The sequence below is a fragment of the Eurosta solidaginis genome, chromosome 3, assembly GCF_040869045.1.
Source record: "Eurosta solidaginis isolate ZX-2024a chromosome 3, ASM4086904v1, whole genome shotgun sequence".
Taxonomy (NCBI): Eukaryota; Metazoa; Arthropoda; class Insecta; order Diptera; family Tephritidae; genus Eurosta; species Eurosta solidaginis.
The window spans coordinates 132,568,838-132,640,926 of record NC_090321.1 but is presented as its reverse complement, the minus strand read 5'-3'; the positions used below and the strand labels follow the sequence as shown (position 1 = coordinate 132,640,926).

Genomic DNA, 72,089 nt, shown 5'->3' with positions numbered 1-72,089 from the left:
TTAAGCAATGTGTTGGATCAAACTTGCGATACACTGTGGTCGAATAATATTCTAGGACACTGTACTAATATTACTACTCAAATAATATTTAAAACACTATTAGTTACATACGTACAACAGAACACTAACTACTAATTGTACACATGAATATAACCACAAACATACATATTCGCAATCATAGATAATTTTGCACTCACTCTCTTCTTTACCTTTCATGCTTTGTACATATTTGAAGTTGCCTAAATAAATTCAATAGCAAGGAAAAATCTTCTTGCTCTTACATAATTAGGCGCCCAAACGTGAGGCAGTGTATAATCGCGAATAAAAAATTAAAAGCTTAATCTTTGTTTAGCGGAATTGTTAATCGCGGAAAATTGTCGATTTTAATATAAAACAAGAAAATACAAGTTTCATCATACACCAACAACAATCGTCGCTGGACATCATAAGCATCAAAAAGGGCATATTCGGACATCTCTGTCACTTCAAGTGCAGTAATTAAACACTGGGAAAAGCAACAAAAACATTTGACATAAACCATCGCTTGGTATGTGTGCATGCAATGTTTCGCAGTCGCTGCATTTGCCTTCGCTGCTGCTATTTGCGCTGCTCTCGTTTAACTTCGCTGTTCACGCATCTTGCTATTGTGGTGACTACATTTTCGTTTTTGTCGCTGCCGTTGTTTCTGTTATTGCGATCGCCGGCAGTTATTATCCGTCACCTTACATTTTGCCACCAAAAAATCACGTCGCTAGAGAATGTAAGCGTAAGCGCTCTAATATTAGGAGAACTATTTCGCGAATCAAATCAATTGTAGAATCAGCTTATAATTCGGATAATTAATTAACCAGTGCAGAGCTACAGTGCCACTTAGGTATTTTAGAATCTTACTTCAAGCAAGCGTTTTCGATTCAAGCTGACATTTAAGACTTAGATCCTAGAGACAACAGCCCTGCAGATTTGGAAGACAGCTACGTCGCAGTGAAGCTAAGCATTCAAGCGGAACTCGGAGAAGATGCAAACAGCACTGTCAACTATCCCGAAACATCTACAGCAGTTGTAACCCCATCGTCCCATTTACCACGATTGTCGTTACCAATATTTAGTGGTGATTATTCCGATTTCAGAAATTTTATTACATCGTTTACCCAACTTATTGCTCGTGAGCCGAGACTCACAAATATTGAAAAATTCAATTACATGTTGTCTTGTTTAACGGGGTCAGCACTAGAAACGGTCAATGCAATTTAAGTTGCTAATTATCCCAAGGCTCTAGATAGATTAAAAGAAGGTTTCGATAACCCAACTCTCATAAAGCATAGCTTCAATATTCACATTACAATCCGTCGAAAAACCAAACCCTCAACCACTTCGCAATGTATTAGATACGGGTTCAGCAATTTTCAGCTCATTGGAGCCATTGGCAAACAGCACCAATATTGCACAGGCAATGCTAATCTATATCGTTATAAGCAAATGTGACCTGCAAGCACGTAAAAAGTAGAATGAGTCCCTCGATTATAAATCACTCCCGACATGGTCCCAATGTACCCAGGTTTTAGAACGCCACTGCCAGTTTCTACGCTCATCGGAGTCGTCAGAAAAAAGAAAACTCGATGCTGGAAAATCTATTAGAGCAAACAATCATAATCAGCTATTGTCTTTCGCAGTAACGAATTGCAAGTGTGTTCTCTGCTCTAGCGTCAAACACAAGCTAACTAGTTGTCCTCAGTTTAAGGAAAGGACTACCAATCAACATTTTCACACCTCGAAGAAGTAAAATTTTTGCATTAACTGTCTGAATAGCGGTCACAGAATAGCTCAATGCCCATCAAAACATCGGTGCCATCGGGCACATAACACGCTACTACATCACGAAAATAAGTCGCAGAGTACGGCCACTAAACATTCGTCAGCTACAACTTCGCAGGTTTCAGGTACGTCTCATACGCCAGTCTCTCTATCAAATGCTTTGCCAGCTCCCCGAACTTCTTGGCAAACCACCTCGTTCACACCGAATTCATCTAGCAAATCCCAATCGTGCAATCAACAAGCTGCAACGCATTGGCATATGGAGGACCAGGATTGTGGACAAGTTATTGTGGCTATAGTTATGGTTCTAGTCAAAAACGCCACTGGGGCATACAAAATTCGCCTTGGTCTAAATCTACCTACACTTCACAAAACGTTATTAGGGTAGGTCATTTCCGGTAGATACCGTGGTGAGTATGATGTGGCGACACGATCTTGCATGGTTCGATAGACGAGAGCACACAACGCCTTAGGATGTTGGAAACCGTCGACGTACCATCAAAACCTATTCAGCCAGATCCCCGTATTTGCGTGGATCACTTCGCAAAAACTGCATATCAAGATAGTACTGGTCGCGTAGTTGTTACCTTACTCTTTAAATCAGATGCAAACTGCCTTGCAGATTCCTTCGATGTCGCTCGTCGACGATTCCTCGCCCTTGACAAACGTCTTCTACATTCTTACAACTATAAAATCGCACACGTCGGCTTTTCAAGTCTCACTTCAGTTCGGAAGCACGTCGCATATCGCATACCAACCTCATACGGAAATCGATACCTCTACATGGAATTTACCAGCAAACACAAAATTGGCAGACGAGAATTTCTTCCAACCTCATCGAATCGAGCTGCTTTTTGGAGCAGAGGCATTATTCGAAGTGCTCGCCGTAGGCAAAATTCGCCTTGGTCCAAATCTACCTACTTCGCTATGATATGGCGACACGATCTTGCATGATGTCAAGTGAAAGTTCGATAGACGAGAGCCTACAACGCCTTAGGATGTTGGAAACCGTCGACGTACCATCAAACCCTATTCAGCCAGATCCCCGAATTTGCGAGGATCACTTCGCAAAAACTACATATCAAGTTAGTACTGGTCGCGTAGTTGTTACCTTACCCTTTAAATCAGATACAAGCTGCCTTGTGGATTCCTTCGATGTCGCTCGTCGACGATTCCTCGCCCTTGAGAAACGTCTTCTACATTCGTCCGAAATTTTTTGCAACACTTGGCTTTCATGGAAGAATACGAAAATCTTGGTCATATGTCTGTCATAGAACAACACATCATTGCGTGCTTAAACCCAGCAGCATCTCTACGAAGCTTCGAGTCGTTTTTGACGCCTCCTGCCGCACATCATTACAAACATCATTGAAAGATATTTTGTTGGTAAGGCCAACCATCCAACAAGACCTATATATCCTATTACTTCGTTTCCGCTTATATCGTTACGCTATCACCGCAGATGTTACCAAAATGTACAGGCAAGTAGCAGTGAATAAAAATTATTGTATCAATACATTCTTTGGCGAGCTTCTCCTGACCTAGATCTTCAGACGTATCAGCTCAATACGGGCACATACGGCATAGCCTCAGCCCCGTTTCTCGCACTACGTAGCCTGCACTACTTGGCAGAACAATGCATGGATGAGCTTTCAATCGGCGCTTCGGCAGTAAAATCATCATTTTATGTCGACGACTTTTTGTGTGGCGCAGACGATGCAGACGCATTGCATATACTGAAATCGCAAGTCATCGCACACAACTACAACGTGGGCAATTTCCAATATCAAAATGGCATTCAAATCATCCCGACTTCATGGAAGTTTCAGCCTCAAAACTGAAAATTTTGTAACCAGCACATTAAGACTAACATGGCATTAGCGAAGCGATACATTCTCGTTTTCATTCCAGCCCAAAAAGGAAAACAATACTGTAACGAAGAGAACCATATTGTCTACGGCATCATATTTATTTGATCCATTTGACTTGTTATCACCGCTCGTTATTACAGCTAAAATCATTTTGCAGGAGATTTGACTATTAAAGCTCGACTGGGATGGGTCTGTACCTCAGCATGTCCATCAGGCTTGGACTAAGTGCTCGGAATCGTTAAAATCAATCTCGTCACTCGCCGTTGCTCGCTACTGCTTGCAACCCAATACAAAAATTACACAAATTCATGGATTTTGCGACGCATTAATACATGCATATGGATGCTCGGTATATGTGCATACTGAAGACTCTCACGGTCATGTATCACCGCAGTTACTGACATCAAAGTTGAGGGTAGCGCCAGTTAAAAAAAACAGTCCCTTCCCAAACTTGAGCTTTGCGGTGCTCATATTCTCGCTTGTCTCTGCTCTAAAATAAAGGATATATTCTTGAACATACCAGTAATCACTTACTTTTAGACCGGTTCGCAGCTAGTCTTACATTGGCTTCAACAACATTCCATCACTCTATCAACGTTTGTCGGGAATAGAATCTGCGACATACAGGAACTTATAGTAGGCGTGCATTGGAAACATGTTCCAATGGAAGACAACCCAGCAGACCTTGTCTCATGGACTACATACGCCCGGGCGATCTTGTGTACACTGCGTGCGCTATAAACCAGTTCTAGCTCAACAAGTCATGGAACTACTGCCAGCCACCCGTCTCACTCCCGCTTGCCCTTTTGAACGTTGTGGAGTTGATTTCTCGAGACTAATAAACATTTACTTGCGGATTCGAGGCAAGGCACCTATAAAATTTTACTTGGCCCTCTTTGTTTGTTTCATCACAAAATCAGTACATATCGAAGTTGTATCGGATCTCTCAACGAATTTATTTATAAACGCTCTGAAGCGCATTGGTGGTCTCAGAAAATTACCATGCGACATATTTTGCGATAACGCTACACATTTTTTCGGGGCGTCCAAACAATTAAATGAACTAAAACAATTTCTGTTTGAAACTAATACACAAAAAGAAATTTATAAATTTTGCTCGTCCGAATTTATTAATTTTCATTTATTCCTCCCATGGCACCTCACTTTGGCGGTCTTTGGGAAGTTGCGGTGAAAAGCGCGAAGGGACATTTGAATCGAACTTTAGCCAACACAAGATTGACCTTTGAAGAAATGTGCACGGTTGCCGTGGAAGTGGAAGCTATTCTAAACTCTCGCCCACTTTGCCCGATGTCATCAGATCCAAACGACTTTGGCGCACTCACTCCAGCATACTTTCTGGTAGGTTCTTCTCTACGCGCCTTACCCGAGCGATCTCTCGAGGGTAGACATTTTTCAAATTTAGATCGGTACGATATGATCAGTTCTATTAAGCAACGCCTCTGGCGCCGCTGGTCACCAGATTATATATCGCGTGTAAAGTGGACAACTTCCGTACCCAATGCCAAAGAAGGATCTCTAGTTTTCATACATTACGACAACCTACCACCACAGCGTTGGAGGCTTGGCCGTGTAGAGTCCACTGTCCAAGGACGTGACGGTCACGTTCGAGTAGTTCACCTTCGCACTGCCAATGGTACCTTCAGCCACCCTATACATAAAATTGCTATACTGCCTGTTTCTTGAAAGTGGATACTTCCAACGGGGCCGGAATGTTGGACCAAACTTGCTACACACTGCGGTCGAATAATATTCTAAGACACTGTACTAATATTATTACTCAAATAATATTTAAAACATAATTTACATACGTACAACAAAACACTACTAATTGTAAACAATAATATACACACACACATACATATTCGCAACATACTTAATTTTGCACTCACTCTCTTCTTTACATTTCATGCTTTGTACATATTTGAAGTTGCCTAAATAAATTATTATAACATTGTCGCTCATATTAAGCGGTTCGGTCGTCTCGTTATTTTTTGGAATATAATATTTTCGCTTGTACACCATCACAATTTTTCGTACCATTTTTTGCAATTCAATAGAAAGGAAAAATCTCCTTGCTCGTACACAATGCACAGATTCGATTTGCGAGCCCTTAGACTTATTAATCCATCTCTCACTGAAGTTAGCCATATTTTTAGATGATTGGAAGGTAGCATTTGTAACCCCCATATTTAAAGCAGGTGATAAATGTGATATTTCAAACTATTGCCCAATTTCCAAGCTTTCTAATGTTACTAAAGTATTTGAGAGTATTGTAAGTGGTAAACTCGCCTTTGCGTTTAAACCGTATATCTCTCTCTCACAACATTGTTTTTGTACTTGGTAGGTCAACAGTTACTAACTTCTTGGTATTATTGCATTTCGTCGTTTATTAAGGTGGTCAGGTGGATGCTATCTACATTGATATATCATTCGAGTTAGTCATAATTTGCTACTGAGTAAGTTATCCTCGCTGGGTGTGCATAATCAGTTTCTCGATTGGATCAAATCTTATCTTGCCAATAGGGTTAATTTTGTTGTTGTTGACGATGTGAGATCACCTCCTTACATTGCTACTTCGGGGGTACCTCGAGGTAGTATACTGAGACCTTTATTATTTTTAATATTTATTAATGATGCCACTTCTTGTTTCTAGATCTGTCACCATCTTTTCTATGCTGACGATTTGAAGATCTTCATGATGGTAAAAAGTTACACTGATATTGAAGTTATTCAACGTTAGCTTAACAGTTCCGACGACTGGTATAGACGAAATAAGCTAGTTCCAAACGTTGACAAATGTTGCTTCGTAACTTACCACAAAACGTGCACGCACCTTCACTCCTCATATTTCATTTCGAATTTTGCTCTAAATTCTCTTACCAGAATTAAAGATCTTGGTGTTATGTTCGATTTCAACTTCTCTTTTACAGAGTATCTTAACTTTATTATACCTAAGGCTTAGGCCGCTCTCGCCTTTATAAAACGGAATAGTCGTGACTTTAGAGATCCCTACGCAAAAAAAAAAAAAACTTTATTATGCTTTTGTTAGATCGAAACTGAAATATGCGGCCATAGTTTGGAATCCCTTCTACGCTATCCATTCGAATAGACTTGAACGTGTTCAAAAAAGGTTCCTGCACTTTGGTTTGGTCCAATTAAAGTTTGACTTGCCTATTCGTATATATTTCGCGATGTAGATTGATTGATATGCAAACTCTTGAGGTTAGAAGGACAATTTATGGACTCTTGTTCCTGCTTGGCCTACTCAATGCGAATATTGATTGCCCTCCTTTGCTAGAACTCATAAAGCTTAATGTTCCATGTAGATCTTTACGTCACTCTGATCTCTTTCATATTGAATATAGTAGGCGTAATTATGCTCAGTAAGAGCAAATAACTCGACTGCTAACTGGCTTTAACTCACTTTACTATAATAATATTCATGTGGATATTTTTTCCAATTTTTCTATTTTTAAGTCCCTACTTGTTTAAAGTTTTCTTTATAATTGTATGTCAAGTTTTATTGTACTGTTATTATTTTTATCTGGTTGGTTGGAGTGGCGAGTCCCAATTGACTACAATTAGCGCTCATGCGCCGTTTTGATACCACAACTCGTAAGTTAACCAATGAAAGGGTGTTGTAAGCGCCTCAGGGAAATCCGTCCCCTATATCCATCCCGTGGAGTTTATAAATTTGGAGAAGCTCTCCCGGCCTAACATCCTTAAGTTCTGGGAGGCTTTCGAAAAAGGGCTTTCCAAGAAACTTTATTCTGCTTCGGCAATGTGCTGGGCATTCGCACAGCGGATGCTCAACCGTTTCCTCCGCCTCCGGACGCTTGCAGCTGCGACAGGAAGTATTTTGTTCCAGTCCCATCCATTCCGCATGTACCCTAATTGTCCAATGCCCCGTGAGCACCGCCACTACTCTGGATATATCCCTTCTGTTCGTCTATACAGCTATATAATGGACACATGCTCTTGGAAACTCTACAGCACCGCAAGCGATTCCACTTATTGTCAGCCTCGCTCAACCAGTGATGGGAGATGCGACCCTTGGTGTGTCCCAGGGGTGCAAGGACCTCCATTGCTCCTGAGACATCAAGAGCCGCTCCACGTCGTGCCAGCTCATACGCCATCTCGTTACCTGTATATTTCGATGCCGCGGCACCCATACCAGGGTATCGATCTGCCGGCTCGCCAGAATTATGGCGCTCTCCCTACACTGCCCAATCTGGTTTCATGATATCGTCTCTAAACCCGCAGGCCCCAAGAGCCGCCTGGCTATCGGAGAAAATGGCTACCCTGTTATCGTTATCATCGATATCCATTGACGCTTTACACGCCTCTTGGATAGCGAAAGTCCCAGCTTGAAACACGCTTGCCGAGTCGGGAAGCTGGATACATAAAGACGTGGGCGGAACAGTCGCAAATACTCCCGCTCCCACTCCGCAAGCCATTTTGGATCCGTCCGTGAAAACCGAGATGTCGAATCTCTGAGTGATCCCCCCGTGTTTCTAATCTTTCCTTGTGGGGAAGAGAGTTGTGTAGTTTGTGTCGAAGACTGTCCCTGGACATATGTAGTCCGTGTTTGACAAGATGCGGGAATCGTTAGTATTGAGCAGGATACGGCCGTGCCCGTATGTACGCTCCCTCCAAAAGCCCAACTCCCGAAGCCTTAGTGCCCCTTGAGATGCCGTTTCCTTGATAAAGAGATCTACCGTTGGAACATTGCATATCACGTTTAAAACTTCCGAGGGGCACGATCTTATTTCCCCGTGATCGCTCCGCAGGCAGATCGCTGAACTTCCCTAGCAAGTTAATTATGTATTTCACTTCTACCGCCTTCCACCATACGAGTGCCCCGTATGTCAGAATTGGTCCAATAACTGCCTTATACATCCATGCCATGAGGTCTGCCCTCATACCCCACTTTTCACCTAGCATTATTGGCAGGCATATATAGCCCCGTAGGCTCGCTCACTAGCCCCCAGCGCTTATCATTTTGGACCGCAGAGCCGTGCATATCCAGTTTACGATAGATTCCTCTATACCGAGTACATCAAGGGCGCCTTCTATTGCTTCAGGCCGGACATTATTGAAAGCTCCCTCTATGTCCAAGAATGCAGCCAAGGTAAATTGTTTGTTTTCGAAGGACGACTCTGCCTTGTGGACCACTTTATGTAAAGCGGTCTCTGTTGAGCGGCCCCTGAGATAGGCGTGTTGGGCTGTTGACAGCCCCGAGGTATCCAACCTACCGCGAATGTGGACGTCAAGTAGTCTTTCAAACATTTTTAGAACAAACGACGAAACTGATGGGTCTGAAATGCTTAGGCTTTTCATGTCCGCTCTTATTGACCTTTGGAATGAAGACCATCCTGATCCCTCTCCAATTCAGGGGCACATAATTGAGTCGAATGCCGGCTTTAAAGATGCATTCCATCCAGGGTATCACCAGCGAGCGAGTTTTTTGTAGCATAGCTGGGAAAATACCATCCGGCCCTGGAGATTTGTATGGCGAAAAACTGTTGATAACCCATTCTATTTTTTTCCCCCTTATAAGCTCATTTATTAACCGGAGGGAGGGAAAGTGCGTTCTTGCCATCAGCTCCACTGTTTTTGCGGAGATCCCTTTTCATGATCCATCTTCTTTCCTCAAGAAGGGTGGGCAGGATTTTTCCTTCGAGAGAATTTAGCCAATTCTCGAAGATTCTTTGGTGGACTCGATAGAAAAGCAAAATTCTTTCCAGCATTCCGTCTTTGCCTTCTGAGTAGCTTTTTTGTAGCACCTGAGGCTATCTTTACACGGTTCCCAGTTTCCATTTAACCGGCTCAGGTTGAATAATTTGCGAGTCTCTTTCCTGAGCGTAAAAAGGTTGGAATCCCACCATGGGGGTATGCATTTTACTGAAACTATTCCGAAAAGCTATCCGGAAGGCAGACCCTAAGGCTTTCTCCAGATTGCTACTGTTAGTATAAAGGTCCCCCACTGATGAAATTTCCCTTGCCGAATACCTATCTAGCTTATTTCCTACCACTTTGACGAACCTTCGCCGGTTGGTCCTCTTTGGATTACGATAGGGAATAGGAATTTCTACATTAAGGCAGATATTGAATAGCATCCTCCTGTGGTCAGAAAACGACTGAATATCTGTTACCCTCCAGCTTTCTATCCCAATATTGCTGTTACCGCTTAGTAGCGTGACATCCAACACCTCCTCCCACCCGTTGAATTTTTCCGTGGTTAGAAATACAAAGGTGGGTGTGTTTCCCCGATTGCGTACTACTAGGTCAGTATTAATAATAAAATGGAAAAGTGACTCACCCCGAGTGTTGATTTCCTTACTTCCCGACAGGGAGTGCCTGGAATTGGCATCACATCCCAGCACAAAGTTTGCGGATCTCCAGTCCTGCATCAAGACTCGGACCTCCTCCGGTGGAGCGTCCTTGTCATGCGGCATGTAGCAAGAAGCGATTAGTATGCCAACTCCGTCAGCTGTCTCAAGCGAAATCGTTGTCAGATCCGAAAAGCTGTGAGAATAAACAAGAAAATTATTGTAGTTAGATTTTACCAAAACGCATGTCCTAGGCTTACCGTCCTCGCGCTAGTAAAACGTACAGTATCCTTTTATTGAGAGCCCTTTCACCTGGGTGTTCCACATCCAGGGCTCCTGAACAAGGGCTCCTCCAGTAGGAAGACGGCAAGGATGTCCGAGACCAGCCTAGAGTGCTTTAGTTAATTTGGACAACCTTTAGACCCGTTGAAACTATTGGGGTCCAGGTTCTTGGTCGGCGAGTTGCAAGTGCTCCAGGCGCTTGTTAGCATCGTCGACCTCATCCGTTTCTTCTTCCTCCTCCTGAGGGGACTGGAGGACTTTCACCTTGCCGCGCCGCACGCCAAACAGGAGGGTGAAGTCCGCTTTTTTAAGCAGAGTAATGCTGTCCTCTGATATGAGGAGCACGAAAGAGAGGCTGTTCCGCAGCGATTCCTCTGCCTTCATAACCACCCAGTCATCCATGGGCACATCGCGGTAGTGAACCCGCGAATACTTCAACAGCGTCCCGCTGTCTATTTTCATTCTCGGTATCCATACCCGAGCTCGGGTTCTTTTTGGGATATCGGCGGCCGAGATCACCTTAATCCTTAAGCCGTCCCAGACCTCCCCTAGGGCCAGCACGCACTTCTCCAAGAAGTCCTTGGACTGCTGGTCCTCGCATTTAATCACCATGTAACCTCGAACAACCTCCGCCGAGTCGAAGGAGGGGAGATTACCCTCCGGGTTGGCCATGACAAAGTCAATGACCATATGAGACCGTCTTGCCTCTAGCTCCTCCCCCCCCCCCCCTTCTCCAAGACGGGCTTGCCACTGTTGGTGGCCGCATCCACTAGCGCAACTTGAAGGTTACTCCGAACCATTTCTGAAAAAGTGTTGGCCCCTCCCAGCGCTCCGGCTGATACCGAGGCGTAACCACCGGTAATTTTGCTCCTCTTGGAGGTACTAGGGCCTCTTCCAGAGACCGGCTCCTCTTTGAGGTGCTTGGGGTCTCTTCCACAAACTGGTTCCTTTACCGGCGGTGGTCCTGCTCTCGGTTTCCAAGTACGCCCTGTACCCGTTCACCACCGCTTGGGATGGACGGTACCGTTTGCTCTGTTCCGCTCTATCCTATCCAGGACAAACAGAGCTGGCTGATACCGCCTTCTCCCAAGTAATGCCTTGGACCGTACCTTACTTGCTGTTTCCCGCTGCGTCCTAACAGCGTTCGAAAAATTGTTGATGGCCTGGCGAAGTACCGTTGCCCACAGTACTTTTCCCGCCACGTGTTGTGTCAGTATCTTGACTTGAAGATAGGAACTCCACATCCGAGGAGTCCCCCTCTCCAAGTCTAGGTCCGTCGGTTTTCCAGTCCCCTACCCCCGTCCTAGAGTCCGACCTTGTTTCAGTCTGTGACGTAGTTGTCGTTGGAGTCTTCGTCATGTTGTCGCCTGTGTCTTTGGTTTCTTTTTTGGTTTGTTTTTGATTGTTAAAAAGTTCATGTTTTGGTCCCACGAGTATGCACGGAAAGGGTTGGTCACTCCTCCGCAGACCCGGAATGCGTAGAGAGGGCACTTATACCTCCGACCTTGCCCGGGCATCGGAGGGAACCGTTCGAGACCAGCTACTCAATATCCACCCGCTGGCCATTCAGCCGTCGGCACGGGTACCTCAACACCTTTGCTTAGGGTTGTGGATAGGTTGTGGATCGAAATGGGAAACAAGACAGGAAGTAGGTTATGGGGTGGGGGAAAGAATTCGTCGCCGAAGCGTTACCAGGTGTCACCACCAGGAGGCTCCCCCTACTCCGGGGGGAGGATGCGAAGCACCTACGAATCGACGCTTTGGGGTGGTGCTGGTGTGTGCACCCGCCTCAATGACACCCTATTATTGTCATCTAGTCTGCAAGGTTTGTTAAGGAATTATTATATAATTATTGCAAAGCACTACCATTTAGATAATGATCTCATACATACATGTACCTAATTTAGGTCTACAAGACTGTAAATAAATAAAAAAATATATAGACTAAATAAAAGAAATATATAAATTTAGAAAGATATAAATAGTGTTTAGATATATTAAAATTATAGTTGATGGGACGTTGTTTAGTAGAGCTGACCGATAAGAACTATGAATTTTTCCGATACATGTAAACGTAAAACATTTTAGTTAAATAATTAAATTATTCATTGAAATAAAGGAAATTTACACAAAACCACGCCCTTGTATTTTGCAAGGAAAACTATAGAATAGCATATCAGCTGTTCGCTCAAGGGTCAACCATGACGTAGATGTCCAGAACGAAGCCATTTTGAACTCGCGAATACGTAATCTGGATAGATGATTTCATTCGAACTTTTAATCTTACGTAATGAATCTAACGAGTACTAGGGGGACTCATGATAGCATATAAACTTATAAGGTGTAAATTTATATCCATTTACACACGCGGTTATATGAACGCACCTAGTAATACTCTTGATAAAATTGATTGTTTTTCAGCTGTATTATTTCCAAAAAAATTTTTTTGATTGTTATACAAATTAAAAATACCAAGATTAAGTGAAAAATCAAAACTAAAACGCCTTTACTTGCTGATGTTGGAGATTTTTGATGAAAATGCCGTCTGTAATGTCTGCAAGGTTGCATTCCTTTGAGTTTACCGCGTTTACACAATGAAATGTGCGCGTAAATTTATACAGATTGTGTAAATGATTTTTCATACAAAATTTGACAGCTCGTGCGTAAACTAGATAAATTTATACGTTTACACACTTTATAAGGCATTTATACGGTTACATGAGTCCCCCTACTATTTTTCGCTAGTTCGCATATGCCATTAATCCGATCGACCATTTCAGAGCTATTATGTTTTAAAAAATGAGTTTCGATCACGGATCGTAACAAGTAATACGGGCTCTGGGGGTAAATTCGCGTCTTTTGATACCTCACTCGAAAAGTTTGACCTAAATTTAGGGTGGGCCCCTAAACTGCACTAGTACCAAAAATTCTTGAGAAATTTCTTGTGATCTATATACTGCGCCTTAAAACGAAGGTTACACTTAGCTACCCCTACAAGAAACGCTGATAGTTTTACTAATACACTCACACTTGTAATTGACAATGCTGATCCTGCGATGATGTAAACATTGATACTCAAATTTATGTATGTTCCTTTGTTCGCTCACGCATATCCGTATGTTCCCAACGACAGCCTATAATCATGGAAAAGGACTGAAACTGGGAAGGCTTCGCACACCTGGTACAGAACAAAAGAACATACAGCAGATACCATAATGCATGTGAGACAGATACATAATTCTCAACGGAATTTTATGTATGCGAGAACAGATTATCCGATTTAATCATGTTGTCACTACTGACTGTCATATGACAATCAAATGATTATCACGGTTGTTTTGTTATTTTTTAAATTCAGCCATTTTCAACCGACGAAAACCATATAAAAAATAAGTTTAAAAAAAGAAAAAGAAGCATTTTTTATGACACCTTTTGATAGTTAGAGTGTCAGCACTGATCCAGGAAAAGGAATGAGAGTGAGCAGTACGGCTATATACTTAATCAGTAGGCCATGTTGGTGTATAAGAAGGAGACAAAAACTCACACGTACACACTTGTTTACATCACATTTGCGCAAGTCCCCTTAAGTTTGTGATAGAAAGTTTGTATGAGGCGCTGATCGTTAGGTTGACATTGCTGACAATCAGATGATAGTCATATGATAGTCAGTGTTCTTGTAGGGTACACTACGAAGCACTGCGTAGTGGCAAAATGTTCTTTGCATGTATGTTTATGGGACAATACATATTTAGCGTCAGCAGCACTTCGCGGCCGCCACAGCGCGTCAAATTGATCAACTGCCCTACAAGACAGGTACTCGTTACCTAATCGATTACTTAATCCTCACCGATAACTTGGTCACCAATTATCGTCTTAATGACTTTAACATTGCTGTCGTGAAAAAAGTAACGCACGCGCTCTCTCAAAATAGTGTTCGTGTGACTCGCTTTCTCGCTCTTACCTATTGTGTTTTCGACATTCCTTCTCGCTCTATGTTATTTACATTTTGAAGTTACTTCATTAGGTATGTTTTCGTTATCGCTAACCAAAACATATGCAACACCAACAACACGGGTAATTGGCTTGCCCATTACCCGTACCGGTTACCTTCTGTCAATTCGCTTTTTCCATGAATGAAACGCGTCCTTTTTGTTTAAATAATATTTAATTAACAAATAATTCATATTTATAATGGTTTTTACAATTTAAGTTATTTCCTTATGACCTAATCAACTTAACATATAAATAAATAAATAAAATATTGATATGTACAAGCTACATAAATACTTTAACGTCCATTCATAGTCGTGCCCATTCTGCAACTTTGTTTCGAAGCTCAGAGTGATGCTGCTCAATTTTTCCCGAGCTCGTGTTCTTCAACATCAGTTTGCAGAGCCATATGAGTTTTGTAAGTAAAATACCGGAATATAGGCAGCCCCAATTCGTGCTTTCAAAGTTGATTCACAGGTGATGTTGAGCATTTGGCCTTGACCCTTTCCCATAATATGCTTTGTAAGATTTCAGATAACCAGAATCAGACCCTTGTAAAGTAACTTCAAGTGAACCTCCACCATAACAAGGTATCTTCCGATGGCAGCGGTGCCCGAAGATACTTCGCTGTTGCATTTATAGAAAGCATAAAATTATAACAAGGGTTAATTGATGATACGAAGTAAATTAGGCTCGCTACAAAAACAAAAATAAATAAATGCAGATGACTGTTTAATTCATTATGCGAAATGCTTGAATGGATGTGCAAATTGTAAAGGGCAAAGTACTGCTAAAATTGCTTTCCCAGAGTAACCAGGGAACGAATTGATATGACTACGCCTATCCTTTTTTAGCATCAGTGCCGTGCACGAGTTTTGTCTTGGACAGGAAAATAAACGTTTGGTTGTCTCCAAGTTGATCATATGATACAGAATATACTCGTTTGTAAATTTTCCCCGATTTTCTGGGCTCAGCAAGGGTATCCTACTGAAAGGTGCATTTGTTGCACCCTGCTGTCTGGCCGCTCACCCAACAACACCAGGCACGACGGAACTTGTCTTTTTTTATTGGACGTTGTGGTAGCGCACTACCCTCAAGTGGCCCAGTGAAACCAGGCTAATCCTGTTCATGTGTCCGCACCTCGTGGGACCGCCGTTAGGTATAACGTCTGGGGGGGGAAAGGCGATTTAGTCGCCACTACTTCGTATGCGCATTTCTCTGCGCTCCCTTTCGGCATGCATCAATTCCGTCATTACTATAAAGGCCACACATTCGTGGAACTAAATTCCTAATGGAAGGCTCCTCTCCAAAAACTTTGTTTACAGATAGTCATGAGGACATCACATAGACTGAATAAGTCCGTAGTGTTACCAGAAGTTTGTTTTAAAGACCACGCTGAAAGCCCTATCAACAACCAGGACCTATGTTATAAAATAACTCCGTCCTCTTGACAAATACTAGAAGTTTCCTAGAACTTAAGCCACTTGCTGCTTCTAGATCTGACAGCTCTCAGCTGGAGTCTTAGCCTGGAAAGCGCAGGGCAAGAGCACAGAACATAATCGATCATTTCCTCCTCCAACCCGCACTTCCTACATCTGCTATCCCAGCCTAATTTAAAGGCATGTGACGCCAGAAGGCAGTGTCCAGTAAGAATACCCGTCATGAGTCTACAGTCTACAATTTAATGATAAGAATCAGTGTTTATGAATAACATATTTTAATTAATCTCTTACAGCAAACTGATCGGTGGCTACATCGCCATATAGGTAGTATGGTGTTCCACCTTGTATAAACGTAGGTACTGTATGTGCTCAACCGTGCAAATTGACACTAGCAGTAACATTAGTTACATAAACATAGCTTGTTATTTGTGCAGGCATCAATATAGCATACATTGGTCTAGTTCGGTATGCACCAGCCACTGGTACAAACACTTTTGAATGCATAGCTTTGGATGTCCAGCAGTGCTCCGGTTGTCCTAATATGTATTGAGCTGATCCGTCTCTTGGTACGGCTGTATAGGTATGTGCGGGTGCAATGTATTACTAGTCTGCTCAAGATCGTATGGTACATAGATATCTTGAAGACGCCAGAGGGGATTGGAGCCAGAGTTTTCGGACCCAGAGCCAAAATATCAGTAACTATAAAAGCACATCTGAGCATTCGCCATAAGTTAGTGCGCTAAACCGAACCTTCAGCGCTGATACCCCAATGAAACAATTCCCATACTCAGTCAGACAGTCAGGCCCCACTAAAGGGATTTGCGGCGTTCGAAATAAAGTCAGCACTGGTCCTTCAGTGCGTAGAAAAGCTGAATCAATTAGAAGCACACAACGTAGTACTGTTGCCCTGGGTCCTAGGCCACAAGGGAGTAGAGGGTAATGAGCACGCGGACTCAGTGTTTAATTTCTTGCGTCCCTCCCACAAATTTTCGTCCTCCCAGCAGATCCTTTCAGCGGGTCTGCGCCATACTCTCCTCTTCCGGAAAGGTATCGACCCCAATCCGGGTCCTTCTCCTGACCCCGGTCCTGAGAAATGGGTTTGCTGCGTTTGCCGGAAAAGAATCTTTTTAGGACGGCCATATATAAGGGCTTGAAATATTTCAATGAATTTCCTAATCACATAAAAAGTAGTAATAACTTCAATACTTTTAAAAAAAGTTTATTGGAGCATTCTCAAACCCTTCCAATAAGATAAAGTTGTTGTCCTCTTATTTTTTACATGACATATCCGATACTGGAGCGCGAAAAGGGAATGGTAATATTGGAAGCAGCAAAATACAATGCATCCGGCCCTAAGGAAAAGAAAATCGGTCGCCACCTGCAACTCCAGACAGTTCCAACAACTAATTTCGCTGGAATTCGGTATTTTCCGCCGATATTTACTGTTGCTGATCGGAATCACTGGCATTCCGACAGCATTAATATAACAATAAAATTATATAATGTGTAACGAAAATAAGGTCAAACAAGAGTTGGAGCAGGGGGGATTGGAAACACGTCCTTTTCAACCTCCCATTATATGTTGAGCTGTGCTCATCGGAATCTTCATGCATTCCGACAGCGTCTCTACTAAACAAAGTTGAGGGGTGATTGGATACACGTTATTTTCAATTTCCAACATCCAAAGACATGTTTAGCTATGTTGATCGGAGACTAATACACTCCGAAAGCTTAAAATACAAATATAATTGACAAATATAAGTTCCAAATTTTGTGGCCTTAAGCTGGGAGTACTGGAGGATTGGAAACGCGTCCTTTCCAACCTTCCTTAAATGAGTGGCACCCAGACTCGTCCATTTGTCACGCTAGTAAATATGCTGATCGGAATCACATGGCATTCCAACAGCGTATTCAATAGAAATAAGTGATTATAACAGTGAATTGTACTTAGTAGTTTAAGTTTTAGGCCTAAACAGCCGTAATAATAAATAAATTAAATTAAAAAAATAAATACTCTTGACAGTGTTTCACGTGCAAGAGATGGTTGCATCGGACGGTTGCTCTGGGCTAGATCCAAAAATTCAGCGCCCTCGTAACTTTTATAAATCTTTTGTGGCTCTTGTTGTTCACGCCCTCATTATATTATGAGGAAATACGGCACCTGAGAACACAGCCGTATGAAGCTAAAAAAAAAAACACAAGCATGTCTTCAGTGAACTCCACAAACAGGCGTCGGACCTCTATGCCGGTGATTCCTGTACTCAAAGAACAAAACTAGCAGGGGAGGAACGCACTCTCCCTAGGGAAACGCGAGTAGTCACTCTAGCTCAACTTCAATCTGGATACCGTAACAGGTTAAACTCTTACCTACCCAGAATCAACCCCGACATACAAAACATTGTCCTGCTTGTAATGTGTCCCAACCATCTCTTTAACTGTATTGTGGAACCAACGCCCCTAACACTCTTCTCATTATGGTCCACCCCTGTTGAAACAGAAAGTTTACTTGGACTCCCGTTAGAGGACATTGATGACAATTTGGTTGGGGCGAAGCACTGCTACAACAACAACAGCAGGCGGACAAGCCGGAAAGAGAGGCAGCAACTGCATGACCCATCGATCCCGAACCGTTCCTGCCAGTTCGCTCACAGGGGCATTTATTAGTAGAAGGGAGGGAGGAGGGAGAAGAACACTGGCGAAATATGCCAGGCCTGAGTCAATCTAAGTTACTGTAAGCGGATTACAGCACAACTCGATATAGGGCATTAATAGGCCTCTCGAAAGATAACCTAAATATCCTAACGGCTATTCTTACAGGACACTGTAGACTGAACAGTCACATGCAAAAGCTGGGTATAATATCGAAGAACACATGCCGATTTTATGATGGATCAGCAGACGGCGGACCATATCCTTCTAGAATGCAACACAATTTCAAGACGTAGGGCTAAGTTTATGGGCTCACCATGGCTAGATCATTCCCACATTTAATCCCTCAAGCCAAGAACACTTCTAGGGTTCATCAAGGAAGTCGGCTAAGATGAGGTGCTGTGAAGGAGATGTGCAAGTCACTGTGCAATCCTCAATAAATTATCTATCTATCTACGTGCCGGTAACAAGCACCATTGAGGTACTAGCCCCACCATCTCGGGAACTATTGATATGACTACATTAAACCTTCTAGGGATTGAATATTAATAATGACCGCAATGCGAAAGTACCATTCTCCATGGAATGCTCGATATATAGCTTTCCACGTTTTGAAAGAGTGATGAAAAGAGCAAAATTTACTAAAATTTTAACTGACTGTGAGTAATAAGGTGTTGATGTCCTCTCTTAACGCAATGTAATGACAACTGGGACGCAGGTAAAATGACAAAAATCTTGTAAATCTACTGATAATAATTAATTAACTCCTCCCCTTCTATGCAGTTCTATGCATACATACATATGTATTTTGCTCTCCAAACGCTAATTAAAAAAAAATCAATTGGTCTTTACATGATCTTCGAACTCTGTCGTATTTGCATTCTTCAGTTGATTATCAACAAAAGCATGAAAAATTATCACTAACGAATTCGTACATGTTGTTTATATATTTAATATGGTAGACAATTTTCTTACCCTTTCTGGTGCGATGATTCCTGAACAATCGGGACTTACTAGGCGCGATTTTTTTGCCTTAAGAGAGCGTGCTTAACGCGAACCATTCATGTTATGGCACACCTTTGGTGATGCAAACAATCAAAGAAATTTCTGCTTCTAATGCTTCTAGAATAACAGCAGCAGCTCCCGGTGGCGCCACATAAGTAACAGTTGCATGCGGATCAGATGCCTTTTTTGCTCGGGCTACCTATTCAATTTTAATTCACATTAAATTATCTACTATTGCAATTTTTAATCAATACAAGTCAATATAAATTACCGAAACAAATACTGGCAAACCAAGATGCGTAGTTCCACCTTTTTTTAGGGAAATACATCCAACCAGTTTGGTACCGTATTCCAAAGCATGTTGGTTGTGTAAAATACCTTGTTTAGCGGTAAATCCTTGGCAAATGACACGTGAATCTGCATTTAAATGTAGGTTTCCTCTGGTTTTGGCATATTCTGAGCTGAATCGCACCCCGACGGAGATGCTATCTATTAGAATAATATAACATTTTTTTTATTATTTAAAAATGCAGATACGTATGAATGAAAAGCAGAAAATAAATAATATTGTTCTTGTTGTAGCGATAAGGACACTCCCCTTTATAGATTTTGTTGGTCCTTTGCCGGATTCAGATCGGGTACGTTCCGGGAACAATTAAGGTACTAGCCCGACCATCTCGGGAGCGATTTAGTATGACATGAAACCTTCTAGACCATCTCGTCGATTCTATACATCTTAATATGGTAACGATTTAAAAGACGGTGCACCACCTAATTTTTATCAAAAATTATCAAACGTGTAATCAAAAGATGCGCCTCGAGCTCCGTTTTTAGAATCCGAAATATCCGAAAATATAAATTTTTATTTCTGTCAAAACATAATTTTGATAATTTTTAAATTAGGTGGTGCACCGTCTTGTAACACGTCACCCTTAAAATTATTTTGGGCGAAGGCCGCCAACGGAAAAAGGTGTTCTCTGTAACAAAATTTTTAATTTCCGTCACATGTCACAACTAAAAGCACAAGAATTTTATACTTTTTACACACCAGTTTAAGCGAGAGCTTGTAAGAGTTTTATTCATAATGTAATAATAATAATAATTCCATCATGCTTTTATTAACATCTCAACAATTATATTTTTTCTTCTTTTCAATGTTTTCCGGAATAATTAATGAACTGTAATTTCGATGACAGCATGAAACGTCGATGTGTTAGTGGAGAGCGAAAAAAACTTTGAATGTCTGGGTGAACTAGTTACCTCCGTCTTGTAGGGTAGTAGATTAAAAAAAACTCAAGAACTTGCGAAATAAGTATCATAACCTATTCAATAAAACTGGTATTGCGCACTATAAATCATTACAGGAGATATATGAGGGATTGCAATTGTTTGAAAAAATGTCTTTACAAAAATTACATTCTGGGGTTTGAATCCAACATAAGGTTGAATACAAAGGCTTTTTTGAATTTCATCAATTCTAAGCGAGCAACTTCGTATATTCCGGTTGCGATGTTTTACAATGGCTTGACCTCGAATTCTTCATAAGAGGCAACCAACTTATTTGCTGATTTTTTCAAGCCAAATTTTGTTGCTGACTTTTCTATTATAATTTAGGAGGTATTCACTTGTCAAATTCTTTAGATTTTGGCTCTCTGGCAATTTACGAAGCTGAGGTTTCTAAGTCTATAATTGGATTAAAAAATTCAAAGCTTGTTGACGTTCATGGACTATCCGCTTTCGTACTTAAGCAATGTGTTGGATCAAACTTGTGATACACTGTGATCGAATAATATTCCAGGACACTGTACTAATATTACTACTCAAATAATATTTAAAACATTATTAGTTCCACCGGCCACCGTGGTGTGATGGTAGCGTGCTCCGCCTACCCCACCGTATGCCCTGGGTTCAAACCCCGGGCAAAACAACATCAAAATTTTAGAAATAAGGTTTTTCAATTAGAAGAACATTTTTCTAAGCGGGGTCGCCCCTCGGCAGTGTTTGGCAAGCACTCCGGGTGTATTTCTGCCATGAAAAGCTCTCAGTGAAAACTCTTCTGCCTTGCAGATGCCGTTCGGAGTCGGCATAAAACATGTAGGTCCCGTCCGGCCGATTTGTAGGGAAAATCAATAGGAGCACGACGCAAATTGGAAGAGAAGCTCGGCCTTAGGTCTCTTCGGAGGTTATCACGCCTTTCATTTATTTATTTATTTAGTTACATACGTACAACAGAATACTAACTACTAATTGTAAACATGAATATAACCACACACATACATATTCGCAATCATAGATAATTTTGCGCTCACTCTCTTCTTTACCTTTCATGCTTTGTACATATTTGAAGTTGCCTAAATAAATTCAATAGCAAGGAAGAATCTTCTTGCTCGTACATAATTTTGGCGCCCAAACGGGAGGCAGTGTATAATCGCGAATAAAAAATAAAAAGCTTAATCTTTCTTTAGCGGAATTATTAATCGCGGAAAATCGCCGATTTTAATATAAAGAAAATACAAGTTTCATCATACACCTACAACAATCGTCGCTGGACATCATAAGCATCAAAAAGGGCATATTCGGATATCTCTGTCACTTCAAGTGCAGTAATTAAACACTGGCAAATGCAACAAAAACATTTAACATAAACCATCGCTTGGTATGTATGCATGCAATTTATTTAGCCACCCAATTACAGTCCCTTGATTTTCTTTGCCGTATTTTCGTACGATTAAAGTTAATTTGCCCTACCAATAATAATTGTTGTTGTTGTAAACCGGCGTTCTCCCGTTAACATACATACATTCCTCATTTTCGCTAGCAAACTCTGCGCTGCTAACTTGAGTTACCGTCGCACTCCCTTTGTAATTTCGCAGTCGCTGCATTTGCCTTCACTGCCAGTACAAGTCGCCATTGCACTTTGCTGCTGCTATTTGCGCTGCTCTCGTTCAACTTCGCTGTTCACGCATCTTGCTATTGTGGTGACTACATTTTCGTTTTTGTCGCTGCCGTTGTTTCTGTTATTGCGATCGCCGGCAGTTATTAGCCATCACCTTACATTTTGCTGACTCAGCAGTAAACTTAGCAGAGGGTACCCACCAAAAAACCACGTCGCTAGAAGAATGCAAGCGTAAGCGCTCTAATATTAGGAGAAATATTTCGCGAATCAAATCAATTGTAGAATCAGCTTAGAATTCGGATAATAAATTAACCAGTGCAGAGCTACAGTGCCACTTAGGGATTTTAGAATCTTACTTCAAGCAAGCGTTGTCAGTTCAAGCTGAGATTGAAGACTTAGATCCTAGCGACAACGGTCGTGCAGATTTGGAAGACAGCTACGTCGCAGTGAAGCTAAGCATTCAAGCGGAACTCGGAGAAGATAAAAACAGCACTGTCAGCTATCCCGAAACTTCTACAGCAGCTGTAACCCCAACGCCCCATTTACCACGATTGTCGTTACCAATATTTAGTGGTGATTATGCCGATTACAGAAATTTTATTACATCGTTTAACTAACTTATTGCTCGTGAGCCGAGACTCACAAATATTGAAAAATTCAATTACATGTTGTCTTGTTTAAAGGGGTCAGCACTAGAAACGGTCAAGGCATTTTAAGTTACTAATTATCCCAAGGCTCTAGAAAGATTAAAAGAACGTTTCGATAACCCAACTCTCATATTCTTAGCAGGCATATCTTCAATATTCACATTACAATCCATCGAAAAACCAAACACTCAACCACTTCGCAGTGCATTAGATACTAGAGATATACGCCGCCGATATAGATCGTTTTTCGCACGCCGCCGCCGAATGTGAAAAATATCGGCGCGGCGGCAGCGGTGGCGGCGTCAGACGCGGTACTATATTTTCTACTAGTTGAAGACTGTTTAGGCCATTTATTGTTCATGTCGAAAATTGGTCGGATATGGTTGAAAGTGGTATCAACGGATGCGCATCGCTGCCAGTTATAAGAAACTAATTGCGAAATTTAACTCTTTCTAACTTTTCAAAAGTTATTTAAAAAAACAGGCACTTTCAATGCTAGTTTAACACGGACTTATTAAAACAAAACACTAAAAGAAGAGTTATATTATAAATTTATATACTCACTTTGGATATTTTTTTCAAAAAATTAATAATGAACAATCAATTCAAATAAAATTACCTAAGGTGAACATGTTTTCAAATTGTCCTCAAGTTGTTACCCAAAAAGATGGCAATTTTTTTTTAATTTTATATTGCGATTGGCTGAAAGCATAAGCGAAATCAGTTATGCCAAATCCTTTATTAGGTTCTAGGGGCATAACCACTCCTTTGAAATGATTCTTACCTCATACTTAATTGAGGATTTATGTACGTATGAGAAGGGTTTGAAACATCACTTGGGTTTACATTCAACATCTGTTGTTCATTTGCGAAACTATAAAATAGAGTCTGTAATGTTAATTTTGATTTCCACACTTCATCCTTCAACACCCAATTCTCCCGCTTTGACATGTCCTAAAGTTGGCGGCCCTATCCAAAACTAGTCCCTTGGAGTGAATCACATTGATTACTATTTTTTATATTGATTCACTATTTACCTGGTGAGGCTTTGTCCTTCGCAAGAACACTCTTCAAAGTGGTGAAGCAAAAGCTTTCCCAAGACAGTCGAAAAATGACTGTGTGTGCTTCTTCCCTAACGTAGTGAACAGTCGAACTAGTCTGAAAACTGATAGCGTTTTCTTTTCTTGCTATAGGTTACGCTTTTTGTACTCCGCACACGGGTTGTTGTTCTATTCTAAAAAAACAGGCACCACATTTACGGGGTATTTCGTTCTTTTGTGAAAATTGTTGCCTGCTCGCAACGCAAAAGCGTTACACTTTTACCGTGTATAAAATGGCGGTGTGGCAGTGCAACTCTGTGAAACTCTCAATTCGCTCACACAAATCACCAACCAGATTGCGCATTCATGACTACAAATTGTTATGGAATCGCATTTACAGTGGAAGCAGTAAGGAAGGCGGTCGGCATGAAGTGTTGGTGCACAGTGGCTAGTCATTGTCGGCTGGGGCGGGTCCTTGCCAACCTTACTGTTCCTGCGCCATAAACAGAAAAAAATTCCTATCATGCCTATCAAAACGAGCAGCTATCAAATTAAAAACAAACTGACAGAAGCGCAGATACCGACTCAAAACGCTTATAATTCAAATTAAAACGACATCCAGTCGAACCGGATGCCACAGACAAACCGTTAACATTCCAACATTTAAAAATTCAAATTCAAAAAAAAAAAAGACTGACGCAAGAAAATTTACCGAACTGGACATGGCCGGTTACTACTCTGAAATCAAAATAACCGCTGAAAATTAAAAGAAAACAAAAAGGAAAATAAACGGGCCGAATATACATAGGGGCGCCGCGGGTGGTGTTGCGACGCCCGGTTCTATGTTCCACCCTCAAAAAAAACCATGGCCACCGACGCACCTAAATTTCGGTGGCCCCTTACCTGTTTTACCTAAGTGCCTTCTAAATAAGTGGCGACGCCAGCATTCCCATTTTAAATTACAAAATGTATTTAAAATTCATCATAAAAAAAAACTGAAATATCATTAAGTATATCTATGTGTTTTAATCTTCGCGAGCTTCCTGCTCATAAGGCAATACAATCTGATTCTTTTTTTTTTTTTTATTTAATTTCGTGAAGTCTAAGTTAGAATTTTGGTTGGCTTACATAACTATTTTATAAATTCATAAACATATATAGGTTGGCACCTATCGGTATAATAGATTTCTTATAATAATGTGTTTGGTATCTTTGTTTCTAAATACCCTCTTTAAATGCTATTCTGCTTTGCGTACATAAATTCTGTTATCTGTCTAATAGCAAGTTTTGGTTAAGTTAACTTACTATTGATGTGTTTATGTACATAGAGCAGCCTATTTAACTTATTGGGTAGGTAGGGATTAGTAATATTTTGAAGCAGCACATCCGTGCATTTCTTTACATATGAATTGATTTCCTTATCTCTGCCAAAGGTACCCAACAAAAAAATATCTAGTTCATGAACTACGGTACATGCATGTCAGTAGGTAGGTATGTTAGAAGTGAAGGAATCAAAATATATGCAGAAAAAGGAAATGGATATTCACTAATAGGAGTGATTAACCATACCAAAAAAAAAAAAATATATATATATGTTTCTTTATTCGTCCAAATGGCATTGAATGGCCTAGGCATGTATATGTATTCTATCTTAAATGAGTCTTACTGAATGCTATGTTACTTCAATTGTAGGCAGTAAAAGTTAATAAATACGTGTATAATATTTAGGTATGTGTTCGTGTTAATTGTAAAATACTATATGATTGTCCAGAATCAAAAAAAAATTTGTCGGGAAATATTGGCATAATTGGTGCTTGCAAAGGGTTGCACGTACGTACATACAAATAAACCATAATGACATACGTTTAAAAGCTAATCGCATTACTATACAATTTGGTTGGATTTATACATTGAAAATATATTACGCTTTAGCGAAGTTTGTCGCCTTGACATGACAGTCTATTTTCTGGCAGATAATTCCAATGGTCTCCTTTAAATTGGCTTATACTAGTACAAAGGCATAGTGGTATATAGTTATGATAGGTACATCTGCGAGTAAAAAAAAGTAGCAAATTGGCTTGCAAGTTGCAGCAATTAATCTTCTATTTCCATTTCCCTCAATTGTAAAACCGGGTTTACTGATTTAAACGACAATGACTGTCAACCAATTTCGAAACCGTTTTGGAGCGCGATGTAGTCTAATTTAAGACGAGTTCCAGTTTATATATATAATTCTGTTCCATACAACAATGAGAATTTTGCTTTGAAAATGATAAAAATTGCGTATCATTGTTGCTGCAATTTTATTGCTCGCAGGTGTATGTACGACATCCTACAGTATACAAGCCTTTACATATTAAAATCTAATCCACTGTTCAAAACAATTTAACTAACTTTTTAACGCGGTAAAATATGTCGGATACAAAATCAAAACATTTACAAGTGAACTATCAAAATTTTGTACATAATTTTGGCTGATTTAGCTATATGACCATTTCATATAGGGTGGTGCGTATGCTTTGGGTATTCCTCATCGACCTGGTGCCGGTGGCAAACCTTCTTTGTTTTGTTAAAAAAAACTTGTAGAGCTATTTATAAGTTCACCCAAGCGAAGGCAAAATATAAAGGAACGGATTCACCGCTTTAACCGCTGATATTCGCTGTCGCAATTGGCCTGACCGCAGGCCTAGGTTCGCTGCCCCGTGGTTGTCATTGTAGCTGATATATTATAGCCCGTATGGTCGTAGCTGATAAAGATGCGGCTATGTTGTTGTAGCCGTTATAGTCGTAGCTGATAGGATTACGCTAGTATTGTTATATCCGGTATGGACGTAGCTGATGAAGATGCGGCTAGTATTGCTGTCGGTGGTACCGCCTGTTGTAGGTGTTAATATTAGTGGCCGCAGGCCTATGTTCGCGGCCCCGCTGTGTGCGTTGCAGCTGGTGGTGGCGGTACGTCTGGTGGTTGTTGCGCTCGTGGTTGGTGCTAATGGATGGGTTGGGGGAGATACTACTGATGGTGATGCCCGTGATAATAGTAGGCGCCGTTGGTGGTGGTGGGCGCTTTGGGTCAAGGTAACCGAGTGAACCGGGTGGCGATAAGGCTTCGCGCTACCCTGTACGAGCCGGATGACTTGGCTCTTTGACGTCAATTGTATTACGCGGCGGCGTACTGCTGGCCCTGGAGGCGGAGGTGGTGTCGGACGCTTTTCCGCAGGTGGTAGTGTTCTTAGTAAACGTAGAGGAAGAGGTTTATCTCGCTAAGTGTGACTGCGAACGCCGACCTACTTCAACTGGACCTTGTGTCCACACAACATAACCTGTGCAGAGTTTATTATCACCCAAAATAGCCGCGTAGAAACGAGATTTGTCGGAAAGAACGGTTTCGGTGCTTTGCGCTATTGACTCTTTCCTCGTTTCTCGACAATTTCCTGTGTAGGTGCACAGCCGGCGAGGATGTTTTTCGATCACCAAAATTTTACGCCCTTTCACTTACCTATCTTCCCGGAAACTTAATGCCATCCTTTTTGCTAGTGAGGGCCGGTCTCTCTTTTTCCTTCTTTTTCGATACTTTTTATCGCAACTTTCGCCACATCACTAGGTGTGTTCGCGTGAACACGCTCCCAAGTGGATTGTAGCCGTAGACCGTAGCAGCAGACCGTAACAACCTGCTTCACTTTGAAGACCTGACGATGAAGCGAACAGGAAACCGGATCATCTGTGGGAAGCCACTGCCAGGGATCTCCGACGACAAGCAACGTGGGGTACGACTCACCCCTGAGATAAGAGTCTCAAAGTTCTACTACGAAGCTAGCCGGGCAACATAGGTCCATCAAAAAAAACTAAGTCAAGTTGGGAATTAATTCTGTTTCCTAGTTTAAAAGGGCTTTGCGGCAATTAGACATTTGTTATGGAGAACTCGTCAAAACTCCGAAAGATGATTTCTAGTGGGTATCGTTCCCACAGGAATGCAAAACAAAAAAAGGTGTAGACATTTTGATCTGGAGAACTCGTCCAAACTCCGAAAGGCTAGTCCGACCTAAGCGTGGTCCTCGGTGAGTACACGCGTGAACATCCTATGAGGTCAGTGCTCGGGGAGAATACTCGGCGAGATGTCCCCGACCGCCAAGACGCCCAGACAAAAAAAAGTCCGACTGGTAGGTAGATATAAAAAAAAATCTAATTGTAATTTGGCAAAGAAACGTTCTTTCTGATTCATTGCGGACGAATGTCCGAAGCGTGAAAGCGACCTATCAATTTCCCGTTTAGGTCTTCGAGATCATACAGTGCATTGCCTATTTTTCGAAGCACGCGACACTTCAGGTATTTTGGTAGGAATTTGGCGTTAATGCCCTGTTTGAAGTTACTTAAGGCAAAGTTTTTCCGAAAAACTTCCTGACCTTCCTTATAGTTGACTTGCCTAGCGCGCTTGTTATAGGTGGTTACTCCCCTATCCTTGGCCTGATCTAAATTTCTACGGATCTGCTCACGAATATTAGTCAACTTGTCAGCTCTGCTTATTACCGTAACCTGGTCTTCCCGAAGGCTGCCGAGTTTCTCTAAAATGCTGTACGTTGAGGCATGTTGGACCATATTTTGGCTATATAATGCAAAGTATGGAGAACACTGAATCGCCGTATGAAAATCACTTCTCAAAACTGATAAAATCTCGGGTATATGCTTATCCCAATCGGTATGGGCAGGTTTATCTTTCAGGAAAATCCTAATCTTCGAGACAATTTCTCTATTAACGCGCTCGGATGCATTTGCTTGGGGAGAATATAACCCCGTCCTCACGTGCGTCACCCCGTAATTTGTAAAGAATTGGTTCATTTCCTTCGAGATAAACTGCTTACCATTGTCACTGTGAATAAATTCAGGGACCCCTACAGCTGGAAAAATTTCTGAAGCGAAGTAATTTATGACGTTAACAGTGGTGGCTCTCTGCATGGGCTTTAGCCAAACGTATTTTGAAAGATGGTCTAGTACTATAAAAAAGAAATTGATTTCGCCGCTTAGATCTCGGATACGGTCCTAGGAAATCGCAATATAATCGCTGAAATTGCCTCTCGGATGCAAAGATATTCTCTATAGGCGGTCTCGACTGCCGATTAGTAGGTTTTACTGATTTGCAGGTATCACAACGCTGGACGTAGTCCCTGACGTCCTTAGCCTGTTGCGGCCAGAAGTACTTCTGCCTAACACGTTCTAAGGTTTTTTGCCACCCGCCGTGGTAACTCCGGTTAGCGTCATGTGCTAATCTCACTGCTTCCTCAGTCAACCCTTTCGGCAACCATAATCGCCACAGCGAGTCTTCTTCCCCTTCCACTCCCTTACGAAATTTAACTCGTTTGAAAATTACCCCGTCCACCACTCGCAAATCCGGAAGCGATTCCTCATTTTCGGTGACGGTCCGAATTAAGTCTAAATATTCGTTCCTGTTAAATTCGGGAGAGACTAAATCTATTTCCCCGGGTGTGGTGGTGAAAGACAACTCATCGGCATCAAATCGCGACAGCGCATCTGGTACTACATTCTGGGTGCCCTTGCGATGTTCCATTTTGAAGTCATATCTTTGTAGTAAGAGCGACCACCTCGCCAACCTCCCGCTCAAGTCCTTCTGTGTCATTAACCACTTGAGACTGGAGTGGTCCGTGATAATACGAAACGGTAATCCCTCAACATAGGGTCGGAAACGCTTCACGCTGATTATGGCGGCGAGACATTCCAGCTCGGTTACCGTGTAATTGCGTTGAGCATTATTCAGTTTTTCGACACAAACGCGATCGGATGCTCAGCGCCCTCGTCATCGACCTGGAAAAACACTCCGCCAACACCTATTTTGGAAGCGTCGCATTGTATCACGAATTCCCTTGAAAAGTCTGGTTGGGCCAAGACAGGGGCGGAACTCAAAGCTACTTTTAGCTTTTCGAAGGCCTCTATAGCTTCAGAGGTAAGCTTGAACGGGCCTGCTGACTTACGGAGACAGTCGGTTAAGGGGCCTGCCAAGTCAGCAAAATTGGTAATAAACGCCCTGTACCAATTCGCCATGCCCACAAACCTACGCACTTGCCGAGGGGATTTAGGGATCTGGAAGTTTTGCATTGCTTCTATTTTTCCCGGATCCACTTTCAGACACCCGCTGCCTATCAAGTACCCTAAGTAGCGTATTTCCTTCTGACAAAATTAAATTTTTTCCACGTTTATTGTCAGCCCTGCGTCTCTCAAACATTGGGCCACTTCCGCTAGCAATTTCAGGTGATCCTCAAAATTAGTGCTACATACCATCAGATCATCCAGGTAGACAAAGACGTTCTCTCGCAGACGCGAAGGGATTGCCTTGTCCATCAGCCTACTCATAGTCTGTGGTCCATTGCACAGACCAAATGGCATTACTTTGAAGTGGTACAGAGGCCTCCCCGGAACTGCGAATGCTGTTTTTTCCTTAGAGGACTCCGCCAATTTGATCTGGAAGAACGCGTCTTTCAGATCAATGCCACTAATAAAATGCGTATCTTTCAGTCTGCTCAATAAGCCGTTGATATGAGGAAGGGGGTACGAGTCTTTCTTAGTCACCGCGTTGACCTTCCTGGAATCTATGCACAGCCTAACTTTACCTGGTTTCCGGACCAGTACTACAGGACTACACCATGGGGAGTTTGATTCTTCTATAACTCCTAATTCGAGCAACCTGTCTAATTCGCTGAAAGCTTCGGCTTGCCTCGGTGGCGAAAGAGGGAAATGTTTGCTTTTTATGGGAACGGCATCACCGGTGTCGATGTGATGCTCCACTAATTTAGTTTGCCCTAGGCCTAACTTCTCCTACGAAGGAAACGTCTCGATGACCTTTTGCAATTCTAATTTTCGTTCTGGTGACAATTCATGGAGGTTAAGTTCCTCTTCCTTTTCAAGTCTAATCTCTATACACTCTACGCTTGAGAATATTTCGGGAGCTAACGCAAATGCTCTCCAAAAATCTACCCCGAAGTACGCTTCTTGGAGCAATGAGGGAACAAGGTAAAAACGAATAACCTTTGTGATATTTTTGAAGGTGACTGGTAGGGATACTGAGCCTAAAATTTTTTGCTTGTTGCCGCCCGCGGTATATACGAAGGCGTGTAAGGGCTGATATTCGAAGCCGTTATCCTCTAGGAATTCTAATCCATTTTTCCCTAAGATGGAGACGTTGGCTCCCGAGTCCAACAGCCCTATAAGAAAGCTATCTCTAATTTTAGCCTTTACTAGAGGCCTTTCATCCTCTGTAAGCGTTAACGTGGTGGCTTGCAGCAGTCTACGCTCCTGTACTCTCCTGTGGTATCTCTTCCTACACTTCAAAATATTGCCCGATACCGGGTATTGTTCGAAAATGGTATGTCTTATTTGTTCATACGTATGTTCCCTGTCTTCTAGGTTTGGTGGAAATTGCGTTTGGCAAGCGACATCCCTATGCTGGCGTTGCAGATTTCTGGCCGGTTCGCCCATCGCGGATGAGGACGTTTGACTCTCGGATTCAGAACTATTCGAATTGTCCGTACTGTCAGGGTAAGTTATTATCACGTTTGAGGGCTCTTCTGCCAGGGTACTACTGCACCTCGGAAGCTCACCACCTCCATGCAGAGATTCACCCTCTGGTTCAGTGCACGGGACGACGCCTCTAGCCCTGGATGGTGTGGGAGCTATGAAGCCGAACGAGGTTCCCCCGCCTTCTCGCTCGGGTACTGGTTTCCCTGCCTGCGGTGGTCCCTAGGGCATTTAGGAGTAAATACACCCTTATACCCACATTTAAAACAAAAAGGATTTTTTATGGGTTCCTCACAATATATATAAGAGTGTCCCATTGCCTGGCAATTCTAGCATTGGATTCCCGAATAGTCCGGTCTTCTGTTGCGTCGATATTCCAGTGCCTCTAATTGTGGATCCATTTCGCCGTCCTCGCTTTCCCTCCTCATGTCTGGGGTTGTCGCGCGTGCTTCGTTTACATGCCGTCCTGGGTAAGTGGCTCCCAACAGCTTGCTTTCTTTCAGCACTTGTTCACCTCTGCGTGCCACATCGCGTAGATCATGAAGGGTCCTTACATCTGCGTTAAGAGGCATCAGCTTAAGGCTACTGTTGACGTTTCTTTTTATTATGTCAATCAGTAGAAGCTCCGACATGGGTTCTCTTAGGCGCGCGTTCAAATAGATTAAGTCCGTGTGGAACACGTCATAGCACTCACTTGCTTTCTGCTTGCGCATGGAGATCTCCATCATGATCTCGTGGTCAGTTTTCAAAGTGCCAAACTCTCTTTTCAATGAGTAGCACAAAAAGGCATAAGGCATTTCCCGCCCGGAAATAAACAGGTAGAAACTAGCCATTAGTTGTTCGTCCGTGCATTGTGTGCGCTCACACAAGGTGTTCAGTTTAAAAAGGAAATCGGCTACGCTCCCAGTGCCGTCGAACGAGATTTTCCACTCCTGCGGTTTCACTGCTATGGTGCTTGGAGTCGGGTACATTGGTGGTACTACCGTTGGCAATGGGTTACGGTCCATCCTATTTGTGTTCCGGTTCTGATTCGCTGATTGCTGCGCAGATCCGAGAGCGGGATTGAGCTGGTCCATATTGCTTCTGATTGACCCCATCTCTCTCCGCATTTTCTCCTGCGAAGCCTGGAACAGTTGGTGTAGCACGTCCACCCACGAGCCTCCACGAGTGGCTTCGTCTTGCATTCCTAGGGTATTCGCCTGATCACTTGTAGCGTCTCCAAAATTTCCCATCTCCTGATTTGGTGGTAAAGCACCAGCTCCTTCGGGTGCATAGGTCGACACATTGGTCATTAGCCCCGAGATATCGTGCGCGTTCACGTGCCTGGTGCTTCCCGGTCGGTCCAGTTTCTCGCGAGGGTCATTCAGGTCCGAGCCCATGTTTAGTAACGCGGGATCTCCGTATTGTCCCCCTACTGGGATGTGCACCACCAAGGGACGCCTGCCCTGAGAGAAGGCCCCTCTATTTTTATTACCCCGTTGCTGGTTTCTCCGGGAATTCCCCGCACTCCCGAACGGAGTGTTCCGGTCCGGTTGCCCGAATGACTGGTCGCGCGACATATTCAAAAAAAAAAGGTCAAGTCGTGGTTTAAAAAAAACTTTTGCCACGTAAGGCAGTTAGGGATTGGAGGGAGAAAAAAAAAGTTAAAGTCCACCCCCTTCACCTAGTATACCTAACGATGATTGATAGAAAAAAATTTTGTATATATATCTACAGGTGCGCGAGGAAATACAAAAAAAAACTCGCAAATAATAATTACTATGATTGATAGCCAAAAAAAAAAGTCAAACTGCAAAAAAAAAATGATTAGTTATATAATCAATGGGAATGCTGGCATCCCCTTCCCGAAGACACTCGGGCCACAGGCAAAAAAAATGACATGAATTCATTCATACTTGTCCCTAGTGCTCCCAACCGCAATGCGAGGGGGTCTTAAGGCCCCCCTCCGAGACTGGTTGGGGCCACTAGGGTCGGTAACAGGCACACACGGGTTGGTCTCAACACGCCCCGCCGCAACGCAGGGGCAGTCTCCAGGGGCTTGCCCCTGGGACTGGTTGGGGGTGTTGAGGCCTCCCGTCCATTCTTACTGGACACCCCTACTGCCTCCGCCGCAATGGGTGGAGCGGTTTCGAAACCGCTCCCCAGTCTGGTGGGACAGGAAGGAGTGCCACTCTGAATCCCAGCACAACCCGTCACAGTCCAGGTGGTATTCTAACTACCACCTGGGACGTGGGATGAGCTGGGGTTTTCTCAACACATACACACACGCGATCACACTGGACATCACAAATTCGGCAAGGAAAAACTAAAAAAAAACTACTTTACAAAAAAAACCAAATTTAGCGGACAAAATATTTCCAAAGCCGACTAACGGACAACAGTCCGGCAAAATAAAAACCCCCAATTACAAAAAATATATAGTGCGTGCAGCACTGCCTCTTCGGGTGAATACAAAGTCAGGATAACTGACGTTAAGTCCGTGGCTCCTTCGGCCACTGCCCCCGATGACCAGCCCGGCCAACCTGATCCGTCCAACCATCCCACCGCAACGTAGGTGGCAGCTTCTGTGGCTGCTCACTCGGACTGGTGGGATGGTCAACTTCACAGGTTGACCCGACTGACCCTCGCGACCAGCGCCTCAGGCGCCACGTTGGGCGCCATTTGTTATGGAATCGCATTTACAGTGGAAGCAGTAAGGAAGGCGGTCGGCATGATGTGTTGGTGCACAGTGGCTAGTCATTGTCGGCTGGGGCGGGTCCTTGCCAACCTTACTGTTCCTGCGCCATAAACAGAAAAAAATTCCTATCATGCCTATCAATACGAGCAGCTGTCAAATTCAAAACAAACTGACAGAAGCGCATAGACCGACTCAGAACGCTTATAATTCAAATTAAAACGACATCCGGTCGAACCGGATGCCACGGACAAACCGTTAACATTCCAACATTTAAAAATTCAAATTCAAAAAAAAAGACTGACGCAAGAAAATTTACCGAAACGGACATGGCCGGTTACTACTCTGAAATCAAAATAACCGCTGAAAATTAAAAGAAAACATAAAGGAAAATAAACGGGCCGAATATACATAGGGGCGCCGCGGGTGGTGTTGCGACGCCCGGTGCTATGTCCCACCCTAAAAAAAAAACCATGGCCACCGTCGCACCTAAATTTCGGTGGCCCCTTACCTGTTTTACCTAAGTGCCTTCTAAATAAGTGGCGACGCCAGCATTCCCATTTTAAATTACAAAATTTATTTAAAATTCATCATAAAAAAAAAACTGAAATATCATTAAGTATATCTATGTGTTTTAATCTTCGCGAGCTTCCTGCTCATAAGGCAATACAATCTGATTCTTTTTTTTTATTTAATTTCGTGAAGTCTATGTTAGAATTTTGGTTGGCTTACATAACTATTTTATAAATTCATAAACGTATATAAGTTGGCACCTATCGGTATAATAGATTTCTTATAACAATGTGTTTGGCATCTTTGTTTCTAAATACCCTCTTTAAATGCTATTCTGCTTTGCGTACATAAATTCTGTTATCTGTCTAATAGCAAGTTTTGGTTAAGTTAACTTACTATTGATGTGTTTATGTACATAGAGCAGCCTATTTAACTTATTGGGTAGGTAGGGATTAGTAACATTTTGAAGCAGCACATCCGTGCATTTCTTTACATATGAATTGATTTCCTTATCTCTGCCAACAAGGTACCCAACAAAAAAATATCTAGTTCATGAACTACGGTACATGCATGTCAGTAGGTAGGTATGTTAGAAGTAAAGGAATCAAAATATATGAAAATGGATATTCACTGGTAGGAGTGATTAACCATACCAAAAAAAAATATATATATATATATGTTTCTTTATTCGTCCAAATGGCATTGAATGGCCTAGGCATGTATATGTATTCTATCTTAAATGAGTCTTACTGAATGCTATGTTACTTCAATTGTAGGCAGTAAAAGTTAATAAATACGTGTATAATATTTAGGTATGTGTTCGTGTTAATTGTAAAATACTTTATGATTGTCCAGAATCAAAAAAAAAAGTTGTCGGGAAAATATTTCAACATTGGCATAATTGGTGCTTGCAAAGGGTTGCACGTACGTACATACAAATAAACCATAATGACATACGTTTAAAAGCTAATCGCATTACTATACAATTTGGTTGGATTTATACATTGAAAATATATTACGCTTTAGCGAAGTTTGTCGCCTTGACATGACAGTCTATTTTCTGGCAGATAATTCCAATGGTCTCCTTTAAATTGGCTTATACTAGTACAAAGGCATAGTGGTATATAGTTATGATAGGTACATCTGCGAGTAAAAAAAAGTAGCAAATTGGCTTGCAAGTTGCAGCAATTAATCTTCTATTTCCATTTCCCTCAATTGTAAAACCGGGTTTACTGATTTAAACGACAATGACTGTCAACCAATTTCGAAACCGTTTTGGAGCGCGATGTAGTCTAATTTAAGACGAGTTCCAGTTTATATATATAATTCTGTTCCATACAACAATGAGAATTTTGCTTTGAAAATGATAAAAATTGCGTATCATTGTTGCTGCAATTTTATTGCTCGCAGGTGTATGTACGACATCCTACAGTATACAAGCCTTTACATATTAAAATCTAATCCACTGTTCAAAACAATTTAACTAACTTTTTAACGCGGTAAAATATGTCGGATACAAAATCAAAACATTTACAAGTGAACTATCAAAATTTTGTACATAATTTTGGCTGATTTAGCTATATGACCATTTCATATAAGGTGGTGCGTATGCTTTGGTTATTCCTCATCGACCTGGTGCCGGTGGCAAACCTTCTTTGTTTTGTTAAAAAAAACTTGTAGAGCTATTTATAAGTTCACTCAAGCGAAGGCAAAATATAAAGGAACGGACTCACCGCTTTAACCGCTGATATTCGCTGTCGCAATTGGCCTGACCGCAGGCCTAGGTTCGCTGCCCTGTGGTAGTCATTGTAGCTGATATATTATAGCCCGTATGGTCGTAGCTGATAAATATGCGGCTATGTTGTTGTAGCCGTTATAGTCGTATCTGATAGGATTACGCTAGTATTGTTATAGCCGGTATGGACGTAGCTGATGAAGATGCGGCTAGTATTGCTGTCGGTGGTACCGCCTGTTGTAGGTGTTAATATTAGTGGCCGCAGTCCTATATTCGCGGCCCCGCTGTGTCCGTTGCAGCTGGTGGTGGCGGTACGTCTGGTGGTTGTTGCGCTCGTGGTTGGCGCTAAGGGATGGGTTGGGGAAGATACTACTGATGGTGATGCCCGTGATAATAGTAGGCGCCGTTGGTGGTGGTGGGCGCTTTGGGTCAAGGTAACCGGGTGAACCGGGTGGCGATAAGGCTTCGCGCTACCCTGTACGAGCCGGATGACTTGGCTCTTTGACGTCAATTGTATTACGCGGCGGCGTACTGCTGGCCCTGGAGGCGGAGGTGGTGTCGGACGCTTTTCCGCAGGTGGTAGTGTTCTTAGTAAACGTAGAGGAAGAGGTTTATCTCGCTAAGTGTGACTGCGAACGCCGACCTACTTCAACTGGACCTTGTGTCCACACAACATAACCTGTGCAGAGTTTATTATCACCCAAAATAGCCGCGTAGAAACGAGATTTGTCGGAAAGAACTGTTTCGGTGCTTTGCGCTATTGACTCTTTCCTCGTTTCTCGACAATTTCCTGTGTAGGTGCACAGCCGGCGAGGATGTTTTTCGATCACCAAAATTTTACGCCCTTTCACTTACCTATCTTCCCGGAAACTTTATGCCATCCTTTTTGCTAGTGAGGGCCGGTCTCTCTTTTTCCTTCTTTTTCGATACTTTTTATCGCAACTTTCGCCACATCACTAGGTGTGTTCGCGTGAACACGCTCCCAAGTGGATTGTAGCCGTAGACCGTAGCAGCAGACCGTAACAAAATTTGCTTCGTTCTACGCATCTACGTCACAGTTGACTGCTTAAGTGAATGAAAAAAAGAGAGAAAAAACAAGAGCTAAAGGATAATGACGTAAGAATTGCCCATAAAAAAGAGCTGATCTAATGTTTACATGCGCAATGCGCAATCTTCTTGTTTACTTTGTGATATGAATGAATATGGTGAGTTGGATTGTTCTTTTGTATGCACTATAAATGGTGACAATTTTCTGGGGTAGGAGTAACTCTATTAAGGCTTTACCATTTACTTAGGCAACAATTTATTTCAGAAAAGAAAACGCTATGAAGCTACGCGGTCATCCATAAGGGGCTTTTATATCATAAGGCCGCAAAACAGCAGTTAACATCTTTCAAGTTAAAATCGGTCGGCTTTCAAAAAAAATATCGTTTTGATTTAACGAAGATTATTGAAATCAATGTTGTGAACACAAACCTCTGCAAACTTTGGTTTAATCTTAAAAATTTTATCCAGGGTCCTTGAAAATTTTTAATTATATAGATGCGCCGAGGATTATACGATTTTCACCCATTACGTAATGACATCCACTTAGACTGCTTATGATTTCGAGGGCGGCATCCTTGGCCGAATAGTCATTCGCTAACGTTTTAAGGTGTTTCTCTGGTGTAGCTCGGCAGCATAACGCGACAAAAGCATCCGTTGGAAAATATTCGGAGCTACACCTAGAGCTTCTAGGAAAGTGACGTCGACGAAGGTATGAGTTCGAAGTGGAAGTCCTGTAGCTTCTGTGCTGGCATATGGTGTGAGGGTCAGGGGGCGTAGTAGCGACTGGTGTTCGGGATTGCTACTGTTCGCACATCGAGAATTGTAACTCTTAAAAACAGCCGAAAAAACTGGAGGCGCCCTGTTCCACGAGAGTCTGAGTATTAATAGACCATTAATAGCAACCGTAAGTCGCCTTTGTGCGTGACCACCAAGGAGCCACAAATGATTTAGAGAAATTGTGTTCGCGACGATTATTAGGAGTTAACACTAGGTGAAACTACGCTTTGCACGAGATATACAGACAAAAGTGTGCATAATTCATGTATAACTATTTCTTTTCTGCAGACGTAGCAGTACCAATTCCAAAGAGCGGGGTCCACAAGGAGCTGCCCCTGAACATTTTTGAACTGTCTGCCAGATCTTGAGCCAAAACCACGGATCTTTCGAAATGTCCAACACGTTGATTTCCTTAAATACATACAAAGAAAATCTTTTCTAAATATTATTTTTTTAAATGGAAAAATCAAGCTTTTTAAAGTAAGAACACCTTGCGTACGCCGGCGCACCGCCAACGTCGCCGCCGCCGGTATATAATAGAACCTACGCCGCCGCCGCCGATGAAGTGATCGGCGTAAACCTCTATTAGATACGGCTTCAGCCATTTTCAGCTCATTGGAGCAAACAGCACCAATATTGCAGGGGCAATGCTAATCTATATCGTTATAAGCAAATGTGACCTGCAAGAACGTAAAAAGGAGAATGAGTCCGTCGATTATAAATCACTCCCGACATGGTCCCAATGTATCGAGGTTTTAGAACGCCATTGCCAGTTTCTTCACTCATCGGAGTCGTCAGAAAAAAGAAAACCCGATGCTGGCAAATCTATTAGAGCAAACAATCATAATCAACTATCGTCTTTCGCAGTAACGAATTCCAAGTGTGTGCTCTGCTCTAGCGTCAAACACAAACTAACTAGTTGTCTTCAGTTTAAGGAAAAGACTACCAATCAACGTTTTCACATCTCGAAGAAGTAAGATCTTTGCATTAACTGTCTGAATAGTGGCCACAGAATTGCTCAATGCCCATCAAAACATCGGTGCCATACATGTAATCGGGCACATCACACGCTACTACATCACGAAAATAACTCGCAGAGTACGGCCACTAAACATTCGTCAGCTACAACTTCGCAGGTTTCAGGTACGTCTCAAACACCAGTCTCTCTATCAAATGCTTTGCAAGCTTCCCGAACTTCTTGGCAAACCACTTCGTTCACACCGAATTCATCCAGCAAATCCCAACCGTGCAATCAACTAGCTGCAACCCATTCCCATATGGAGGACTCGGATTGTGGACAAGTTATTCTGGCTACAGCTACGGTCCTAGTCAAAGACGCCACTGGGGCGTACAAATTGGGAAGAGCTCTACTTGACTCTTGTTCGCAGGTCAACTTCATTACCGACGACTTTGCACAAAAACTGCGTCTTCGACGCGAAAAGCATAACGTCGGAATTAGCAGTATCGGTGAATCACTTACCAATATGAAGTCTCGTACCACTACAACTATAAAATCGCACACGTCGGCTTTTTAAATACATACAAAGAAAACCTTTCCTAAATATAATTTTTTTAAATGGAAAAACCAAGCTTTTTAAAGTAAGAACACCTTGCGTACGCCGGCGCGCCGCCAACGTCGCCGCCGCCTGTATATAATAGAACCTACGCCGCCGCCGCCGATGAAGTGATCGGCGTAAACCTATATTAGGTACGGCTTCAGCCATTTTCAGCTCATTGGAGCCATTGGCAAACAGCACCAATATTGCAGAGGCAATGCTAATCTATATCGTTATAATCAAATGTGACCTGCAAGAACGTAAAAAGTAGAATGAGTCCCTCGATTATAAATCACTCCCGACATGGTCCCAATGTACCGAGGTTTTAGAACGCCATTGCTAGTTTCTTCACTCATCGGAGTCGTCTTTCGCGGTAACGAATTCCAAGTGTGTGCTCTGCTCTAGCGTCAAACACAAACTAACTAGTGATCCTCAGTTTAAGGAAAAGACTACCAATCAACATTTTCACATTTCGAAGAAGTAAGATCTTTGCATTAACTGTCTGAATAGTGGTCACAGAATAGCTCAATGCCCATCAAAACATCGGTGCCATCGGGCACATCACACGCTACTACATCACGAAAATAACTCGCAGAGTACGGCCACTAAACATTCGTCACCTACAACTTCGCAGGCTTCAGGTACGTCTCAAACACCAGTCTCTCTATCAAATGCTTTGCAAGCTTCCCGAACTTCTTGGCAAACCACTTCGTTCACACCGAATTCATCCAGCAAATCCCAATCGTGCAATCAACAAGCTGCAACCCATTCCCATATGGAGGACTCGGATTGTGGACAAGTTATTCTGGCTACAGCTACGGTCCTAGTCAAAACGCCACTGGGGCATACAAACTGGGAAGAGCTCTACTTGACTCTTGTTCGCAGGTCAACTTCATTACCGACGACTTTGCACAAAAACTGCGTCTTCGACGCGAAAAGAATAACGTCGGAACTAGCAGTATCGGTGAATCACTTACCAATATGAAGTCTCGTACCACTACAACTATAAAATCGCACACGTCGGCTTTTCAACTCTCACTTCAGTTCGGAACCACGTCGCATATCGCATACCAACCTCATACGGAAGTCGATACCTCTACATGGAATTTACCTGCAAACACGAAATTGGCAGACGAGAATTTCTTTCAACCTCGTCGAATCGATCTGCTACTTGGAGCAGAGGCATTCGAAGTGCTCGCCGTAGGCAAAATTCGCCTTGGTCCAAATCTACCTACACTTCAGAAAACGTTATTAGGGTAGGTCATTTCCGGTATATACCGTGGTGAGTATGATGTGGCGACACGATCTTGCATGATGTCAAGTGAAGGTTCGATAGACGAGAGCCTACAACGCCTTAGGATGTTGGAAACCGTCGACGTATTTGCGAGGATCACTTCGCAAAAACTACATATCAAGATAGTACTGGTCGCGTAGTTGCAGGAGAAATTTGTACGCTTTGATGCCGAACACATGTATTTGAATGGAGAGCTGCATACGAGGCGTCAGCTGCATGAAAGCGACAAAGCACGAAATTTTCGTGTAGCTAAGCGTACAGCAATGATGGTCGCTGAGTGTGCGTACGCTTGAAAAAAAAGAAGAAAAAGATGTTTGTTTACATTTTTTTGTATGCAAATTTGTTTAATTAGTTAAAAAATGTTACTTTAGTTAATAAAAGTGTGCGAAAGGTATATTACCAAAGCGAAAAAAAGTATTAAACACCACAACAGCTTGGTTAGACATTGTTGAAGCGTTTAAAAGGCTAAAAAGTGTTGGAAACTAGAAATCACTCTTTTCTCTAGTCCGCGGTGCTTTAAAATTACCTTTCATAATTTACAAAGGCACGACGATGCAAACACCGTTTAATACCTATTTTCCTTTGGTTTCGGGGACAGATATAGCTGAAGAAATTAAATTTTTTATTTTTTTCAATAATTGTAGCTTCGTGTGCAGATCTTGAGGCGTAGAGAAATTGTAGCTATATGAAATATCTTGTAGGCTTGTAGATTCCTTCGATGTCGCTCGTCGACGATTCCTCGCCCTTGAGAAAAGTCTTCTACATTCGTCCGAAATTCTTTCGCAATACTTGGCTTTCATGGAAGAATACGAAAATCTTGGTCATATGTCTGTCGTAGAACAGCACATCATTGCGTGCTTAAACCCAGCAGCATCTCTACGAAGCTTCGAGTCGTTTTTGACGCCTCCTGCCGCACACCATCACAAACATCATTGAAAGATATTTTGTTGGTGAGGCCAACCATCCAACAAGACCTATATATCCTATAACTTCGTTTCCGCTTATATCGTTACGCTACCACCGCAGATGTTACCAAAATGTACAGGCAAGTAGCAGTGAATAAAAATTATTGTATCAATACATTCTTTGGCGAGCTTCTCCTGACTAGATCTTCAGACGTATCAGCTCAATACGGTCACATACGGCACAGCCTCAGCCCCATTTTTCGCAATACGTAGCCTGCACTACTTGGCAGATCAATGCATGGATGAGCTTTCAATCGGCGCTTCGGCAGTAAAATCATCATTTTATTGCGACGACTTTTTGTGTGGCGCAAACGATGCAGACGCTTTGCATATGCTGAAATCGCAAGTCATCGCACACAACAACAACGTGGGCAATTTCCAATATCAAAATGGCATTCAAATCATTCCGACTTCATGGAAGCTTCATCCTCAAAAGAGCTTAATATAACTGAAAATTTTGTAACCAGCACATTATGACTGACATGGCATTAGCGAAGCGAAACATTCTCGTTTTCATTCCAGCCCAAAAAGGAAAGCAATACTGTGACGAAGCGAACCATATTGTCTATCGCATCATCTTTATTTGATCCATTTGGCTTGTTATCAGCGCTCGCTATTACAGCTAAAATCAGTTTGCAGGAGCTTTGACTATTATAGCTCGACTGGGATGGGTCTGTACCTCAGCATGTCCATCAGGCTTGGACTAACGATTCCGAGGTTAAACTCAATCTCGTCACTCACCGTTCCTCGCTACTGCTTGTAACCCAATACAAAAATTACACAAATTCATGGATTTTGGGACGCATTAACACATGCATATGGATGCTCGGTATATGTTCATACTGAAGACTCCACGGTTATGTATCACTGTAGTTACTGACATCAAAGGCGAGGGTAGCGCCAGTTAAAAAACAGTCCATTCCCAAACTTCATCTTTGAGGTGCTCATCTTCTCGCTTGTCTCTACTCTAAAATAAAGGATATATTCTTGAACATACCAGTAATCACTTACTTTTTGACCGATTCGCGGCTAGTCTTACATTGACTTCAACAACATTCACCACTCTATCAACGTTTGTTGGGAATAGAGTCTGCGACATACAAAAACTTATAGTAGGCGTGCATTGGAAACATGTTCCAACGAAAAACAACCCAGCAGACCTTGTCTCACGGACTACATACGCCCTAAAGCATTGGTTGCCCTGATACGTCTAGAATATTGGATCTTCAATGCCAAAGACTTGGCTCGTCGTATCGGGTGTTCCATGCAGATCTTTACGTCACTCTGATCTCTTTCATATTGAATATTGTAGGCGTAATTATGCTCAGTATGAGCCAATAACTCGAATGATAACTGGCTTTAACTCACTTTACTATAATAATATTAATGTGGATATTTTTTCCAATTTTTCTATTTTTAAGTCCCTACTTGTTTAAAGTTTTCTTTAAAATTGTATGTCAAGTTTTATTGTACTGTTATTATTGTTATCTGGTTGGTTGGAGTGGCGAGTCCCAATTGACTACAATTAGCGCTCATGCGCCGTTTTGATACCACAACTCGTAAGTTGACCGATGAAAGGGTGTTGTAAGCGCCTCAGGGAAAACCGTCCCCTATATCCATTCCGTGGATTTTATATATTTGAGAAGCTCTCCCGGCCTAACATCCTTGAGTTCTGGGAGGCTTTCGAAAAAGGGCTTTCCAAGAAACTTTATTCTGCTTCGACAGTGTGCTGGGCATTCGCACAGCGGATGCTCAACCGTTTCCTCTGCCTCCGGATGCTTGCAGCTGCGACAGAAGGAATTGTGTTCCAGTCCCATCCGCTCCGTATGTACCCTAATTGTCCAATGCCCCGTGAGCACCGCAATTACTCTGGATATATCCCTTCTGTTCGTCTATACAGCTATAGATCGTTTTTCGTTATATAATGGCTACATGCTCCTGGAAACTCTACAGGACCGCAACCGATTCCACCTATTGTCGGCCTCGCTAAACCAGTTATGGGAGATGCGACCCTTGATGAGTCCCAGGGATGCAAGGACCTCCATTGCTCCTGAGACATCAAGAGCCGCTCCACGTCGTGCCAGCTCATCCGCCATCTCATTACTTGTATGTTTCGATGCCCCGGCACCCATACCAGGGTATCGATCTGCCGGCTCGCCAGAATCATGGCGCTCTCCCTACTCTGCCCAACCAGGTTTCATGATATCGTCTCTGACCCGAGGGCGCCAAGAGCCGCCAGGCTATCGGAGAAAATGGCTACCCTGTTATCGTTACCATTGATATCCATTGACGCTTTACACGCCTCTCGGATAGCGAAAATCTCAGCTTTAAACACGCTTGCCGAGTCGGGAAGTTGGATACATAAAGACGTGGGCGGGACAGTCGCAAATACTCCCGCTCCCACTCCGCAAGCCATTTTGGATCCTTCCGTGAAAACCGAGATGTCGAATCTCTGAGTGATCCCCCCGTCTTTCTAATCTTTCCTTGTGGGGAGAGAGTTGTGTAGTTTGTGTCGAAGACTGTCCCTGGACATATGTAGTCCGTGTTTGACAAGATGCGGGAGTCGTTAATATTGAACGGGATACGGCCGTGCCCGTATGTACGCTCCCTCCAAAAGCCCAACTCTCGAAGCCTTAGTGCCCCTTGATATGCCGTTTCCTTGATAAAGAGATCTACCGTTGGAACATTGCATATCACGTTTAAAACTTCCGAGGGGCACGACCTTATTGCCCCCGTGATCGCTCCGCAGGCAGATCGCTAAACTTTCCCTAGCATGTTAGTCTTGTATTTCACTTCTACCGCCTTCAACCATACGAGTGCCTCGTATGTCAGAATTGGTCCAATAACTGCCTTATACATACATGCCATGAGGTCTGGCCTCATACCCCACTTTTTACCTAGCATTCCTTTGCAGGCATACATAGCCCGTAGGCTCGCTCACTAGCCCCCAATTTAGCGCTTATCGTTTTGGACCGCAGAGCCGTGCCTATCCAGTTTAAGATAGGGTCCTCTATACCGAGTGAATGAAGGGCGCCTTCTATTGCTTCCAGCCGGACATTATGGAAAGCTTACTCTATGTCCAAGAATGCAGCCAGGGTAAGTTGTTTGTTTTCGAAGGACGACTCTACCTTGTGGACCGGTCTCTCATGTAAAGGGGTCTCTGTTGAGCGGCCCCGAGATAGGAGTGTTGGGCTCTTGATAGCCCCGAGGTATCCAACCTAACGCGAATGTGGACGTCAAGTAGTCTTTCAAACATTTTTAGAACAAACGACGAAAGACTGATGGGTCTGAAATCCTTAGGCTTTTCATGTCCCCTCTTATTGACCTTTGGAATAAAGACCATCCTGGACCCTCTCCAATCCAGGGGCACATAATTAAGTCGAATGCAGGCTTTACAGATGAACTCCGTCCAGTTTATCACCAGAGAGCGAGTTTTTTGAAGCATCGCTGGGAAAATACCATCCGGCCCTAGAGATTTGTATAGCGAAAAACTGATAGCCCATTCTATCTTTATTTCCCTTATAAGTTCATTTATTAACCGGAGGGAGGGAAAGTGCGTTCTTACCATCAGCTCCATTGTTTTTGCGGAGCTCAAGAAGGGTGGGCAGGATATTTCCTTCGAGAGAATTTTACCAATTTTCGAAGATTCTTTGGTGGCCTCGATAGAAGAGCAAAATTCTTTCCAGCATTTCGTCTTTGCCTTCTGAATAGCTTTTTTGTAGCACCTGAGGCTATCTTTACACGGTTCCCAGTTTCCATTTAACCGGCTCAGGTTGAATAATTTGCGAGTCTCCTTCCTGAGCGTAAAAAGGTTGGAATTCCACCAAGGGGGTATACCTTTTTACTGAAACTAGTTGGAAAAGCTATCCGGAAAAGCTATCCCTAAGGCCTTCTACAGATTGCTACTGTTAGTATCAAGGTCCCCCACTGATGAAATTTCCCGTGCCGAATGTCTACCTAGCTTACTTCCTACCACTTTGACGAACCTTCGCCAATTGGTTCTCTTTGGATTACGATAGGGAATAGGAATTTCTACATTAAGGCAGATATTGAATAGTATCCTCCTGTGGTCAGAAAATGACTGACTATCTGATACCCTCCAGTTTTCTATCCGAATATTGCTGTTACCGCTTAGTAGCGTGGCATCCAACACCTCCTCCCACCCGTTGAATGTGTCCGTGGTTGGAAATACAAAGGTGAGTGTGTTTCCCCGATTGCGTACTACTAGGTCAGAATTAATAATAAAATCAAAAAGTAACTCACACCGAGTGTTGATTTCCTTACTTCCCCACAGGGAGTGCCTGGAATTCCCATCACATCCCAGCACAATGTTTGCGGATCTCCAGTCCTGCATCAAGGCTCGGAACTCCTCCGGAGGAGCGTCCTTGTCATGCGGCATGTAGCAAGAAGCGATTAGTATGCTGACTCCGTCAGCTGTCGCAAGCGAAATCGTTGTCAGATCCGACGAGCTGTGAGAAGAAACGAGAAAGACATTGTAGTTAGATTTTACCAAAACGCATGTCCTAGGCTTACCGCCCTCGCGCTTTTAAAACGTAGATTATCCTTTTATTGAGAACCCTTTCACCTGGGTGTTCCACACCCAGGGCTGCTGAACAAGGGCTCCTCCAGTAGGAAGACGGCAAGGTTGTCCGAGGCCAGCCTAGAGTGCTTTAGTTAATTTGGACAACCTTTAGACCTGTTGAAACCATTGGGGTCCAGGTTCTTGGTCGGCGAGTTGCAAATCCTCCAGGCGCTTGTTAGCATCGTCGACCTCATCCGTTTCGGACGGAGGGTGAAGTCCGCTTTTTTAAGCAGAGTAATGCTGTCCTCTGATATGAGGAGCACGAAAGAGAGGCTGCTCCATCGCGATTCCTCTGCCTTCATGACCACCCAGTCATCCATGGGCACATCGCGGTTGTGAGCACGCGAATACTTCAACAGCGTCCCGCTGTCTATTTTCATTCTCGGTATCCATACCCGAGCTCGGGGTCTTTTTGGGATATCGGCGGCCGAGATGAGCTTAATCCGCAAGCCCTTCCAGACCTCCCCTAGGGCCAGCACGCACTTCTACAAGAAGTCCTTGGACTGCTAGTCCCGCATTTAACCACCATATAACCGCGAACAACCTCCGCCGAGTCGAAAGAGGGGAGATTACCCTCCGGGTTGGCCATGACAAAATCAATGACCATATGAGACAGCCTTGTCTCTAGCTCCCCCCCCCCCCCCCCCCCGCCCCTTCTCCAAGTGGGCTTTGGTGTTGGTGATCGCATCCACTAGCGCAACTTGAAGGTTACTCCGAACCATTTCTGAAAAAGTTTTGGCCACTCCCAGCGCTCCAGCTGATACGGAGGCATTACCACCAGTAATTTTGCTCCTCTTGGAGGTACTAGGGGCCTCTAAGGAAGACCGGTTCCTCTTTGAGGTGCTTAGGGCCTCTTCCACAGACCGGTTCCTTTTACCGGCGGTTGTCCTGCTCTCGGTTTCCAAAAACGCCCTGTACTCGTCCACCACCGCTTGGGATGGACGGTACCATTTGCTCTGTTCCGCTCTATCCTATCCAGGACGGACAGAGCCGGCTGATACCGCCTGCTGCCAAGTAATGCCTTGGACCGTACCTAACTTGCTGTTTCCCGCTGCTTCCTAACAGCGGGCGAAAAATGGTTGATGTAGTGGCGGAGTTCCGCTGCCCACAGTACTTTTCCCGCCACATGTTGCGTCAGTCTATTGACTTAAAGATAGGAACTCCACATCCGAGGAGTCCCCCTCTCCAAGTCTAGGTCCGTCGGTTTTCCCGCCCCCTACCCCCGTACTAGAGTCAGACCTTGATTCAATCTGTGACGTAGTTGTCGTTGGAGTCTTCGTCATGTTGTCGCCTGTGTCTTTGGTTTCTTATTTGGTTTGTTTTTGATTGTTAAAAAGTTCATGTTTTGGTCCCACGAGTATGCACGGATCCGGCGTACAGAAGGCACTTATACCTCCGACCTTTCCCGGGCATCGGAGGTAACCGTTCGAGACCAGCTACTCAATATGCACCCGCTGGCCCTTCAGCCCTCGGCACGGGTACCTCAACACCATGGCTTAGGGTTGTGGGATAGGGTGTGGATCGGGATGGGAAACAAGACAGGAAGTAGGTTATGGGGTGTGGGAAAGAGGTCGCCGCTCGAAATCGCCGCCGAAGCGTTACCAGGTGTCACTACGAGGAGGCTCCCCCTTCTCCGGGGGAGGGTGCGAAGCACCTAGGAATCGACGCTTTGGGGTGGCGCTGGTGTGTGCACCCCCATCAATGACACGCTATTATTGTTATCTAGTCTGCAAGGTTTTGTAATACCATAATAATAATAAATTTAAGAAATTATTATATAACTATTGCAAAGCACTACCATTTGGATGATGATCTCATACATACATGTACCTAATTTATGTCTACAAGACTGTAAATAAATAAAAATATAAATAGACTAAATAAAAAAAAAATATATAAATTTAAAAAGATATAAATAGTGTTTAGATATGTTAAAATTATAGTTGATGGGACATTGTTTAGTAGAACTGACCGATAAGAACTATGCATTTTCCCGATACATGTAACCGTAAAATATTTTAGATAAATAATTAAATTATTCATTGAAATAAAAGAAATTTACACAAAACCACGCTCTTGTATTTTGCAAGAAAAACTATAGAACAGCATATCAGCTGTTCGCTCAAGGGTCAACCATGACGTAGTTGTGCAGAACGTCATTTTGAACTCGCGAATACGTAATCTGGATAGGTGATTTCATTCGAACCATGGTACAATTACCAGGTAGAAGCATTAGCGAAAATGCGACCCTCCCGTGTATTTTTTTGTTGTCGATTGTACATAAACTGTCGATCGTTCTTTCAGTTTCTTCTGTCAAAAGTGATGGAAGAAGAAAAATGTCACATGTAATTTTCGTCAACAAAGCCAAAACAAAAAAAGAAAAGAGTTGGTTTGCTGATGAAGCTGGAGAAAACGGCATTTTTAATGGAAAATAAAGGTAATTAGCTGATTTTTAAATGATATGTATTTAATTTATTGTTATTATTTATTTACATATAGCAGCTGAATCACTTCTTCAACGTTTCCAGCGCATGAACTCTTGGTAATTATATACGACAGCATGACACTGATAATATAAGTCCGTAAATATCGAGAGAGGTGTTAAAAGACGCGCATTGACCTCGACAACAATAATCAGAAGGCGGAGGTAAATTATTTTGTGTTGGACCAGACATATTTGCAAAAGAAGCTGAAAATTTTCAATTGAAAATTTTCATGTGCGCGTTGTAATGTTGATGATATTTGTACCCACAAAAAAAATTGTTGACATAAGTGTTTTGCGCAGATATAGTTTTGGTCTCAAAACCGGTGTTGGACCCACCCAGATTAATTTTTTATAAGCGCGGCCAAAGGCCGCCAACGCAAAAATACTATGGGTACCACCCCGGTCTCGAAGCACTCCGGGGTCATTTTTCGGTTTTTAGGGAATATCTTTTGAACGAGCTAAAATTTTTCTTTTCCGCCTTCGGATTATTGTTATTGGATTTGGTGCTGCATGTTATCTTGCACTCAAAGAAATGGAATATGATAAGAAATTTATAGATTTTCTGTCGAAACGTTTATATGATCGCATCACTTCAAGATTATCACATGGTATATGTAATGGTGATCCAGAGCAAAGGTATAGTGGTTTATTAAATTTATCATTGCTTATGGCCTTAAAACATGTGGTGTTGTCTAGTGCCTCAGCATGTACTTCTGCATCACTGGAACCTACGTGCGATTGGAACTGATGAGGATTTGTCACATAGTTCAATAAGGTATACGAGTTTACCGTACTGAATTCTTTAGTTAATTTGAAAGTAATTTATTGTTAAATTTTTATAGATTTGGTATTGGTTGTTTTACCACCATTGAAGAGGTTGATTATATTACCGATACCTGCATCAAACATGTCGAACGTTTACGTGAAATGTCTCCATTATGGGAGATGGTGCTAGAACCAATTGATTTGAAAAATATCCAATGGTCGCAACATTAATTTTGTTTATGATATATAAATAAGGGACCGTTTTGTATTGTATGTATCTTTTAGTGTACGTATTTATATTCCAAAGCAGTTTAATGTAAAGTGAGATACAACTTTTTAGGAATTATATTGTTCCTACTTTATCTGCCTAAGGACGTTATTTTGTAGTATTAAAATTATATTGGGAAATGCTATTGCTAAATGTTTTTTTGTAGTGGACCTTATTATCAATTCATGTATGTATGAATGCTAACGTTACTGTTTCCAAGAGATGTTGAAAATTTGGGATGAGATTGTATATAAAATGCTGAGCTAATAGTATGTTCATGAATAAGTACTGATTTATTTTAAAATTTCATGTATTTTGTAAAGTAAAAATTAAGTAATTTAGTAACCTAATAAATATCGAAGATACATATATACATAATAACGTTTAACGTTGGAAAGTCGTCGTGTCGGTATTTGAGGTGCAGATTTCTTTGAAGGATATGTACTCCATGTCTTTAGATGTAATCTTTTTTAATTAAAAAAAGCACGGGTGTGTTGAAAATTTCAAATGAGTCGCTTTGCCACAGAACTTTCACGTTCAGCGCCATTGCATGGTTGTTTTGATCCAATTTTTCTTTTGGCTCCTCTGTTCGGAACCGATTTTGCTTTCGGTTTAATTTTTGGATACTAGTTCGGTTGTAGTACTGACATGACTTCAATTACGGTTCCGGGTTTTCCTTCTGGCTCTAGCCAGGAGGCTTTTGTAGCAATTTCGGCTTTAGGTTGGATCTGGTATCGGTACCTGCTACGGTAAAATTTCGGCTTGGAATATTTCCGTTTTCAACTCCAGTATCGGTTATACTCCAGTTTTTTTCTTGTCATCATATGGATGATATAAATAATCCAAAAGTAAATCTATAGCATATAAAACATAATTGTCTAGCAATATTTTCTCTTCGCAAACTGTTTGTGGCCCTGATAAGGGCCGCTTTTCGTAGGTATAATTGTTTAGCATTTTTTTCTCTTTGTTGACTAGTGGTGGCCCTGATAAGGGTCGTTTTGCGTATACTTGTATAGCATATTTTCGCTCTTTGTAAACTAATGGTGGCCCTGAAACTAGGGGAGGTTACTGCGTCTGGGTTTCACGGCTTATTCGTGGTACATCATGCATATCCGTTTGTGTGCTGCAGCTGTTCCGTGCGAAGTATTGACCTTTCGCTCCAACGGTGTCACTTAAAAAAAGCGAACAAGTAGAAGGGACTTTATTATTTATCTTTCCCTTCCTTCACGTTGTAGCGGCGAAAGTATTGTCCGATATTTTGGTAGATAACTGTAGGAATGACCGTTGGGGATGATGAGACAACTTCCGTTTTTTACAAACTTTTGATTAGCACTGCTAAGTCATACATAAAATTATATTATATTATTTATCTTACAACATTCGGGAAACAATATTTACATCAAAGACGGTAAATATAGCGATGGAGTGGAGTTGGGCATCAAATGAGCTCTCACAATAAGGTCACAGGCCTGAAAATGGAGCGAAAAAATTAAGCCATTTTAGGGAAGCTAATGCCACAAGCTTTTTCCCAATTTATCCTCTTCCTTGATCTTGCGGGGTAATTCTTTACTTTAGCTCACAACTGCAAAAACTCGTGCAAAAATATCGGGAGAGATATCAAAATAATGTGTTTTGGACTCAGGACGACGAATCCGAAAGCGAAAATTAAAAATTTTATTTCTGTCAAAAAATATTCCCAAAAAACTGAAAAATGGCACTGGAGCGCTCCGAAACCGGGGGTGGAATCCATAGTATTTTTGCGCAGGTAATAGTCTAGGTGAGGGGTCGACTGCTAATACGCTACGCGTCTTGACATCAGTATTAATAATCCGAAGGCGGAAATTAAAAATTTCAATTCGTTCAAAAGATATTAACGAAAAACCGAAACCGGGGGTGGTAATTTTGCGCAGAATACCTTTCTACTTTGGCGCCCTTCGGCCGCGCTTATAAAAAATTACCATGGGAGACCAAATCTATATCCGCGCAAAACACTTTTACCCACAGTTTTTTTTGTGGGTACCCAACACCATCAAAATTACAACAGCCACATGAAAATTTTCAACTTTGTAAATATATCTGGAAAGAAATAAAATTTTCAATTTCCGTTTTCGGATTCGTGGTCCTGGGTCCAAAGCGCGTCTTATGACACCTCTCCTGATATTTTTGGACAAGTTTTAGTAGTTGTGAGCTAAAGTAAAGAATTACCTAATAAATTTTCACATCAAAAGTAAATAAACAAAAAATGTAAACATAAACAAAGATTGACATTTTATGATCACCTTCGAATGAAAAAACATGTAAAATGCAACTTTGATGCTTTTACCTGGTTATTGTACCATGAATCGAACTTTTAATCTGGGCTCGTAATACGTGTTACAATCAGTGACTGGAACCCATTTTCACTCAAACGATAACTATGCAACTGTCAAACAATTTCTAAAAATTATAATACGTTATGAATCTAACGAGTACTATTTTTCGCTAGTTCGCATATGCCATTAATCCGATCGACCATTTCAGTCCTACTATGTTTTAAAAAATAAGTTTCGATCACGGATCGTAACAAGTAATACGGGCCCTGAGGGTAAATCCGCGTCTTTTGATACCTCACTCGAAAAGTTTGACCTAAATTTAGGGTGGGCCCCTAAACTGCACTAGTACCAAAAATTCTTGAGAAATTTCTTGCGATCTATATACTGCGCCTTAAAACGGAGGTTACACTTACAGTCTCATTCTGTTTGGCGATATCGCCTCCAAAACGATCATCGTTCGTGTGTTCGTATTATGAATTGCAATACGATAGACAAAACGATAACAGCTGACTCTTACGTAACGAAAGTGCTCGTCGATTGATATTCTGTATCACGAAAAGCTGCTACCAATACGAAAACAAAGTGTCAAAAACAGACAACAGGTATTCACCTATCGTTTTGGTTTAAAATGAGCGACACAAACAAAAAAGTGAGTATTATTAATTAATTAGTTATTATTGTATAAAAAACTTGTATTTTATATTAGAAGACTCAAAAAAGACCACTAGCGCCCAATTCCTGGTGCTTGTTCATGAGCTGGAAGAAAATGTGGATCTGGCCAGGAGAGCACCGGTATATGGCGCAAATAAAACTTTATTTGATGAGCAATGGGCCAAAATTGCGCAAAAAGTAAATGCCCACGGTCCACCTCAAAGAAGAGCGAGTGAATGGAGAAAGGTATTATATGTACATACATATGTATATCCAAATATTATTATTTTATGTTATTTTATAGATTTTTGCCGACCTCAAATGCCGCACCAAAAAAAAAATTGCGGAAAACGCGGCAAAATATGAATGCTACAGGTGGCGGGCCATTTCAGCCGTCTCCATTCAACGAAGTGGAGGAGGTTATAGACAGAATGCTGCTGATGACGAAAGAAGCAGCGCCAAGCGGAATGACATTTGGTGTGTCAAGGCAATCGAGGGCAACGTCATCCACAGCTGCAGCGCTAGTTGAATTCGCAGGAGTAAGTGCTATAACAGGCCCAGTGTCCCCGACGCCACCATCTGCTTGTGCAACGCCAAATTCCATAGAGGAAGTTAATACCAGCACGACCGCTGTAGTGACACCGAGCAGAGCGCAGTGCAGAACCACTCATTGGCAAGTCGTTAGAGCAGCTAGTTGCTATTTTTTCTCGGCAGTCTGAGGCATTAGAAGCTATAGTAGCAAATATGACTACAGAGTTTGTACGAGAGTCCTAAACTTAATTGTTGTAAACTTTATTGTTTCTAGGTACCGGAGCGGTTCCTCGAACAACGAGTAACAGAAGCTTAATAATAAGCAGCAACAAAAAAGAGTACCAACGCTAAAAGCAGAAGAAAAACGAAAATTAGTCGAGGAAATCAATAGTGGATATTCCAAAGAAGTAAAAGTCGAAATTTCCAAATGAAGCGGGACAATAGTTTCAGCGAATCGCGAGGATTTTTGCTAATTCAGTGCACTTTTCAAGAACCACTTAACTATACATTGTTTGAAAAACGCCCTGTTTCAGATTATATTTTGAGCTGATCCTTGCGATTCACTAAAACTATTGTCCCTCTTCATTTGGAAATTTCGAATTTTCGTTTTTCTTCCGCTTTTAGTGTTGATACTCTTTTTGTTGCTGCTTCTATTTATGCTTCTATTACTCGTACGTCGAGGAACTGATTCGAGACCTAGAAACAATGGTTCGGCCTTTCCAGACATAAGTATTCAACCAGAAGTACCTAAAAATTTAAAACGAAGCTTTATGAAAGCATAAGTACCTTAATAAGATAGATAAAAAGTTTTTTCCCACTAATTTATTTTGTGTGATAGTAAATGAATAAAAGTCTTGAACAATTTCGATATACAGATGTGAACACAAAAATAGTAGTGGCACTTTTAGCAAGTTTCGGTTCCAGTGCCAATTTTTATCAAATTTCAGCAAGTTTCGCTTCAGCTAAAATATTTTTGCAATTTTTTTTATAAAAATATAGGTCAATATATAATTAGACGAATATAAGTTGGAGCTTAAAACTTTACTCAAAAATCGGGAAAATCCAGCGGTCTCATGAAAATTTGCAACTTTTTACCAAGAATTTTTAGAATTTTTCTGAGAATTCAGTTTTGTAGCTAGTTCTATTTTAGTCCAATAATGTGCTAATCTTATTTCGATAAAAAGACTTCCTCGTTTTTGGCAATTGTTTTTCTAACGGACCTTCGAATTTTTTTCCATACAAATTTTAGAAGGGAATTTTTTTATAAAAGGAAAAAAATACGATGGTCCGTTAGAAAAGAAACTGCCAATACTAAAATAGAATGAGCTACAAAACTGAATTCTCAGAAAATTTCTAAAAATTCTTGGTAAAAAGTTGCAAATTTTCATGAGACTCCGCTGGATTTTCCCGATTTTTGAGTAAAGTTTTAAGCTCCAACTTATATTCGTCTAATTATATATTGACCTATGTTTTTATAAAAAAAATTGCAAAAATATTTTAACTGAAGCGAAGCTTGCTGAAATTTGACAAAAATTGGCACTGGTATTTTTGTGTTCGCAACTGAAGAGTAAATATGTAATATAAAACATGGGTCTCACAACATATTTATTTGATATAAAGTATTGATATAAAGATTTAGATATAAGTAATACTACAAACATGGATTTAATAGCTTATGGAAATAAAACAATAAAACAATGAAATTTGTAGAAATTCATTATCAATCATAACTATTCATTCACATACTCAGACCATATTTCCACCTAGGCTTTATTCGAGATTTAGGCCTCTGAAAAGATTTAACGTTAAATTTTGCAAGTTTTATCATCAACGTCGATATAAATGCTCTTGTTTTTATTAAATGAATTTTATGAATTGATACAAGCTATCAATCAGAGCTGTAAAAAGATTGAATCAATTGAGTGTGCATTCTATCAGCATTCTTTTAAAAATTTGTGATTTTTTGGTTGCATATTATAAATCTCCAATCCTGAATGGCTTAAAATAGTTTAACTCAAAGCTAAAGTGTGTGTGTTATTGAATGGTAAAATATAATTCAATATAGAGTGTGAATGTAAGAATCATTCCCAATCTTTAATGAATGTAAACTTGAAATGAATGCACACTTTTTTCCATTCAGTACTAAATACTTTTTCCCCAAGGTTATTTTTTGTATACTTTCATTGCCATCAGATATTGTTTAGGCAGGATGCCTAACTTTTTCCGCATCTGTCTGCGATCCCCCCAATGCAACCCTGCGAATCGATACTCGATACTCGAATTAATTTGTAACCACCCACACCATCACCGCCACATGCATGTGCATGCATGTACATGTACGTGTATGTGTGTTTTTTGTCAGCACTCATGCATATGCATGTCGGGGTTGATGTGTGGGTGCCTTTCCCCTCCACAACGGAGGATTTTGCGGGTCAACGGTTGTAGCTTGCTATGCAACCGGCCTCTTTGATTTCAACAGCCAACCAGCACGCATCTGCCGCCAACGATCTCCACTGTTTTCCAGAATACATTCAGGTAATATTGTAACCAGGTTATATATATATATTCACATAATAAAGTTCACCCATTATAACGAGGAAAATCCTCCCGTGTTCTTCTTTCTTTTCTATTGAGTGAATCATCCATTGAGCGAGATCGACCCTTGTGCGCCTACCCACTGCCGGTTTACGACGCACTCAGGCCGAACATTTGGTCCTTCTCCCCGAGAAAGGAATTAAAGCGCATATACAGTCCACATTACAAATAATCATAGCTGACCGTACCACAAAATCACAAATAAAGTCATCCGAAAAAGAAGTTTGCCCACCAACGAAAAGTTTATGATATCATACCAGCGTCAAAAAACACCGAGTCATCTTCTCACATCATCGCACATATCACTACATAACACCAAAACGTGAAAAGAAAAAACACTGAGCCATCTGAAGCCACTACAATACCATAAGCTACTTGCCACATCACCAGTATACAAGTCACCAAAAAATACCTGAGTAAGTGCAATATTTCTTGCCACATTTTTTTTGGTTAAAACAACAAATAAAAAGTGCGAAAAATCAATTTAGAGTGCGTAGTGATTTCTGATTGACCGCGAAAAGTGTAAAAAATTTAGTGCCGAAAAGGAAAATAAGTGCAAACGCGTTGCATAAACGTCGTTTAACATTCCTTGTGACTATCTGGTCTGTCCCCCCACCAGCGGTAAGGCTCTCCGGACACAGCACAAGGAAGAGGTGTACATAACCTCACATTCACATTAAAATCTCACGCCATACGGCTGTGGCAATTTTCATTTTCTTTTCAAGCACTTTAATTTTCACTAATTCAATCGACACAGTTTTTACAACAGTTTTCACTGAGTTTTTACACTTTTCGTCGAGTTGTTATATCAGCGCGCGCACTTATTTATAACAAATTTGAACGTTGAAGTGGCGAGTGGCCCCCTTTAATTCCACAAAAGACGTTGTTGTTGCTCTCCCCTTCTCCCTGGTTTTCGGCACAAATAAGCTGCAAATTCAGTGAAAAAATAAACAAATTGAAAGCGTTAAATAAAGAGTTTCTTCTATATTTTAATCGTTGTTGGTTGGGTGATTCGCACAGGTTTTTTCAGTTTTAAAACCCCTTTTAATTTGATCACAAATTTTAATCCATGAACATGGAATCATATATTAGATTGGCCGATCGAATAATCGAATTCGAGGCCGATTTTAATGACATCAATGCGGCTCTGCACACTGTACACACTCTTGCAATACAGCAAAAAGAGTTGCAAGCTAAGTGGGAAAAAGCAGAGAACGCCCTAGAGGAGTTGCTTGGCTCTGACACGCTCGACGCAAAGAAAATTGCAGCGGTCAAGATCAAGCATAAAGCGGCATATGCCGTATTCCTGAGATGCATGTCAAACATGGCTGAACTTCAAGCCAAATTGAAGGAGGAAAAAGATAGGGCAGTCAAACCTGAGGGAGAACGCGGGCGCGAACACAGTATCCGCCTGCCAGCTTGCGATACTGAGGTATTCAAGGGCGACTACCTATCTTGGCCAACGTTTCGTGACCTGTTCACGGCCATCTATAAAAATAACAGTCGCTTAAGCCCGGTAGAAAAGTTATTCCACCTTAACCAAAAAACCCAAGGTGAGGCAAAGGACATTGTCAAGAAATGTCCTTTGACAAATGAAGGCTTCGAAACGAGAATAAACGGATTCTCGTAAACTCACAACTACAAATTTTGTTTAATTTAAAAAAGATAGATAGTGAGTGCGGCAGCTCTATCAAAACCTTACAGCGCGACATAAATAATTGCTTGGCATCTTTAAAAACACATCAGATCGATGTTTCAAATTGGGATGCGATTATTACCTATTTATGTTCGACAAAATTACCTGAAAACACGTTGGCTCTATGGGAGCAGAGCATTGATCACAAGACGGACATATCCAAGTGGGAGGATATGGACAAATTCTTGTCAAATCGTTTCCAGACACTTGAAACCGTGTCTGGTTTTACAGGGAATGCCACTTCTAAAGTGCAAAAATCAAACACGTCGCGCCAGTCGACGGAAAACCCTACAAAAAGACTTGGTCCTTTTCAAACCAAAGTAACCAAGCAAACAACAAAATCAATATGTAAAATGTGCAAATCTACGGAGCACAGATTACGCAACTGTTCACGTTTTTGCGATTTAAATCCGGTAGAAAGGATTAAATTCGTCAAATCCACAAATGGCTGCCTGAATTGTTTATCCCCAGGACACACAGTGACGAGGTGCACCAGTTCATACAACTGTTCCAAATGCCACTCTCGTCACCACACGCTCCTGCATGCGGACACACTTCAGCAACCGGCGGTACGAAATCCCTTCAAAGATGCGGATAATGCCCCATCAACTTCGGCACAGGCAAGGAAAAGACAGGAATCGGGACAACCACCTTCCTCTGCGAATCAGAATGTCAAATCCTGCCATGCCAATTCCAGCACAGGCTTGCTATTAGGAACTGCTCGCGTACACATTCACCATAATGGTACCGACTTCTCCGCGCGGGCATTAATTGATTCTGGGTCTGAATGTTCCTTTATAACTGAAAGACTGAAACGCAGAATCAATTTGCCAGCGAGGAAAATGCATGCCCATGTTTCAGGCATCACAAATGCGGTGACAGCTCAGGTGAAAGAAGCATCCAACATCGAATTACGTTCACCAGTGGATCCATGCTTCAGCCTGACTACACCCGTACTCGTCCTAGCGAAACTCACTGGGAATCTTCCATCCTGCCATATCAACGCAATGACTATGCAGGCATTCCCAGACTTGGTTTTGGCAGACAAGAGGTTCTACATCAATGAAGACGTAGACCTCATACTTGGTGGAGACGTATATCCCCAAATTATAATGAGCGGTATAAAGAAGAATGTGTTAAACACACTCTTAGCCCAAGAGACAGTGTTCGGTTGGATACTAACCGGTCGTATCGAATCACCGAATCCAACGAAGAGCATTATGTCTTTCCACAACGAGGTTGCCTTAGACAACCAACTCAAAGCCTTCTGGGAGGTAGAAAATGTACCCAAAAATAAAATATTAAATGAGGAGGAAAGGTACTGCGAACAATTATTCAAGGAAACAACGAAACGTGATGAAGATGGAAGATACACCGTATCGTTACCATTCAGGCAGGATTACCCTGATAACATTAATTTGGGACCGTCCCTGAAACGCGCATGCTCTCAATTCTTCCGGAATGAGGGGCGACTAATAAAAAACCCAGATTTAGGTAACGAATATGTTCGAGTGTTGTCAGAATATGATACGCTCGGACATATGAGAAAATTAAAAAAGAATATTTCATCCGACGACTCGGATCATTATTTCCTGCCCCACCACGCCGTTATTAAAGCGGAAAGTACCACTACAAAGGTACGCGTAGTATTCAATGCCTCGAGCCCTACGGCCAACGGGAAGAGCCTAAATGATATTCTACTCCCAGGCCCAGTTCTACAAGCCGATCTACCCATCCTTATATTACGATGGAGACTATACCGTTTCGTCTTCAATAGCGACATCGAAAAGATGTATCGACAAATTTGGGTGAACGAAAATCACACCAAATTTCAACGTATTGTGCATCGCACTTCCCCGAATGACCCTATTAGTCTTTACGAATTAAAGACGGTTACCTTCGGAGTGAATTGCGCGCCATATCTCGCGATAAGAACGCTCCTACAACTGGCTGACGACGTCACAAATTCACACCCTACAGCGGCTAGCATACTAAGAGAGAGTATGTACGTAGATGATGTTTTATCTGGAGGACACACAATAGCGTCAACCATCAAAGCAAGAAACGAGATTCACGAAGCCTTACACTCAGCTGGCTTCCCATTACGCAAGTGGACTTCAAACTGTGAGGAAATTCTAAAGGACATCCCCAAAACGGACTTGCTCAGCGAGGATTTCTTAGCGTTCGAAGAAGCTAGTTCGGTGAAAGCCCTGGGAATACGATGGAACGCTCACTCAGACGTATTTTATTTCAAGGCAGGAACCCTGGAAAATGGTGAAAACATCACCAAACGAGCAGTCCTATCCGCTATAGCCAAACTTTTCGACCCTTTAGGCTGGCTTGCGCCTATGGTCATTGTGGCAAAAATACTCATGCAGAGTATTTGGTTAGAAGGCACCGCTTGGGACGACCCAGTATCGAGCAGTACGCTAGAACAATGGAAAACCTTCACCGACCAATACCATGAAATCGATAAAATCAGGATACCTAGATGGGTCAACTTTTCTCCAGGAACCGACATCGAGATCCATGGCTTTTGTGACGCATCCGAGAAGGCTTATGCAGCAGTCGTTTACATGCGTGTCAAAACGGATGATAATGTCTGCACAAACCTACTTCTAGCCAAAACCCGAGTAGCCCCAGTGAAAACTCTTTCTCTTCCACGATTGGAGCTTTGCGGAGCCGTCCTGTTAGCGGAAATCACCGAATCAATTTTCAGGAATCTCAAGTTGGGACCAGTGAAAGTGCACCTGTGGACGGATTCAACGATCGTCCTCGCATGGATAAGGAAACCGCCCTGTTCCTGGTCAACCTTCGTCGCACATCGGATCACCAAGATCATCGACATGGTCGGACATAGGGACTGGTTGCACGTGAACTCAGAGTCCAACCCAGCAGATTTAGGTAGCAGAGGATTACCTGCGTCTGAATTGGTCAACAATTCGTTGTGGTGGCAGGGACCTTCTTGGCTGCAAGAAGACACTTCCCAATGGCCAGCACAAGAAAGTGACTACATCACCTCCGTAGAGGAAAAGAGGGCAAAGACCTGCGCAACAACAACCGTCAATCCTACCGATATTCTTCAACGCTTTTCCGACCTACCTAGGGCTCTACGGGTCTTATCATACGTTATGAGGTTCTACCGAAGAACCCACCCCGAAACAAAAAATTCATTCCAGGTCATGTCACACCTAATCCCCCCTGATGAAATTAAGGCCACTACACGACTTTTAATTAAAATCTATCAGAAACAACATTATAGTTCCGAATATAATTATCTAAAGGCCGGAAAACCAATTGCAGGGAAAAGTGCAATACTTTCACTTAATCCCTACTTAGACCAAGATGGCATCATTCGGGTAGGAGGGCGACTCGGGGCGTCAAAGGACTTAGCCTTTACTGAACGCCACCCAATCCTCCTCCCATACAACTGTCGGTTATCCCGGCTTACAGTCCTAATGTTTCATCAACAAAGTCTGCATGGGGAAAATCAACTCATGTTGCGTCTGATACGCACCCAATACTGGATACCTAACATCAAAACCATGATTAGGGCAACCATTCATAATTGCAAAGTTTGCACGATACACCGAAAGCGTGCTCAGACCCAACTTATGGGTATTCTCCCTCGTGAACGCACGACATTCAGCCGTGCATTCACGAATACTGGAGTCGACTTCGCCGGACCCTTCGACATTAAAAGTTACCGCGGCAGAGGGTGTCGACTATCCAAAGGCTATGTCTGCCTTTTCGTGTGTTTTTCCACACGAGCGATTCATCTGGAGGCCACTACTGACCTCAGCACCCCATCATTTCTTGCGGCTTTTGCCCGTTTTATATCTAGACGCGGATGTCCCAAAAACGTCTACTCCGACAACGGTACAAACTTTGTCGGAGCTTCACGATCCCTACGATCGGAATTCAAAACTTTCATTTCACAAGCCCGAGACAATGCTGTCTCGAAGTACAGCCACCAGTCACTCACTTGGCATTTCATCCCTGCGGGCGCTCCCCACATGGGAGGGCTGTGGGAGGCTGGAGTGAAAAGCTTCAAAAGCCACTTCAAAAAGATAGCCTCACCACACAAATTTACATTCGAGGAATTCCATACACTCTTGTGCCGCATCGAGGCATGCCTGAACTCGCGGCCGCTCAGCCCGGCATCCAATGACCCAACGGACCTTGAGCCGCTTACTCCAGGTCATTTCCTCACTGGCAGCCATCTACTGGCTCCGCCAGAGCCGGATGCTAGTGAGAACCCTGCCTCGATGATCAATCGGTGGCAGAAACTCAAAGCCCTCCATCACACTTTCTGCAAGCGATGGAAAACCGAATATCTATCCGAACTTCAAAAAAGAGTGAAGTGGAAGCATCCCAAACAAAATATAAAAGTGGGAGATCTCGCTGTCCTCAAAGAGGACAACTTATCTCCCAACGAATGGAGGTTAGGTCGAGTTGCCAACGTACACCCCGGCGAAGATGACCGAGTACGCGTAGTCGACCTCAAAACCGAGAAGGGTCAAGTCAGACGACCTTTGGTCAAACTGATCCTTCTTCCAACGGAAGAGACGGATTGCGAGAAGGCTAAGTGCTCCTCCTAACAATCCCTCCGTTCCTCCATATCCCTTCCTTCAAAAAAAAATCAAACCCAGCTCTCGTTTACCCGAAACGAGGCCAAACGACAACCCTAATGCAGATCGCCCATCCGCCACCAAACACTTTTTAATTTTTACAACATCAACCCCAGATTCACTCGCTCACCCCGCGCGAGGACACAAGAAACAACTCCACCTCACTCGTTATCCCAGAACGAGGATCACAGAACCCCCTTATAAATAACATCAACAGGTTTTTTCAACATTCCTCCAATTAAGGTGCATTTCAATTTAAGCACAAAAACCGAAAGCCTTTTTCTCCCAATTCTTTTAATACAAACCCATAAATTTCAGCAATTCTCATAAAAACGAAGTAATGAATTCATGGAACTCTTCATGAGAAATAACACTCTCATGAGCTTCACCAAGTAGCAATTTAAGATAATATTACAACTGATAAATTTACAAATAACTCTTATAAACAAACGTTTATGAAAATAATTTGAAATTTTCCACGTTGGAAAATATTGGCAAACAGCTTTCGCCCCTTAACGTCTGCCTTCAAAGCTTACGCTTAGCACATCATTTTGTACTTTAAATTGCTTCTTAAAACATTTACAGAAACGCACGTGGGGAATGCTCCGAATACAGTCAATATTTTTTTTTCGTCAAAATGCGTCATAATAGGAATCCGTAAACTCATAATTAGGAATCAATAAACCCCTTCGCACATTTTTCGGTGCGTGAAATACGGAGAACTTCCTCTTCATAATCGTCAAAGTCACTGATATCTCATGGTACAACGGGAGCTGTAAGACTAGGAAACCTTGAGAATGCGAAACAAATCACTTTTGTCTCTTTTTAAATATCAGTCACCCCTGCTGCCAGCTGCTTAACGCTGCGTCAAATCAACGTTTGCAAGATTGGGTTTAAATGTGCATTACCTTGGGCACATTGCGGCCACAACCGTTTGTGCCTTAACGTATGTTTCACATTCGGTTTGAAAATTTTATAACAAATATACGCGCACACTTTTAGCGTAGTCTGCAGTCACATGTCTTCACAACCTTTGTTGTATACAAGCGTTGGAATTTGTTCACGAAGTTAATTCCAGTGAAAGAAATAAATCAGATACCCATTCCGATTTATGACCACCTAACTGAGTAACTGACAACTTTCCTCATGCGGTTAAAGTATCTGATTCCTTATACAGTTGACCACCTTCAATACCCATATCAAAAGGTGAATTACGATACTTGAGATCACATTTCCAGGTCTGAACCAGCCAGCACTTTTTTGATAATTTTGATCAAAAAAATACGCGAATATCATAACCCATATGGTTAAAAACTTTCAAATTTCATTTTAATTTAATGAAATTTAATTTAATTTTCAAAATTCAATGAAGTTTGGAATCCTATACGAATATCATCATGGTGCATTTCCTCATCGTAGCTGAGACATAACTAACTGTTACACAATCATTATATTTTATCAGGGAAGTCACGTAGAAGGGAGCTGTTTGAGCCACAATGGCATTAAAAGGCTTGGCCGATATACGCCAACGACTGGGACACCCAACATCTGGGATTATAACGAGTGAAGTCACTCTACGAAGCCAAATCACAAACTTTACCGAGCTTCATATCACTATTTAATTATCACTTGACTGTTTTTGACGTTCGTGATTGAGGGGGATGTTGAAGCCGTGTCCAGGCGTGTCGGCGATGTTTTTTACTTACTGGCGTTTCAAACAGCTCACATCTTTCGTAGCTTACAACCAGTATGTCCTTTCGGGGGAGGCACATGTGAGGAATTCGTGGGGTTACACGGAGTAGTAGCAGCAGTCACATTATTTGTGTCTTGAATATCTTTTGGATAGTTATAATCTTTCTGAATTTACGATTGAAACACAAAAAAAAATTGCTTGTGGATTTTAATCATTAAAAGTAAACAAATTTGATTAACCTTTGTTCGTTTTTCGGAAATGTTAAAATTAAATTATCAACTTTAGTCAAAAGGGTACCCGAACGAGATCGAAAAGCAATTTCAGTGGTTGACCGTCAAATATCATCAACTCCAGAACGCACACTCATTATATCTTAACAAAAAAAAATAGCGTAAACAAGCAAGTTACTCACCTTCCGGTAGCGAGTGGAGGCGTGCTTGCCGTTGAAGACGATTTCTCGACACCCTTACTGAACAGCGCGTGAACGTGTTACTGGCAGCTCCTCCTCTTTTATAGCAAACGATCCAGTGGATGTTGTATCAGTCACTGCAAAATTTTAATGACAACATAATACATTTCGGTTCTAAATTATAATTCATAAAGCTACTACGTTCAAGAAGATACAATATGAAATGTAAAACCACTTACCATAGGAGAATATAGATATGTAAGCTATTTGTAGTCTGCCAGTTTTAGATTTGCCGCATGCACCAGACGCGTTGCACGCGCAAACAGCGCATACGTTGTACTTTTGTAGATTGCCTTCAATACCTGCGCTCTTTCTTCCAATATTCCCTGCCGTTTTCACCCTTAATCATATTTGAAGCCGGTAGTCTCAAGCTGAAGTCAGGTCCATATTTTGGGAACTCGTTAATAGGTATGGGTCAGATATGTCGGCCACAACAGCTTGCAGTCAGCATAGTCCAAAAACGACTAGCATTTGCAAAATTGTAACCACTGCCTCCAAACTCAACAGCTGGCAGTCCCAGCAAAATCTTTATGTGATTCTGGCAAGGGAACAGTTCCATCGCGTAAATAATTTAGTATAGTACCTGGCGTATGTTTCATAATGATTCACGGTATTACGTGACGTTCGTAGAACGTCCAAGGGCGTTGGATAAGTATTCTTAACGTATATTGGATGGAAACACCACCACCACTTGGTAATGAGTTAACGCCACTGGAGCCTTTGCAAACGCTATATTTGGCGTTGCAGTTGCTCGACGTTATTATAGCGACAGTAACAATTTTGACGATTGTCTTATTAAAGCAATGGGCGTAGGTACAGAATATCGGGTGTTCTGCAAGGAAAATAAAAGCCTGGACGTATTGTTTTTCATACCCTGTATCTGAGTAATAGTATCATTACTGCCACGTCCTAAAACTGAATTGACAAGCGCTTCCGGAATACGTATTTGTTCTTCCACTGTAGTACGAGCTGTTGAGGCCAAACGTTGTTCTACTGCTGCAGCTTGGGCTAATGCTTGTGAAATATTAGCAGCCCCTCCGCCACCAGCGCTACTGCCATTTGAATTATTATACTCAGTTCCCGGGCTGGTCAAACGTTTCATTTCTGGACCGGAATCGTTGTCTTCATGAGAACGCTTAAAACCTGCACCCGGTGTTGGTGATGCAGCCACACCTGCGCTATTTTGCTGTGAGGCATTTGGCTGTATCTTTGCCGCTATCTGTTTGGCACGTTGCAGTGCAGCGGCAAAGGCCTGCGATTGATTTAGGTTAGATTGTGCTCCAGAAAATTCACTCATTTTATATATATATGGATTTTTTCACTAATCTCAAAATAGTTTCTTCCCAAGTAAATTTATGGGTTTCACACTACAAATTCTATTAGATAATACTTTGAGACAATATATTATGCACCGTGATGACTTTTTCACTTGAAAAAATCAATTATATTCTGTTTTAAGAAAAAATCGCAAAAATTTAACAGACACCACATGAATTCTTTCACGTAGAATCAGATGAATGAAGAAACGGCGAAATAAATCGAATGATTTATTTACCGTTTGTTTCAATTCATTTGAAATTGGCACTCTCTACACGGGTATGAATTTGCATTTTTCTGTTGTCTTCTACCGTTGGCATATTTGTAACCAACGTATGTACATATGTATGTATGTATTCCTACTTGGTTCGGCATATCATATTAGTGCTGCATCAAGTGACGCACACTGGTACCGAAAACCCGCAAAAGAAACAAAATCGGGATCGGCTTTTTTGACCCGGGCAGTCACAAAACATGCTTACGCACAAAAAAAATACAGGCAAACACCTTCTTCAAAATTAATTGCTCTCATTTACAAACAAAAAAAAAAAAAAATTTTTTTCTTTTTGATGTTTGATTTTTTTTGCCGTCGGTACTGTCTGCTTTTTGGCGGGGGGTAGGAATTGTTGTTTCTCAACAACAAACATCACAAACAGTCATTATAAGGGCTCGGTACAAAAACAATCCGAGTCCCGAAATTAAAGAATCCCGACAAGACAAAATCCCGAAATGGGAAAAGTGAACTGTTTCTACCGGCCTAGTGTGCTACTGCCCCAGTGACCTAGTTTCTTTTCAAGGGCAAGCAAGTACCTGTATGTATATATATATACTCGCACACCACAAATTCACCATACCAGCTGTCAGCGAACCAATAAATACACGACAGGGCTGCATGCAATCTAATAATGATACGTGCAGATAGAACGCGTCGTGAAGAACGCATCGCCAATCTGCATGTAAGCACCGGCAGTTGGTACATTTTCCAATTTAATTACGATGTTCGCTATTCTTCATGAGCTTGCGCACAAAATTAAATCAACACCGTCGGCAGCCTCTACGGTTCGTTTTAAATTCCAACCTCCCACACACCGCAATCTTGCTGGTTATGTTGAAATATATAAGTTGCTCGAAATCACAGCACTAATTATTCTGCAAAAACGCTCTCGTCACTCCACGTCATTTGACTAGTCATTTTACGGTGACAGGTTATATTCGTAGTCACATTTGCATGGGCGTGGGTAGGTTTGTAACCAGGTGTTTTGTAGGGTAACAATATAATACACAACTGACGATATACATGCGCTGCGGCGAAAACGCGCATCACCCAGCCAACCTCACAAAAAAAGGGCCAGCCGCCGCGAGAGCGACACGATACACTAGACGCTGGAACGGAGACCTCGGCCTCTTCGTCCAGCCCAGGATAACCTAAACCAAAATAATGCGAGTCTGGAACGGAGACTTCGGCCTCTTCGTCCAACCAAACAAAATAATGCGAATCTGGAACGGAGACCACGGCCTCTCCGTCCAAACAAAAAAAAAATTTTTTTGCCAGTCTGGAACGGAGACCTCGGCCTCTTCGTCCAGCACCATGGACCTTCTACGTCATATCACTTCATGGATTCTATTAATATCTACGAATTATGTATAACCAAAGGCAAGAAATATTCACTTTCCTCCACTTCTAATGTTTCTTTTTCATCCTAACTTAGGTGGCATGCTGCGCAAGTCGGGCAGGACTCCCGGTCACCCGCGACGCTGGCGAAATACGCAATTTAGGTTAAGTTTAGTTTTAATGCAAACGTTTTTCTCGTTGCTTTTCAGCGGTCGGAGATCGGTGGGGGTAAAACGATGTTGCGTATCGCAAGGGGGCCGGCATGTTTAGGCAGGATGCCTAACTTTTTCCGCATCTGTCTGCGATCCCCCCAATGCAACCCTGCGAATCGATACTCGATACTCGAATTAATTTGTAACCACCCACACCATCACCGCCACATGCATGTGCATGCATGTACATGTACGTGTATGTGTGTTTTTTGTCAGCACTCATGCATATGCATGTCGGGGTTGATGTGTGGGTGCCTTTCCCCTCCACAACGGAGGATTTTGCGGGTCAACGGTTGTAGCTTGCTATGCAACCGGCCTCTTTGATTTCAACAGCCAACCAGCACGCATCTGCCGCCAACGATCTCCACTGTTTTCCAGAATACATTCAGGTAATATTGTAACCAGGTTATATATATATATTCACATAATAAAGTTCACCCATTATAACGAGGAAAATCCTCCCGTGTTCTTCTTTCTTTTCTATTGAGTGAATCATCCATTGAGCGAGATCGACCCTTGTGCGCCTACCCACTGCCGGTTTACGACGCACTCAGGCCGAACAGATATGTTAAATCAATTTAGGAGTTGGGTGCAAAAAAGGCGTAAAATTGGTCAATAGCAAAAATAATAATATTTAAGAATTCATGAGCTTAACGCCAGCTTATAATTACTGAATATGAATTATTTTGTTTGTTTAAGAGCAACTGAAAAGAAAGAAGCATTTACTGGTATATTGCGACGGTACCATTTCGAAAACAAATAAACAAGTAGTTAATTATAAACCAGGAAAGTCTTAAATCATTTTCATAGTGTCCGAACATAAGACATACAAGAAATAGTACTTCATAGCAGATTTTGTATACTTCGTAATTGGGTTGATTTTTTTAATTAATCGTGTGAGATCAAAAAATGTTAGACTCTTGTGAGTTTATTGGTTTCCTTTTTAGGTAAATCTCGCGGATAACTCGCTTACATAAAACCATAGGGCTCTTGATTATATAAAGTATTCAAAAGGCATGAAGGTATAGTAGAATTTGGCTGAAACTTCGCAAAGACAATCTATTGCTTTCTTGCTATATGTCAAAATGTTACAACTTATTTTGCTATTGTTGTAAAATGGATTTTGTAAATGAACACATTGTGCATTGACCAAACAGACTAAATTGTGGATATTTTTTGTCCATAATGTAACAAAAACAGATACTTGAGTTTAAGTAATTTAAATACATCAAAGTGCATAGGTCCATCCATGGCGGAACGATACAAGGTGGCAGCATGGGACTGCTGATTATAAGCCTTTTTTTTTTGATTTGATACATCAACTTCCGACGCAGTACGATTTTGACATTTGTCCATCGAATTTACAAAAACAAAGTACATGGAATTTTTATTTATGTTTGTAGGTATTTCACCATGCTGCCACCTTGTATCGTTCCGCATGGGTCCATCGGCGATTTCGTTGCTTTAAACACACGAAAACACGCGGAATCTCTTTTAAATGAGCTTTCAGCTATTTGCATTCTTACATTCAAAGCTGCACTCGACGCTTCTTCTTTACAAAAACAAAGTACATGGAATTTTTATTTATGTTTGTAGGTATTTCACCATGCTGTCACCTTGTATCGTTCCGCCATGGGTCCATCGGCGATTTCGTTGCTTTAAACACACGAAAACACGCGGAATCTCTTTTAAATGAGGTTTTCAGCTATTTGTATTCTTACATTCAAATCTGCACTCGACGCTTCTTCATCGGTAGGAGATCGTGATGTACTTCCGAGAGATTGCCGCTGTTCAAACTCAGAGGCAGTTCATGCTTAAGCGAAACGCAAATATTGTGGATTGCGCAGCAAACATTTATTATTTTTATTGCTTTTTCAGCCGAATAATGAAGCCCTTTCGACCCTATGATACAGCGAAATCGGTTTTCACCACTCCAAAGCAGCGTTCGATAAGGTTTCGAGCTTTACAATGTACCTCATTGTATCGAGTTTGAACCGCTTCTGAAGGGGTCCTAAATGGCGTCATTAAATAAGGTTGCAGAAGATATCCGGAATCGCCTGCCAAAAAATTTTGTTTTTTCTTGAATCATAGAGAAATTAAAAACTATAATTACCTAGTAGCCAAAAATTCCTTTTTCCATTTTGATATTGTGTTCTCATATGCCGTTCTGCTTCACTATGCTTCCATATAAATGAGTCGTGGTTTGCCCCTGGATGCCTTGAATCCACAAACGTTATGACCATAATGTTAATAGTATTATCAACCCAAACGGCATCGGTGATGAAAATTCTATTGCTCTAAGTGATCATGGCAGCATCATTGACGACTCCTCTGCTGTATCTAATATATTTAATGATTTTTTTGCTTCAGTCGGTCAATCTAATGCCTCTTCCTGCAATTGTGTGTTGTCAGGTAGGGAAGGAACTAGTTCAGGTAATAGTTTTTTGTTTGAACCTTTCTCTGGCTCTGAGATCCTAACAATAATAAAACAACTTAACAATTCCGGTTCTTGTGGTCATGATGCTATTTCCAACCAATTGCTTAAAAATATAGCCCTTAACCTACTAGACATTCTGAAACATCTCTTTAATGCTAGTGTATACTCAGGAACTTTTCCAGAAGACTTGAAATGTGCGATTATTATTCCTCTGTTCAAAAAGGGTAACAGGGAAGATAAAAACAATTATAGGCCAATTTCATTAGTACCTTCCATTTCTAAGGTTTTCGAGAAAGCCCTTAAAAGCCGTATTTTACTTTTTCTTGAAAGCAAGAGCTTTTTCAGCCCAAGGCAGTTTGGATTTAGAGCCAACCGGTCAACCGAGGATGCTCTATTAGATTTTTGTATATTTATTCACCAAGAATTGGACAGTAAAAAACATTGCGCGAGTCTTTTCGTTGACATCACAAAAGCTTTTGATACTGTGGATCATGTAATTCGACTTGATAAATTATATCATACTGGCTTTCGAGGATTTATACATGAGTGGTTCAAATCGTATCTTACTGGAAGAGTACAACGCGTTAAAGTCTGCGGAACCCTCAGTAGCTCTAATCCAATTAAAGTTGGCGTTCCACAAGGTTCCGTCCTCGGTCCTATTTTATTTCTGGTCTACGTAAATTCAATTTTCGACATGCCATTCTTAGGGAAGGTCACTGCATTTGCAGATGATCTAGCGATAGCTTACGGCTCATCAAATACGTTCGACTTGATAAGTAGCATAAATCATGATGTACATGTTTTAAGAACGTGGTTCGCTAAACACAAGCTCGTTGTTAGCAATAAGACCAAGCTAATGTTTTTTAGCTTGAATGCAAAAATAAGACCAGACGTAGACATTGTTTTCCACTCCTCCAGTTGTGAGCGTCTCGCTCTCCACGATAATTCGTGCCAAATGGCTCAGTATGGTATTTTTAATCCGCTCGCTATTTGTAATAACGAGTGCTTTATAATTGACGTTGTTGAAGACTTTCGGTATCTAGGTGTAAATGTAGATCAAAATATGAACTGGGGCATCCACATATCCCGCCTAAAGCATTATCTCCAATATTCTTTACGTTGTTTCTATCATCTCAGGGGTTGCTGCTCTAACTACACCCTTAAAACAGTTTATTATGCGCTTGTTCATTCTAAATTGTTATATGGTATCAGCTGTTGGGGGGGGAGGGGGGGGGGGGGGGGGGGAGCATCCTTTAATAAAATTCAGTCTATCCTAGTTTTACAAAAATTCGTTATTCGTAAAATATCTAGTGTAAATCGACTGCATCCCTCAAGAGAGCTTTTTAGAGATCTAAGGATTCTTCCAATAAGGGACCTTTATTATTTTAAAGTTTTAAAAATCTTTTTCATTAGGTGTGGTTATCTGCAGAGTATGAGGTCGGAAACTTATAACGTTAGGATAAACTTTCATCCTACAGTTATTGTTCCTCCTTCCAGAACCACACGCTCAACAAAGTTTTATACAATTGTATCCAGGAAACTCATCAACATGCTACCCTCCGAAATTCGGGCCAAGAGGAACGTTCTACAATTTACAAAATGTGTGAAATCCTTTCTTCTGAGTTTCTCACATAATGAAATCGAAGTTTTGCTACGACCTATTCAATAAGCAGCTTATTAACAGAGACTAAAAGCAAATAATAGTAGTAACTTTCTTTACTTTATTTTATATGCCTACACCATTATTTTTTCTTTTACTTACTT

At 41.9% G+C, this 72,089-nt stretch overlaps 1 long non-coding RNA gene across 1 annotated transcript; it reads left to right on the top strand.

Moving 5' to 3' along the window:
• Nucleotides 1-49,634: 49,634 nt before the first annotated feature.
• Nucleotides 49,635-50,149, top strand: LOC137246644 (uncharacterized). Its single transcript, XR_010951623.1, has 3 exons — nucleotides 49,635-49,772; nucleotides 49,833-49,911; nucleotides 49,979-50,149. It is a non-coding gene; the product is annotated as an uncharacterized lncRNA (long non-coding RNA).
• The last annotated feature ends 21,940 nt before the right edge of the window (nucleotides 50,150-72,089 follow it).